The sequence below is a fragment of the Bos indicus x Bos taurus genome, chromosome 2 (assembly GCF_003369695.1).
Source record: "Bos indicus x Bos taurus breed Angus x Brahman F1 hybrid chromosome 2, Bos_hybrid_MaternalHap_v2.0, whole genome shotgun sequence".
NCBI lineage: Eukaryota > Metazoa > Chordata > Mammalia > Artiodactyla > Bovidae > Bos > Bos indicus x Bos taurus.
The window spans coordinates 129842048-129909274 of record NC_040077.1 but is presented as its reverse complement, the minus strand read 5'-3'; the positions used below and the strand labels follow the sequence as shown (position 1 = coordinate 129909274).

The 67227-nt window shown below is 55.1% G+C and overlaps 1 protein-coding gene across 1 annotated transcript; it reads left to right on the top strand.

Moving 5' to 3' along the window:
* The first annotated feature begins 9803 nt into the window (after positions 1–9803).
* EPHA8 (EPH receptor A8) lies at positions 9804–45318 on the top strand. The gene is made up of 17 exons (XM_027520984.1): positions 9804–9897; positions 15227–15291; positions 21661–22324; positions 29972–30127; positions 32211–32546; positions 35568–35692; positions 35770–35932; positions 37228–37321; positions 38708–38775; positions 39673–39837; positions 40036–40221; positions 40537–40598; positions 41161–41370; positions 42340–42489; positions 42577–42767; positions 43036–43209; positions 43342–45318. Exons 1-17 carry the CDS (start codon positions 9804–9806, stop codon positions 43454–43456), a joined length of 3018 nt encoding a protein of 1005 aa, XP_027376785.1. The 3' UTR covers positions 43457–45318.
* The last annotated feature ends 21909 nt before the right edge of the window (positions 45319–67227 follow it).

The following is a 67227-nucleotide window of genomic DNA, read 5'->3' as shown; positions in this document are numbered from 1 at the left end:
CCTGATGGACCTGTCACCACAGTGCCGCCCCGCCCTGCAGGCCCCGTGCCGGGTAATCTGCTTTCACCAGGAACGTTGTCCTTCAGTCTCGGACAGCTCCCCGCTCAGAGCCGCGAGGGCGGGGCACCCAGGGCGGAGAAGCTGCCTCTCTTCCCCGAACAAATGACCTTGGGCCAGGCTGGGAAGAGCTTGGCGGGAATTCAAACAGCCCAGGCCCCCACCCCGCCCCAACCCCTGGCAGCCCTGGGCTCTCGCTCCCTCCTCCAGCCACCTCCCCGAGAGTAAATCTGCATTTGGGACCATTTCAAACTAAACTGGACTCTTGGGAGCTCTGGCCACTGATGGGTCTCCAGCTCCCACTTGACTCTCTGTCTCTTACTCAAGAAGCCCTTCCCCCAGGGGTCGTCTGGCCAAGAGTGACACACACCAGTGTGAGCATCAGGTATCCTGGGTTCACATCTCAGCTTGGCTGCTTGCTGGCTGGGTGACCTTGGACAGCTTACTCTCCCTCTCTGAGCCTCCAGGGAGACTAATGTACATGGTATGATACCCTTGGTGTGGGGTTCCTGGACAGGGGAATTGCAGAGCTTCCCAGCAGACACCCCATAAACGATAACCCCCTTCCAGCTGCTGATCTCCCCTTCCCGTGGGGAAGCCTCCTGCAGCCCCACCCCACCGCTCCCTGAGGCTGACCTGTGATCAAACCCTCGGCCCAGCCCCCTCTCCACATCCTAAAAAACGCTCCATGGTAAGGTGGCCTCATGTGGGGGCCCTAGCACTGGACAGGGGGTGAGGAGATTGGGTGCTGGTCCCAGACATGTGGCTGCTGCTGGCTGTGTGACCTTGGGGGGATCACCTGCCCTCTCTGGGCCTGTGACTCCTCCCCGCCTCCTCCACAAGCGCACCATCACCAACCTGTTTAGCTGTCCCTCCTTTGGGCCGTTCAGCAGCTTGTCGGTATTCCTGCTGCAAGGCCCTGAAAGGATCTATTCTAGCTCTCTCAGACAGGCAGAGACTGGAGGGCCGCTGGTGTGTCCCCCACCCCGCGCCACCATCCTAACACTTCGGGACCTCAGAAACCTGGGTGGAGGGGATGGGGTGGGAGTGTCACAGTGCTCTTGTGGCAGAGGAGCTGGTGTGGCCGGGAGGGAGGGAGAGGGGGATGGGTGGGGTGCAGTGCCCCTTGGTTTGGAGCAGCCGTGATCACCGAGGCTGCTCAGTGACCCAGCGATGCAGGGCCAGGGCGTCCCCGTGCTGCGGGTCCTGCGGTGACCGCAGTGACGGTGTCGCCCAAGAGCGGGTGGGGGTGTGGCCTCGGCGCTGGTCACAACCCTGGGGGGCTCCTGTAATCAGATCCTCCCAGGCAGCAAGGGAGGCCCTGCCCCTCCCATCACACCCTCTGCCTCAGCAGCTTTAATGAAAATCAGACAGAGATCTTTAGAGCTGCTTAGCATTTCAATACATTCGATATTGGGTATTACCAAGTCACCCTCCTAAAGCTATTCCCTACTCTGAGGTGCCATCCCCACCCACCCACCCCCAACAAGTCATGTCACCCAGGCACTCTCATTCTCCTACACACGCACACGCGGGGCTCTCTCTCTGAGTGTGTCTCTCTGTCTCTCTGCATCTCTCTCCCTCCCTCCTTCTCTGACTGTCTCCTGCAAACACAGAGAGCTGCTCCCTTCTGTCAGAATACCGATGGGGGCTCATCTCCTCCTGACAAGCAGAATGATGATGATAAGGTTATTTTTTTTAATACCAGGGATATTAATGCTCCTCTTTCTGATAACAAGCCACACTCTGATCACTTCTGCGCACCCCTACCTCCCCAGAGGACGGTCTCAGGGCCGGGCAGGGAGCAGAGGCAGGAGGGCCTACTGGGCACCAGGCACCCTCTAAATCATCAGCCCCCCTAAACAGCAGGTGCTGGAGTTTTCAGGCGGGGACCTGAGGCTCAGAGAGGTGAAGTGACCTCCCAAAGACACACAGCTCCGGGAACGGCCCGCACCCCACCCCACCCCCCGCCTCCGTAACCCACAAATCATCACCCGGGATAGCAGTCGGCAGCTCCCACTCATCTGACTATCCCTCTCTCCCCTCTCCCCGCCGCCTCACCACAGCGGGAATGCAGGCTCTGAAAACCACAGTTCTGGATTTGAACCCTGGGTCTGCCGCTTCACAGCTGTGGTACCTTGGATGGATCATGTCACCTCACCTCCACCTGACTCTCCTCATTTATAAAGTGTAGATAATAATAGAACTTGCTTCAAAGGGCTGCTATTAAGATTAATAAGAATAGTGAATATCCTGCCACATCATCCCAGATGTCGAGAGCCCGTGGAGACCTCCCCACCACGCTGAGCTGTGCTCCCAGAGAGGTCACGTCATTTGCCTGCAGTCACACAGGCAGGTAGGGGGCAGAAAGGATCTAGCCCCCTTCCCGGGCCTGGGCCAGGCCCTCCCCGACAAAGGGTGCCGGGACCAAGGCAGAAAGTCCTCACAGAGGCGGCCCCACACTGCGTGTTGAAGGTTTGTGTCCAGTGCCAGCCAAGATGAGCCCTGCTCTTGTAGGAACGGGGCAGGTGGATTCCCAAACTGAGCTGAGCTCTGGAGGGCTTTGCTAGAGAGTGGACTTGGGCCGGGGCCCGGGGATGGCTTCTCTGAGGATAACCAGGAGGGGCTGGAGGGTGGGGGGAGGTCCAAGGGAAGGCGCTCCCTACGCAAAGGCTGTGCGTGCAGACAGGGAGGAGGTGGTGCCTGGAGAGGTGGCTGGTTCAGACTACAGGACAGGTCCTGCAGGCATGGTAAGGATCTGGGTCTCTGTCTGGAGAGAGCAGGGGAAGGCTCTGGAAACGCTCTACTCAGGGAAGGAAGGCCCTGGGGCAGGGACCGAGCATGAGAGTTTGTGCTGGCCAGTCTTTATGGCCGTGGCATGGAGCTCCACCGAAGGGGCTTAGAGGGTGTGGATGGGGGCCAGCCATGTGTCCCTAGAGCTGTCCCGCTGGGGCTGATGGGGGCGCAGCCTGGATGCTAGCAGAGGTGAGGAGCAGAAGCGGTCATGATACATTTTGGTGCCAAAGGAGAGTCACGGAGGGAAAAAGCAAACGTAGGGTTACCAGGGGATTGAGGTTCAGTTCCCTTCAGTTCAGTCACTCAGTCGTGTCCGACTCTTTGTGACTCCATGGACTGCAGCACACCAGGCCTCCCTGTCCATCGCCAACTCCCAGAGTCCACCCAAACCTATGTCCATTGAGTCTGTGATGCCATCCAACCATGTCATCCTCTGTTGTCCCCTTCTCCTCCCGTCTTCAATCTTTCCCAGCATCAGGGTCTTTTCCAATGAGTCAGCTCTTCACATCAAGTGGCCAAAGTATTGGAGTTTCAGCTTCAACATCAGTCCCTCCAATGAACACCCGGACTGATCTCCTTTAGGATGGACTGGTTGGATCTCCTTGCAGTCCAAGGGACTCTCAAGAGTCTTCTCCAACACCACAGTTCAAAAGCATCAATGCTTCGGTGCTCAGCTTTCTTTATAGTCCAACTCGGGGATTGCGGGGGAGGGATAAATTGGGAGATTGGGATTGACACACACACACTACCACATACAAAATAGGTGATTAATAAGTTTGAGCCAACTCCGAGAGAGACTGAAGGACAGGGAAGCCTGGCGTGCTGCAGTCCACGGCGTCGCCAAGAGTCGGACACGACTGAGCAACTGAACAACAATAAGAACCTACTGTATAACACAAAGGAATTCTACTCAATACTCTGTAATGGGCTATATGGGAAACGAATCTAAAAAGAGGAGATGTATGCACATGTGTAACTGATTCGCTTTGCTGTACACCTGAAATTAACACAGCATTGTACATCAACTATACTCCAATAAAAACAGTTTTATAAAGACTTGGTGGTAAAATCAAAGCACTTGGAATGTCCTGGATACACAGCTGATGGAGAAGGAGGAAGAGGGTTAAATTCAGGTTCCTGATACGTACAACTGGGTGGATGGTGGTGTCGGAGGAGGACCAGCCACGGGACAGAGAATCACGGAGCGTGCATCTGGGCAGGGGACGTTTGGGGGACTGTGGAGGTGACGATGGACAAGGAGGGACAGAGAGAGTAAAATGTGGAGTCTGTGAGGACAGATGATTCAAGAAGTTTGCTGGGAAGGGGAGGAGAGAAGGATGGGCAGGGGGGACGTGTAATAAAGGGAGGGTTGGTTCTGTTTTTCCAGGACAAGAAAGACTTGAGCATGAAGGATGGAGCAAGCCCAAACCTTTGAGGCTCATCCCAATTTCGTCATCTTTCTACTCCATTCTGCTGCTTGCCACTGGTTCCAAACTGTGGAAGTGATTGATTATATGTAAACAGGAGGAAGCAATTAGTCTGTGCATGCCTGGCCATTAATAAGCCTCTTATGTATTTATAACAACACCTCATTTACCCTCCAACCTGAGAACGAACAGCCCGGAATGAGCAGAAGAGGCCTCTCAACAGCCACGACCATGGACACTCATCTCATGTTCTTTATTCACGGGAAGATCCTCGCTTAGAACCCATTGACCACTGACTCTCCCTTTACGTACGATGCTAATCAGTGTTCATATTTAAGTCCACAACAGATAAGAAGCAGCAGTTTAGGAGGCAGTTGGGAACTGTCAAAGGCCCAGAGAGCAGAGGCAGCTGACAGCCTGGAGAGAGGGCAGAGAGAGAGATGCTAGCAAGCAGAGAAGCCTGGGCTCATTCCGTGGACAAGGGAAAACAGGCCCACCCACGTCTGCGACGCTGAGGGCACCTCTGTCTCCTATGGCCACGCCAGCAGTGGCTTGACAACTCGTCTCTAGGTCCTTTTCCACATCAAGGTTCACTGATTCTTTGTTCACACCATGACTCTGAGCGCCCAAGAAAGGGCTGAGTTACACTCGCTGTGTTCTGCTTCAAGAGAACTTTTTTTTTTTTTTTTTAATATTTTAAATTGTAAATCTTAAGTTTTGGTGCCTATGGTTCCTGAAATATTCCCTTACGTGGAGGGGGATTTTGTAATTGCCTCTTTAATGATCTGCTTCCCCGTTAGACCTCAGTTCTGTGCGGCCCGCCTACCTTATTCCCAGCACCTGGCACAGCCCCACAGGAGGGACTCAATACATCACCGTTGAATTACCGAATTGATTAATAAATTAATATTACACACCGGGCAACATGCCCGCAAGAAATATATTATTACACTTAATTCCACCTCTTTTTATTTTTTAATAGAGCTGCTAGAAAAAAATCAAGTTATACATGTGGCACACTACACTATATTTCCAGCTGACGGGGCTGGCTTAGGCACTCCTGCCCTGGCTCTAGAAGTGCTGAGGCTGCTGTTTCAATCGCTGTCATGTCTGACTCTTTGCAACACCACAGACCGTAGTCCATGGGATTTCCCAGGCAAAAATACTGAAGTGGTGCCATTTCCTTCTCCAGGGGATCTTCCTGACCTAGGGATCGAACCTGCGTCTTCTCCTTGGCAGGCAGATTTTTACCGTTGTACCACCTGAGTTTAAACGCCTTTCCTGTGGTCCGGGTGAATCGCTGCTATGTCATGGAAGTGACTTCCTCACTTGTCCCCAGGAGGCTGCCTTCCCTCCAGCCTGGGAGCACATCACAGGTAGGGTCCTATCTTATGACCTGGGAACCCCAGCACCAGCCCAGTATGGTGGGGGGCAGCTCCATGCTCCCTTCATGACCATTCAGTTCAGTTCAGTTCAGTCGCTCAGTTGTGTCTGACTTTTTGCGACCCCATGGACTGCAGCACACCAGGCCTCCCTGTCCATCACCAACTCCCGGAGTTTACTCAAACTCATGTCCATTGAGTCGGTGATGCCATCTAACCATCTCATCCTCTGTCATCCCCTTCTCCTCCTGCCTTCAATCTTTCCCAGCGTCAGGGTCTTTTCAAATGAGTCGGTTCTTCGCATCAGGTGGCCAAAGTATTGGAGTTTCAGCTTCAACATCAGTCCTTCCGATGAATATTCAGGGCAGTTGGGAAAATGAGTAGAGCCAGCAGGTCACACATGGGGAAACTGAGGCCCTAAGCAACCCGGGGCCTCACGTTAGGAAGCAGGATCTTCCTGAGATCTCCAATGGCTCACCCCCACCCCTGGCTCATCCCAGATCCTGGCCCTGGGGAGAAGGAGAGGTTTCTATGCAAATGTGAGGGATTCCTAACCCCTCCGGTCCCCTCACAGAGTGAACCAGGCAGAGGCTGAGAAGGGGCAGGCCTTTCTCTGCAGAAGTCTAGGCCCTGCGTGGACAGCTTGGGGCAATAAGACATCAGGGTAGGGGTCAGGGTGGCTCAAGGGTGAGCGAGGTCTCACCACTAGCCAGTGCCCCCCACATACCCATCTCCTGCTGGACATCTCCTCTCCCTGTGCTCGAAGGGGCACTCTGCAGGGCCCATCCCTCGGGGGCAAAGGACAGCCTGGCTCCCACCCCCTCCCTTAAAGAACAGTGATGCCTTCCAACCTCAGCTGTCTTGACAGGTCTCCAAGCACATTTGCCCCTGTGAACTCATGTGAGCCTCAGAGCAACCCTCTTTGGTGGCATATCCATCCTCATTATGCGCTTTTCTCCTTATTCTCGTACAGTTGGGGAAACAGGCTCAGAAAGGTGCAGTGAGAAGAAATACTCTTGGGAGGGTATTTCTCCCAGAAATGGAGACTAATGGAGAACGTAACAGGGGGGCTTGCCAGACATTCCAGACTTCTCTCCTCACTCCCAGAAGGAAAAAAACGAGGGTCGGAGAGGGGCCTTGAGCTGGAAAAGGACTGGCTCTGTGGCCTCCCTGCTTGGTCAGGTCCAGCCCTGCCTGCCCCACCTCCATCTTGCTCCGTATAGTAAAGTCCCAAAGCGCCCCTGAGCTGATGGGAGGGCTGAGCATTGTTCAGATTCACCCCCTGGGAAGAGCTGAGGTCAAGCTCACGTAGCAGGTCCAGTTAGCACAGCTGTACAGCAATCCAGAAAGCAGGATGTTCTGTAAACCAGAAATGGCCTTCCAGCAACGATGGCCTCAAGCACTGGGCCAGCAGGGTGTGGGTCTCCACGCATCTGCTCGAGGTGTATTGGATCATTCAGCAAAGGTTCTCGGAGCACCCACTGTGCACCAGGAGAAAGCATCAGGACCCAGCAGGGACCCTGCCGTGGGCGTTCAGAACCCTGTAGGGAGGGGGTGACACACTCCACAAGCATCATGGAGTCTGCTAGTGTGCCTCGTCGTTTCCTGCTCCAGCAGTCAACCCTCACAAAACTCACGCTCCTTTTTAAAATGGGGGCGGGAGCGGGGAATGCAGGAATTCTATGAGAGAGGGACGCAGGGTCCAGCCTGGGAGGTACACAGTGAAGGAAAGCTGCAGGTGAGCTGAAGATGGGTGGCGGGGGTTGGGATGGCGGTGGAGATGGTCAATGGCTGCTTCCTCCCCATGGGCAGGTTGGCAACTTGCTACTTGGAAACTCGGGACAGGCAGAAGGGAAGGTGTGGAAGGAGAGACCCCAGGAGACGTCATTGTGGGGGTATCAGAAGCTCAGCTAGATAAAAGAAAGCAAACTGCTCTTAGCCCATGGAACACCTGGTGGAATTCTCTCACTTTGCCCAAGAGGATTCAGAATATGGAGCAGGCCCCTGACAGAGAACTCCCCCTCACTCTCACCAAGTCCTTAGAGGCCTCCCCAGCTTCCTCACCTGCAAAATGGACAAAGCCTAGGTTCAACGGGCTTGGTCTTCACCTGGGGATGGAGAACCCCAGTCCCCTACAAAGCCTCCTCCGCCAGCGAATATTTCTGGGAGCCCTGGCTGGGGTAGGGGATGCCCAGGAGTGCCTTGACTGCATCCTGAACTGCCTGCTTCTTTCTGCCCTGCCTGGCCCACAGCCCAGTGGCCCAGGAGCCAGGTGCCAGCCAGAGACTCTTCTGTCTGAGGAAGCTCAGAAGGAAGGTCAAGTGTACTGCATCCTATGGACACCTCTCCGCAGATTTCCACACACTTGTAATTAAAATGTTTGCATTAGTAACTTTAAATACTAAAAGCCCAGATATACAGCTTCTCTTGAAAATGCAGAAAACTGGGCTGATACCCCCAGGGCAAAGTTGACTGGAGCTGGGAACACTTCCCTTGGCAGGTTTCATTAGCGTGCCTGCCTGTCTGCCTCTCTGGGTCTAGTCCAGTCTGCTCCCCTGACCCCCAGCTTCCTGGAGCAGTCTCTAGCCAGTGTCGGTTTGAATGCCTCTGGTAACAAGGGGCTAACTACATCTTTGAGGCTGTTGGTCTGAGCCGTTCAAAAAGGGCTCCTAATACAAACCGTCTTCCCCTTTCTGTAACAAAGAAAGACGCACAGGAAAAGAAGTGGGCTTTGGAGTCCGGCAGATCTGGATCTGAGTACCTCTCCAGCGTTTAGCCAGCTGTGCGATCTCAGGCAAATGATGGCCTTTGTGCGCTTCAGTTTTCTTAGCTGCACCTCCCCTGCAGGGTTGTGCGAGGCTTAAAGTAGAGCAAGTTTATAAAATGGTTAAAGCAGGGTCTGCGACGCCAAAAGAATCCCCAAATGGCCTTTATCATCCTGTGTAACCTCCAGCCATGGGTCCAATTCTTCCCCAGGGAGCAGAATAGTGGAAATACATTCAGAGGGTGCTGAGCAGCAGATGGAAGTCAGAGGCAGAGGTGGAACTTGCCCTGGTGGGCACACACTTGCTGGCCAGCCCCCAGGACTGTAGATCTCTGCTTCCCAGACAGTTTGGCCCACCCGGTGCTCCTGGGGAGAGAGTCAGCTTCAGGAGGGAGCCCCTTCTCCGGTCCTTCCCCAACAGACTGCAGCCTCCCCCCCCCCTCACCTCCCCCCACCCTCCAGGAGGCGATCCCTAATCCTGGGCCTGGAACTGGAGTGGGGAAGGTCAAGGGAGGAGAAGCAGGGAATGGTAACCGCCTTCAGCCAAGCTGGCCACCTGGCTGTGTGCCTGGCGGACGGCGGGGCACCTTACCTGGGTCCTTGCATATAATTTTCACATCCACTCTAGGACACAGACCCTCTTATCCCTGTTCTACCGACATGGACCTTGAGACTCAGGGAGGTTTAGAAACTTCCTCAAAGCCAGCCCTAAAACGTTGGTCGGGTCCCTGAGTGCCGAGCGCATGATCAAGGGGCTCTAAGGCCTCACCTAAATTCGGGGTGCCCAGTCATTGGGGGTGGGTCAGGGGAGAGCATTTTTAACTAAAAGCGCTCGTGAGTTTGTCTCTAAGCCAGTGTCTGAGCCTCCGTCCGTGAACTAGTGTGTGCACATCACCGCGTGCGAGGCAGTTTGTTGGGGGATGCGTGTGCCTGAGGGTCACGTGTGTAAGAGTGAGCGTGTCCGTGTCTATCCACGCAGGGCCTCCCCCGACCCCAACCGGTGGGTCAGTGTGTTGCCAGGCGTCCGGACCCCTGGTTGGGTGCGCGGCGTGAAGGTGCTGGCGCGAGCGTGCGCACGTGGGGCGGGCGGCGGTATCCGCGGGTAGGTGTCCGCGGTGCGGGCTCCGTGTCCCCCCCGCACCCGCCTCGGTGCTGATTGGCTCGGCGGCGCCGTGACAGGCCGGCCCCCGCCCGGGGCGGCGGCGGCGGCGGCAGGGGCGGGCGCGGGTGCCCGCGTGTGCGCTGCGAGCCGGCGTGTGCGCCGGTGTGTGCGCCCGGCCGCCGGGTGTGCGGGAGAGCAGGGAGCGCGCCGACGCGCGGGCGGCCGCGGCCGAGCCCAGGGTGCGCGGCGCCCCCGCCCGCCCGCCCGGCCCGGCCATGGCCCCCGCCCGGGGCCGCCTGCCCCCCGCGCTCTGGGTCGTCACGGCCGCGGCGGCGGCGGCCACCTGCGTGTCCGCGGCGCGCGGCGAAGGTGAGCAGCGGCGGCTGGAGGGGCGGGGGTGGCCGAGGGGCCGGGGGCGCGGCGCGCGCAGCAGCCGGAGCGAGCCCGCCGAGAGGCTCAACTTCCTTCCCCTCGACCCCAGTGCCCGAGGGGCTGGGATCCCTGGATCTGGGTGGGGAGGGGTGGCACCGCGAGACACCCGGGGTCAGGGGACGGAGCGCCTGGGACAGGGCTGGGGGGAGAGGGACCCGAGGGCTTGAGGATGAGGGACAGAGAGGCACGAGGGACAGGGGGACGGGACTCAGGGGTTCGGAGCTGGGGACAGGGAACTGCGGATCGGACACTGGGGATGAAGGGACCGGACCGGAGGACGGCAGACAAGAGAAGCAATGTAGGGGAGAGAGGAGGCAGGGCAGGGCACGCGGTGGGGCAGAGGACAGAGGGACCCAGGATGCAGGGGGAGGTTCAGGGGGCTGAAGAGAAGCGCCGGGCGTCCAGGGATGGGGACCAGGAAGGGAGGCAGGAGGACCAGAGAACAGGACCGGGTCTGGGGGAAGACCGGCGTGAAGGGCAGGGAATGAGGGTCTTGGAAGTGGGCTGGGCTGGAGGGCTGGGGGTGGGGGCGGAAGGACAGCAGCCAGCCCCAGGGGAAGCAGCTTCCGTGGGCGGTGGGGAGAAGGGGCCCGGGAGGAGGGGGCTGAGCAGGCTGCAGACTGACTGAGGTGGGCAAGGCCAGAGGGCTGGGTCTTGTCCAGGGACAAGGCTGGGGAAGTCCGGTCACTCCGGGGGGACGCAGGATGAGGGTGTGGGCTGAGCAGTAGAAACCAAAAGGATCTGGGAGGGGATAAGGGAAGCCGGGAGGGGGCATCTGTCAGGCTCCCCCAGCACCTAGGGCTGCACACCTACGTGAGCGTACACACACACACACACACACTCACCCCTTATTCCACCGGGCACCCCAGGTCCAGCTCAGGACGCTGCCCTGGTTTCTGCTCCTCACCCGACCCCTGCCCAGGACCCCTTCTCCTCTTGCAGCTCTGCCAGGAGAAGGCCTGACCCGGGGCTCTGTGCAAATCCTAGGGTTCACAGCCTGGCTCCAGAGCTGCATCCTCAGCCTGGCAGGATGAACTCCCAGATTCCAGGGAGCTCCAGAGCCGGTGTTCCTCATCCATGCTTAGACACACCACCAATCCACCCCTCACACACGAGCAGCTCACAGAGACACAGTTGTACCCACAATCACACATGCACCAGCAGCCACGTGTTGGGATTCACACAGAGAGACACAGGCCCGCAGAGACTCATGTGCGTGGACAGCCCCCACACCCCTATAGTCAGATGCACAGAAGTGCGGCCAGTACACAGGTGCATGCATGTGCATGTAAAGATTCGTGCGTGTGAAAATATGCACATTGTGGGCAGACACCACATGTATGAAAAGACCCTCAAACTTGCATTCGTGTCCCTAGAAATGCATGTGCACAGCACCAACACACAAAGATATATATAAACTCAACCACCAATGAAACGGGCCACGCAGGGAGCAGGGACCAGAGCAAGGGAGCTGAGGGGTGAGTAGGGAACGGGACACAAGGGGCCTGGGAGGTCTGGGAGCTGTGGCCTGAGCACAGTTTCCTCTGGGTTGGATGCCCAGGGGAATTCTGAAGGGCCCACAGCGAGTGCCTGGGCATTGGGTGGTACAGCCCCAACTCCGTGCTTCAACCCTCTTCTTTGAGGAGGATCCAGCACCCTCCAGAATGCCAGACTGGCAAACCCCAGATCCACCTAGGAAGGAACTTTGACCCGGCTCCTGAGCAGAGGGCAGACTGTTTTGGCCTGGGAGAGAGGCTGTGTCCGGAGAGGGGCAGCAGTTGGGGAGGAGGCAAGGTCACCAGGAGAGGAAGTGGGGGACGTCTGTCAAGGGTGGGAGGGAGGCAGGCAGGCCTGGTGCCAGGGCCCGGCCACACCTATTTGATCAGCACAGCAGGGCGCCCCTGCCTGGGCACAGGTTACCCTCGCAGGTCCAAAGGTCCTGGGTGGAGACCTGGGGCCTGGGTTCCACGCAGGACAGCCAGGAGTCTGTGCGCTGGTGCAGGGCCAGGACCGGACGGGGGAGACTGTGGGAACTCAGGGAGGGGACTCTTTCCCCAGTGGGGGTCCTGCAGAGGTGACAGTGCCCCCAGGCTACCCAAGTACCCTGTGCCAGGTCCCTCACAGGGCTGGGGACGGACCTGCACCTGCAGGGGTGCCCCCGAACCCCACCAGGCTCAAAGCCCCTTATCACTCTTTGACGTGGATTATCCACCAATTTGGGGTGATCTCCGAGGCATTCACATCCCAGCTGACATCCCCTGGCCACCCCGAATTCTCTAGCCTCACCACCACGTGCCGTGTCCTCCGGGAATGTAAATCAATTTAAGTATTAGTCTCAGCGAAATGGAATGGGGGAAGGTGACGGCACGGGAGGAAAAAAAGAAATCGCATAATACCTTCCTCAGTCAAACAGGAAAGGCTTAGGAATTATCTGTGCTTCTCAGAACAGGGGAGGGACCCGTTTGATCCCCCAGAACAGGCCGGCAGGTAGGCCTGGGAGGGACGCCTGCAGACATCTGGCTGATGAGGAAACTGAGGCACAGAGGGGTTAAGTGGTTGCTTCCCTGAAGGCCCTGAGACACCGAATGTCCAGTTCTCCATTTGCAAGTGGGGAGATGGGCCCAGAGAGGGTCATCGACTTCCCAGGGGTCACACAGACCTATAGTCCAGCAGCGCAAGAGGACAGAGAAAGCCCGGCCCTGGTGAGCCAAAGCATTGGCCTCTCCAAGGGGACTCAGGTCCCTGCAGGAGAGGCCTAGCCCTGGACTTCCCTCCAGCCCTGTGAGACCTCCTGTGGGCCTGGAGCCTCCTGTGAGAGACCTCTGTGTCCCCCCAGGAGAAGGGGACAGGACATGGGGAAGAGGGGGACAGAGAGAGAATCAGGGAGGGGATGGACAGAAGCTGGTCTGGAAGGAATTGGAACAAGCAGGCTTGGAATCTGGTCGCTCTTTCTGAATCCAATAGAATCGACTTTTGATTTATCTTTGGATTATCTGAGCCCCCCCTCCCCCGCTCCCCGCCTTGGCTGATTGATCATGGCTGATTGATCATGGGGATTCCCAGAGGGGAGGGAAGGCCTGGAAAGTGGGGGTCTGCAGGCCTCTGCCTCTAGAGTCGGGGTGATCAGGGGGAGAAGTCCCAGCGGCCCCTGGGTGGGTGCAGGTCTGAGTTGTGTCTGGGCGGTGCTGGCCCAGGGGCCCTTCAGTTCCAAGACCCCCATCTGGGATGTGGGGTGTGGCGGGGGAGCCTACAGGTCCCTGTCCACACCCCTCCTCCCCACTCCCCAAACTCAGCCCGCTGGTCTGGGGTAAACTGCAGCGCAGCCCCTCCCCCGCCCACCCGCCAGCAGGAGGAGAGAGCTCCTGACCCAGTTTTCTCGCCATTGCCGGGGAGGGAGGGAGGCGGGAAGGCTTCTTTGCCGGCCGCCCTGGCGTGGGGCCGGTTCGGCTTGGGGAAGGGAGATCCTCCTGCGGACGTTGCCTCCATCCCCTGGTCCCACCCGGCCACCCCCCCGCCCCTGGGGGGGATTCCAAGCCAGAGCTCAGAAGGCCCTCCCTGGCTCGGCAAGTCCTTTTTCCAGCTGGCCTCTGGAACACCCCCAGCCGTCGCTGGGTGGGGAGAGTGAGGGGAGGAAGAGGAGGAAAATCAGCGCATGAGAGCATCCGCACTCCCAACATTTCCTGATGACACTTGTCTCCATCACTGAGGGGCAGGCGCAGAGCTATACAAATCTCAGGCCGGAGGACAGCACCCACCCTGTCTTCGGGAAAGTTCCAGGAAGGCCCATTTTAACCCTCTGCGGCCTTCCTAAGTTAGCAGATCAGGTTGGTTGGAGTGATTGCTGGCTGGGAGAGGTGGGTAGATAGAAGAGAAAGGGAAATGAAAGCTGTGAGACTCGGAGCCCAGACTCCTTTCATCAGATAGATCAAAGGCAGCAGGGGCCCACATTGGTGAAGGGACTTACCCAAGGACACACAGCAGCCCTGATTTCTTCCCAGTTTGGTGCATCTTTATCACCTTAAAGTGAGTGATGCTCACTGCTCCTAGGTACCAAGAGAGAGGCAGGGGCCAGGACTCAGGAAACAGGAGCCAGCTTTGGTGAAGCATGGGGTCCAGGCGTGCAGTTTACTGTCGCCCACCCTTATGTATCATTATCCCCATTTTACAGATGAGGAAACTGAGGTTCAGTGAAGTGCAGGTCACCGGCTACCAAGTAGCTGTATTGAGATGTGAGCCCAGCAGTGTCTGATTCTAAAAGCAGGTTTTTTTCTTACCCTGTTCTTGGTACTTTGCAGGATCCCCTTCAGGGGTCTGGCTTAGAGTAAACTTGCCTTTTGGGCCAGCACTCCTTTCTCTGCCACTGTGACAACCCAGAGATTCCTGCTCCTCAGGCTCAAGCTGCCAGGGCTGGCGGCTTTGTCTGTGGTGCTCTGGGTGCCAGCCCAGGAGTCACACCTGTGGAGCTCCAGGCATCGTCCTGATCTTCCCTGAGGCTGAGTGTTTTCATCTGGAAAATGGGCAGAGGAATGAGCACCTTTCGGTGTTGCCGTGTGGGCCACAGATGAGGCACTGCAAGCTCCTCTAGCAGAGCCCAGCATACACTACGTGCTCCCTGTGAGGCAGTGCTTCCTCCTCCAAAGCCCTCCATGCCCAAGGACCTCCTCGCGCCGAGGACCTGCTCGGTGCGAGGTGCCTTTTGGGGACCCTGGTGATGGGAAAGCTGGGTCCAGTTCTCTGGGTGGAGGTTTGACTTACAGTGCAAACATCAGTGGGTGCTTTGGAATGCCACCATGTCCTGTAAGTGGCCCAGGGTCAGGTCATCTTCACAGCCCCCTGTAAGGCAGGCATTACTGTCACCCCATTTTACAGGGGAGGAAGTGGGGGCTCAGGGATGGAGGAAACTTGCTCAGGGACTCACAGCTCCCAGCTGGCAGAGCTATGATTCAGATCCAGACCTCCCGGACCGCCAAGCCCAGACCTCTGGCATCTCACTGCACCCCCCAATCGAGGCAGCCTAGCACTCGGAGAAGACTTGAGTCTTCTGGGAGGTGAGAAGATTATATTTTGTGGTGGTGGAGGAAGGCTTCAGGAAAGAGCAAGAACTTGAACTGAGCCTTGAAGGCCAGTGAGGTGAGAAAGGACCCAGAAACTGGAGCTGGAGTGTTCGGGGCTGAGAGCAGGCCAGTGTGGCCAGGCCACCCTGGTCCTAGGGGACTGGGGAAGGGGGGCCCAGGGATCTGATGTGCTCTTATCTTCTTTTCTGCAGTGAACTTGCTGGACACGTCCACCATCCACGGGGACTGGGGCTGGCTCACGTATCCGGCTCACGGGGTGAGTAAAGGGCAGTGGGGCCAGTGCTGTCCCTCTGTGAACAGAGAGGCCGTGATGCCCAGGTCTTATCATCAGGCAGATCAAAAGAAAGCAGAGGCCACGAGAGGTGAAGGGACTTACCCAAGGATGCACAGCAGTCAGAGACAGAGCTGCTGACTTCTTAAATTTAGCGCATGCAGACTTCTGGAATTCCAGAACCAAGTCCGGGGCCGGCTCCCCCTTCTTCCAGTCTGAGGCCTGAATGTGGTATTCTTACATCTGTGTCCCAGGCCCATCTGGCCTCCATGGTGATGCTGGGCTCAGCCCATTAGATCCCTGTACTCACAGGTGACTCCCTTCTGCCCTCCTGGGGCGTTGGCATGGTAACCCCGAGTGTCCAGAGCCAAGGATGCACTGCCCGGTCCCCACGATTCTCTTAAATCTCAGGAAGGCAGGGTGGTAAAGCCAATGCAACCCATGAGCTTGGTGGGACCATCCACAAGCTGAGTGTCCTTGGGTCACCACTTCACCTCCATGAGTCTCCGTCTCCCTGTCTGTAGAATGGGATGAGCACGTGGCAACCTCTTGGGGTTTGCTGGGAGGGTTAAGGGAGATGACACGTGGTCTTGGCACCATGCCCAGCACAGGCCTCCATTACATGTATTATTATCATTATCATTGTCATTAGTGTGTATTATGGCTATATCTCACATAAATTTCCTCCTATAAACATGATCAGAAACACACACATGCCCACCATAGACACAAACATGTCTGGTACCCATAACTTCTTTCGTGAACACTTCTGCTTCCATGGCTCCGGAGACAGAGTGATCATAATATTAATGATGACAATGACACTGAGCTGATCTTTGAGTATTTCTTTACTCTGGGGTAAGATTGTAATCTGGGCTGTCTGGGGACTGTGACTGGGGTCAGGACAATCCCAGCTCCTCTCTCTCTGGGGGTCTGGTCCCCAGGTGGAGGTAAGCTGAGTCTGTTGTCATCAGTCCCCATGCACCAGGCTTCAGGGAGTTGAAGGGGCAGACCAGGGTCCCTGAGAGCCAGGAGGGACCCCCTCTGTGCCTCAGCACGGCAGCCCTGCCTGAAGACAAAGGCTGGGCCCTGGGAGTGTCCCTTTACCCCCCAGGGCCTCAGCCTCTCCCCTTGAGGGGCTCTTCTGTGTGTCCCGCCTGGCTGTCTCCCGGGGTGCTCATGCGTGTGAAGGGCTTTGGTGCAGGGAACCGGCTCTGCCAGTGGCAGGGGCTGACCCAAGAGGAGGCGACTGCCTGGCTGTGGGCTGGGTCAGCGTCTCCTCTGAGACTCAGCAGCTGGGCAGGAATGGACTTGAACCCCTGGTTGGCGCTGGATGTCTCTGTCCCTCTGTCCCACTCAGAACTTAGGACTTGGTTTTTAGGGTAACAAGAAGTAGGAAGGATTTTAAGCAGGGGTGCGTGGTGAGAAATATGACTGGACTTTGCTGGTGATGCAAGGTTCTTTTGTTTGCGGGATGCTGTGAAGAGTAGCTCGGGGAATTCCCTGTTGGTCCACTGGTTAGGACTCCGCGTTTTCACGGCCAAAGGTGCAGGTTCAGTACCCGGTTGGGGAGCTAAAGATCTTGCAAGCTGTATGGCACGGCCAAAAACAAACAAGCAAAACCCCCTAAAAAAAGAGTGGTTCAGAGTTACTCATTTCGCTTGAGAATTAGAACAAATAACTTATATTCACATAAAGTGAAGTCGCTCAGTCGTGTCCGACTCTTTGCGACCCCGTGGACTATAGCCTACCAGGCTCCTCCATCCATGGCATTTTCCAGGCAAGAGTCCTGGACTGGGTTGCTGTTTCATTCTCCAGAGGATCTTCCCGACCCAGGGACCAAAACCAGGTCTCCCGCATTGCAGGCAGACACTTTACCGTCTGAACGACCATAGAAGTCACATAGCTCTTAACAATTTGTGGGCGTTTTCTCGTTTAATCACCACTACTAATCCTGCAAGTGGTACAGCCATCCCATTTCACAGATGAGGAAGCCGAGGCTCAGAGCAGCGAGAAAAAATCTTTCCACTGTCAGGCAGGTTTCAAGTGATGGATGCCAGCTCAGATCTCTGGGCCTGGAGCCCTCACCGAGTCCCTGTGTCACCTTGTGAAGGGCTGGGAACCGATCCTGCATTATTTACTGAAACAGGGACCACCTCCTCTCAGTACGGGGCCTGGAGATGGGGCTTGCCCAGAGGAGAGAGAAAGCCAGATGAGATCTCTGTTTCCAAGCTCTGGATCTTGAACCTGTGCCAAGCTGGCAGGTGAAACATGCAGGTGCCCTGTCCAGGGGGTCTGGGGAGGGGCCTGGGAATCTTTTGTTGAATAAGTTTGTAGCTGGGTGGAGGTTGATGGTCCCTGCGATTCCATCCATCCTCTGATTCTGGAGTCTGTTAAGCACCCTGGGTACAAGGGTCATCCATGACTGTCTCCAGCATCAGCAAGTTATCAGACCATCAGGCAGGCCGCATAGCCTAAAGCCAGCGGTGCTGGGTCTGGATGAGCCGGTGCTCTGCAGCCTCTAATCAGCATGACTCAGGCCAGTCCCTTTACCTCGCCTCCACCTCCTCGTTTATAACACAAGGATGATCACAGAACCTGCTCCCTGCAGCTGTCATCTGAGAGATGATGCAGGAAAAGGACATTGTACCAGCAAGAAACCAGATGCTCTGAGAGGTTAAGCGTCTGTGCTAAGATCTGGGGAGTCTGGCTCCAGAATTCATGCTTCTAACCAGGCTGCACCCCTCTCTTCGGACCCCTCCGTCCATGCACTGGGTCGTGCTCCACCTCACCTGGTGAATTAACAGCCACTCGTGAATATTCCTTTTTATTGTCTCTTGATCCTCAACAGCCCCTGGAGTAGCTAAAAGGGGCAGGTGTTAGCTACCTCGGTTTACCTATGAGAAGTCCAAAGCTCAGAGAGGGAATGTGATCTGCCCAGGGATGCACAGCTGGTTTGCTGCTTTCGGTTCCTGGAAGGGGACAGAGTTCCATAGGGATAGTGGGGACGGGGGGCGGGGGTGTGGTATGTGCCAGGGGCCAGAGAGGCAGCTGGGGTGGGCATGGCACCTGGCATGGAGTGGGGGTGCCCCAGGTAGAGAACAGGGCTGATTCTGCCCTTGTACCACCCGCCAGGAATTTGTGCCACTCTCTGTGTTTGCGGCAGCCCCTGAGGCTAAGCCAGGCCTTTGGCCCCGCTCGGGCGGCTGGAGCAGACTGGGATCGAGCTGATTAATTTATCCGGGTCCCTGGCAGGAAACAGACAGTGAGCGGCTGGCTGGCTCTTCGGTGCTCCATTAACTGTGACAACGACTTTAACCCCAGATGTGACACAGTGCTGCCCAGAGCCCCGGCTGCAGAGTGGGGTGCAGCATGGGGGCCCTTCTTGGGGTGGGGGGCATGCAGGAAGCATACAGTCTTTCAGGTGAGGCTGGCACGCCCTGGTCTGCTTCCCCAGGGGTCCCTGGAGGCAGGCATGGGGGGCTGGGATGATGGCAGTCCAGCATCATGTCAGTCCCCTTCAGGGCCAGGCCCAAGCTAAGCACCGGGCAGTTTTTTTTTCCGTTCATCCTCTCAAGTCTCACTGAAGTGGGGCCTTTCTAAGCCCCTCTTACAGATAAGCTGGCTGGGGATTGAGACCATATAGCTGACCAAGATGAAGTCAGATCGAGGGGTTTTTGTCAGGCAGGGAAGACTCAGGATGCCCCAGATCCCCACTCTAGTGCTTGTGGGACAGCTCGGGACCCTGCTGATTCTCAGAGCACAGTGAGGAGTGGTCTTTGCTTCCTCCCCCCTCCTCCCAAACTCCCCTCCCTGACCCCTGCTTAAGCAATAGGGTCCCTAGTTCAGAGACAATACCCACAGAGGCCCAAGCGAGATCACGGCCCTGCGTCTCTGGTGCACCCAGGACAGCGACCCCAGAGCCTGTCTCCTCCGTCCGCCCTTGGCCCCCAGCCCCTCCTCAGAACCCTGAGGAATCCACTGAACTCAGCCCAACAGCGACTACTCCCGGCCGATCAGCATTCTGCCGCTAAGGAAGCTGGGGCCCAGAGAGGAGTGGCCATTTGCCTAAGGTCACACAGCCAGTTGAGACTGAACCCAGACCTCTCGACTCCTGTTTCATTTCTCAACTCTGTGTCTTCGGCTTGGCTCTTCTGTGTCCAGACTGGGCTTGCTGAACATTGCTGGCCTTTGCCAGCCTCTGCTAGGGCTCTTCTCTCCCACCGCTGCAGGAAGGTCCAGCCTCAGCCCTGCAGGAGGTTTTGCCACAGCCTGAGTGCCCACAGCCTGAGTACCCACACCCTCCACACTCTATCTGTGAGAATGTGAGGGGCTTGCGGGGAGAGAGTATTTCTTGTGCAATTCTTTTCATTAGTTCAGTTCAGTCGCTCAGTCGTGTCCGACTCTTTGCGACCACGTGGACTGCAGCACACCAGGCCTCCCTGTCCATCACCAACTCCCAGAGTTTACCCGAACTCATGTCCGTGGAGTTGGTGATGCCATCCAACCATCTCATCCTCTGTTGTCCCCTTCTCCTCCTGCGGCAAAATACACTTAACACAACATTTGCCATCTTAGCCATTTGTGAGCCTCCAGTTCAGTGGCATTAAGTCCATTCACACTGTTATGTGACCGTTACCCCGTCCATCTCCAGAATGCTTTCATCTTCCCAGACTGAAACTCTGTATCCATTAAACTATAATAACTCCCATGACCCTCTCGCCTCAGCCCCTGGTAAGTACCAGTCTACTCTCTGTCTCTAGGAACCTGAGGTGAGCGCCTCATACAAGTGGGAGCATATAGGACTTGTCCTTTTGTGCCTGATTTAGTTCACGCGGCATAAGGTCTTCAAGGTTCCCCCACGTTGCATGTGGCACGTGTCAGAGTTTCCCGGTACCCCGCTGTATCAGTGGGCACATGCTGTTTGTCCACTTATCCAGAGGGACACTTGCTTTTCCACCTTGGGGCTGCGATACGCACGGGTGTGCAAATCTCTGATTGTGTCCCTGCTTTTGTTTCTTTCGGGTACACACCCAGAAGAGGAACTTGTGGTGATTCTATGTTTAGTTTCTTGGCATTCACTGTTTTCCACAGTGGCTGCGCCAGTTAACATTCCCACTAGCAATACACAGGGTTCCAATTTCTCCACATCCTCGCCGACCCTTGTTATTTTCAGTTGCTTTGATGATAGCTAATGGGTGTGAAGTGGCACCTCACTGTGGTTTTGATTTGAATTTCCCTGATGCTTGGTGACGCTAAGCATCTTTCCACCTGCGCTTCAGCCATCTGTGTATCTTCTTTAGAGAAAAGTCTGTTCACGTCCTTTGCCTGTTTTCTAATTAGGTCTGTTTGGTTCTTCGCGTTTGAATTGTAGAAGTTCTTTATATATTCTGGATACTAATCCCATATCAGATACGTGGTTTGCAGGTGTTTTCTTCCCTTCTGCAGGTTGCCTTTTCAATCCGTTGATTGTGTCGGTGATGGTCACTGGTTTACCTCTGAATCAGTGACGCCTGGCTGGCACCTGACACAGAAGTGATCATACTCAACTTTCCCGCAGCCAGGGCAGCCCGTGGTGGGGGCAGAGGGAACATCACACACAGCAAGGCAGAGGAATCCATCCATCAGACAGTCACTCAACAAGCACCAGTTCAGGGGGTGCTGCTGAAGGATTTGAGGCCAGGGTACAACATAGCTTCATGCAATTAAAAAGATCTTTCTGGCAGCTGATGTGAAAACTGGAGCGGTGGGCTCACTGACTTCCCCACGCAAGTCACCCCACTCTGGGAGTGACAGAGTAGCTGTGTAGAAACGAGGTCAGAGCTTTGTGGCTTTGGCATCAGTTCCAGTCCTGGCGTCATCACTCACTAGCCATGTGACCCTGGACACACGGCTCTAGGTCTGAACCCCTTGGTTCTGTGAAAAGGCAACAGATAACGCTTCCTCAGGATGTCCCCGGTGGCTCAGTGGTAAAGAATCCGCCTGCAGTGCAGGAGATGGAAGAGACACAGGTTTGATCCCTGGGTCGGGAAGATCCCCTGGAGAAGGGAATGGCAACCCACTCCAGTACTGTTGCTTGGAGAATCCCACGGACAGAGGAGCCTGGTGGGCTACAGTCCACAGTGTCACAAAGAGTCGGACACGACTGAGTGACTAATACTCCTTCCCCATAACCACGTGTGGGGTGCTTGGCCTCTTGATGGCTGACAGTCCACTGGAAGGTCAGCCCCTTGAGGCTGGAGAATGTTCAGTCTTCTTTCCCAGACCTCCCCTAGCACCGTGCATGTGGCTTGTGGCAAGAGAGGGCCAGCCGCTGCCTCTCGTTTCAGCCGGCTGTGGTCTCTCTGCCCGCAGTGGGACTCCATCAACGAGGTGGACGAGTCCTTCCAGCCCATCCACACGTACCAGGTATGCAATGTCATGAGCCCCAACCAGAACAACTGGCTGCGGACCAGCTGGGTGCCCCGTGACGGTGCCCGGCGTGTCTATGCCGAGATCAAGTTCACCCTGCGGGACTGCAACAGCATGCCCGGCGTGCTGGGCACCTGCAAGGAGACCTTCAACCTCTACTACCTGGAGTCGGACCGCGACCTGGGCGCCAGCACGCAGGAGAGCCAGTTCCTCAAGATCGACACCATCGCGGCCGACGAGAGCTTCACGGGGGCCGACCTGGGCGTGCGGCGCCTCAAGCTCAACACGGAGGTGCGCGGCGTGGGGCCCCTCAGCAAGCGCGGCTTCTACCTGGCCTTCCAGGACATCGGCGCCTGCCTGGCCATCCTGTCCCTCCGCATCTACTACAAGAAGTGCCCCACCATGGTGCGCAACCTGGCCGCCTTCTCGGAGGCGGTGACGGGAGCCGACTCTTCCTCGCTGGTGGAGGTGCGGGGCCAGTGCGTGCGGCACTCCGAGGAGCGGGACACGCCCAAGATGTACTGCAGCGCCGAGGGCGAGTGGCTGGTGCCCATCGGCAAGTGCGTGTGCAGTGCGGGCTACGAGGAGCGGCGGGACGCCTGCGTGGGTGAGCACGCCTCTGCACGGTGGGCTGACAGCTGGGCTCAGTCCCGGCAGGGCTGGCGGGGGGTGGGGGTGGCAGGCAGGGTTGGCTCAGTCGGCAGGTGTCTGGGTGGTGCTCACAGCACCTGGGAGGAAGCATGAAGCCCTAGCGCTCCTGGGTCTCCAGGCCACCAGTGCGTGTGCTGTATGTGTCTTGCCGGGAGGGAAAAACACTACAGCCAGGTAGCTCCTCCGTGGGTGTTGTGCAGAGCTCCATCTCTGGGCACCTGTGTGACTGCGGTGTACTAACTGGGTACCTACTCGTGTTAGGGACAGCGATGGAACCTACCACAGCCGGCAGTATTCTAAGCGCTTTTCACGTATGAACGCATTTAATCCCCAAAGCTATCCAGTGAAATAGGAGCTTTTATTATCCTGGCTTTAAAGATAAGGATGCTGAAGCCCAGAGAGGGAAAGTAACTTCCCCAAGGTCGCACAGCTGGGAAGTCACAGAGCTGTGATTTGAATTCAGAAGTCTGTCTCCAGAGTCCAGACTCAGAACCACTGAACTGCCACGGTATTGAGGAGGGGGTGTCGATTGGAATCTGGGCTCGGGGTGAGCGCACGCGTGGCGTACAGGGGCATTGTGAAGATAGGCGGGCGGGGACAGCCAGGGTGTGTCCGGGTGCGTTGGGTGTGTCTGCCCGCGAGCAGGCGGAACTCAGCTAGAGATGTGGGGGAGGGCACAGCCGAGAGCCTCTGGGTCTTGAAATAGCACCTGTTCCCACAGGTGTTCTGCTGGGGTTCCCATGTCACAGACCAGGAGCAGGGCCCAGAGTCCAGGCTGTGTGCGTGTGTGTGTGTGCGTGTGTGTGTGGTCAGCAGACACGCATCTTGGATCGGTGCAGCCAGGCACCCCAACAGCCCAGGAACACCGGGAGGGCTGGTGAGCTCACACAGCTGGTGCCCCAGCTGTTACTGGTCCTAGCCTGGCTGCCCTCTGCCATCCCTTGATCTCCCCAGGGGCTGGACACATGGCAGGCCAGCCACTCAGCCCAGCCTGGTGAAGCCTGCCGTGGGAACCACTGGTTCTCCTGGGGAAGGAGATGTTCCTGGGTGGGGATCAGAGAGACCAGGGCCTGTGCCCCAGACAGCCTCGGGGAAGACTGGGATGGGGCCCTGAAAGACACTCAGAATATCCTCAAAGCCCTTAGCTGCTCCTACACAGGCCCCGGGACCACAGTTAGAGGGACCCTCGGGCCTCTCAGCACCATACCTCTGTCCTAGCCAGCAGGAAGGCCCCTGGGTGCTCACAGGAGCAGGACACAGGCTGGCCGTTTCAGATGATGCTCAAGGGGGCTTCAGAGACCACCCCGTCCACTTTAGGAGTCGTCTTGCCCAGGAAATCCAGGACCAGATTCTCCCGTCCAGCCAGCAGGCCCTTTCTGGCCCTTCCCTGGGGCTGTCCGGTTTCCTTCTGCTCAGTCGCTTCCATTGTGTCCAGCTCTTTGCGACCCTGTAGACTCTAGCCCGCCAGGCTCCTCTGTCCATGGAGTTCTCCAGGCAAGAATACTGGAGTGCATTGCCATGCCCTCCTCCAGGGGATCTTTCCAACCTGGGGATCGAACCAATGTCTTTCATATCTCCTGCATTAGCAGGTGGGTTCTTTACCACTAGTTCCGTCTATGAAGCCCTTAAATCTTTTTTTACCCTGCTGACTGCTATAAGTTCACTCTCCTGGGCCCTAAACTCCAAAGCATCTTCTAGGACGTTTGCCTGTTTCCGGATTGGTTCTACCCTCTGTGGCCTAGTTTGCCAGGCTCCCCAGTCCTCCAGCCTCTCCCGGTTCCTTCATAGACATCCCTGTACTTCTCAACTTCCCGCTGGGTAACAGTAGCAACAAACATTGCTATCGCCTTTACAGCTTCCAAGGGGATTCCTAGGACATCAATTCATTGGCTTATTGTAGCAAGGCAGGTATTATAATTCCATTTTGCAGATGGGGAAACTGAGGCCCAAGAGATCGTGTCCTGCTTAGGTCTCACAGCTGATGAGAGGTGGAGCTGATGAGAGGTGGACCTGTAGCAAGTCAGGTCTATCTTGCTCTGAGCTACGTGTAGGCTTTTCACCTCTCCCTGGCCCATCCCGACTGCATTCCCCACTAGACCCAGTTCCCAACATCCCCGTGTTCTGATGGGGATAATAAAATCTCTTAGAGACAAGTTTTCAAGTGTTTGCTATGTGCCAGGCACTTTAACGAGCACTTCATACAGATCATGTCAGTAACTCATCCATGCATAGGGGACAGAGGCACAGGGCATCCCTGTCTCCAGGGAGTTCACAGCTTCTCATCCTTACAATAGTCCTCAAAGCTAGGTATTGTATCCCCATCTCACAGAGGGGAAAACTGAGTCCCCTCAACTTAAGTAGCAGAGTAGGGATCTGATCCCATGTTTTCTCACTCCAGAGCCCTGAACAGCTTCCTCTGTCCATAAAGCCCTCTGCAAAGCCTTGCTTCCCACCTCCCTGGGGTAACATTAAAACAGTTAGTAACCAGGACTATATAAGCTGTAATAGTCGGGTGGGCCGGCCTGTGGATACCTGCTCAAGGTCAGCTGTCTCCAGCCCTGGATTGAGCCAGGGAGAACACCAGGCCACTTGTTTGTCCAGCGTGCATCCTTGCCCTTCGAGGGAGACTGGTCCTCCTGACTTCAGGGTGGGGGCCTCACTCAGAGGTACTGCTCCAGCCTCCTTTTTTGGTGGAGATGGAAAGCGAAGCCCAGAGAGGGAATGCATCTTGCCCAAGGACCCACAGCATGTCAAGGGCAGGAGTCCTGGTGAAAACCCCAACGCTTGAGCAGCCGGACGTCCCCAGAGCTGGGAGAAGTCAAGGCCACTCCCATTTCCTCACACTTCTGGCACATTAATAAAAAATAATAAAGTAATGCCAAAGCAGGGTTAGGGAATTGCAGCCTGTTTTGATTTTTACATTTAAATCACAATACAACATAATTATGCCAGTTGCAAGATAATTACAGGTTTTATAAAAAAAATACTAATTCATCGTGCACTGCAGGCAGTGGGGTTTGGGGACAGGATGCCAGTTTTAAATCACACAGGGAAAGGCGTTTCTCAACCCTGTTGGTGGGTGTGTTCAGTGTCTGCTGGCCTCCTTTGAAGAAGCAGCACAGGTGCAAAACTGAGGTGCTCGCCTAATGGGAGCCCGGGGCCAGCGGCCCTGTGGGGGCCCAGGGACCCCCACCCACTCCTTGGTGGGTAGCCCGCGAACTGGGAGGGCTAGGGCCTAAAAGGAGCTGGGCACAGACTGGGCGTGCCTTTGCTGATCTACTTGAGATGACCTCAAAGCTGCAGCCCCAGACCCAGCCTGAGAGGGACCTCCGGAGACCCGTGGGGCCCTGGCCTTCTCCATCGGGCAGTTCTCTCTGAGCAAACAGGGCTGAGCAAGGGGGGCCCGGCCTCCCCTGCCCAAGTGCCCCTCCACCTTCTTTCTAGCGACAGGAGAAGGGACCCAGAGCTTGAGGCCTGCAACAGTGGCCAGGGCTATGGCGACAGCCGTCAGGCTCCTGTCTCGGTGGTCTCACCCTCGTGGCCAGGCAGCCATTGGTTTTACAGAGATGACAGTAGAGCCCAGGAGAGGGGACTAGCCCAATCACGTGGCTTTTTAGAAGCCTTCCTGAGACCGCCTTCAGGCCTCGGGGACCCACGGAAGCACGTCAGAGCCGGGCGGAGCTAGTGTGGTTTACCAGTGGGGGAAAGGGCCCAGAGAGGCCAAGTGAACATCCCGAGAGCTCACAGCTAGCAGTATTGATTGAATCCCAAATCTCCCAAGCTCCTGACCAGAAAACTCCCCACACCACCCAATTCCTGACCCACTTACCTTCCCCCCGCCACCCACGTGGCTGCGCCCCCCCCATCCTGAATCCAGAGAGTGGAAGGGCCTCTCAGAACATCGTGCAACGCAGCAGCCACCCAGAGTCCCAAGTCCCTAGCACCGTCCTTTCTGCCACCTGGATGCAGAGTATAAGCCACCCTCTGCGGCCCTAATCATCTTTCTATAAATATCAGAGCATCTCATTTCGAAGGGGCAGCATGAACAACGAGCTCCTTTGCCTTCCTGACTGTGTTTAAAATCTGATTTAGAATTAATTTCCTTTGGTCGGCCACCGGCAGACACCTTATTTGTCAAATCTCAAGCTCTTCGCAGGGGAGAGGAGAGAGGTGGCCGGGGCCCCCGGCAGCTGCCGGCCTGACAGGCGGCCCGGGCAAGGTGCCCTCGGCAGGGGTGGGAGCCCCTCCTGGCCTGCGGCCGACACCAGGCACCACAGACGCCGGAAGCTCCCTGGGTCTGCGGGCCCCAGCCCAGAGCCGCTCCATCTGTCTCGGCCATTAATTCCCGGCTCTGCCTCCAGGTCTCCGGGCTCCCCGAGGCCTGGTGATTAGTATTCTTATTAAAGATTATTTTATTTTCATTGAGCGGATTAATCTAGCCTTGACACTTTATAGCCATATGGGTATTAGCCGAGCGTGAGAGAACCACCCCCCCGTGGACTGGCGGGATGGCGGAGCTGCCTCTAAGCCGAGGCCGGGTGTTGAGAGGCTGGTGGGGGAAAGGCCCCGGCTCCGGAGGCTCCCTCTCAACCCGGGTTTGCATCCTGGCTCAGCTGGGAGCCTGGGGCGAGGCCCTCAAGCTCCCCCGAGCTTCTGTTTCCTCTCTGCCAAACAGTTGTATTCATGCCCACTAAGTAGGGTGGTAGTAACAAGTGCCGGGCACTGTGCTGGCGTGAATTCACATGTATTCACTCCTGTCATTCTCGCAACAGCCCTCAGAGGTGGGAAATATTCTTATCCCCATTTTCCAGATGGAGACACTGAGGCCCAGCAACCTGCCCAGTGTCACTTAGCCTCAGGGAGGGAGGGGACTGCATGAGCAAAGGAGCCCAGCAGGCAGCCTGCTCCTGAGTTTCTGCTCTTGACGGAAGACCCGCTGAACTCTGAATGGTCCGGGACTCCAAACACAAAGGCTGTCCTGGGGCGCTTCCTCAGTGCTATGTGTCACACGGAGATGTCACACCGCACGTGGACTGGTCTGCCCCCTCACTGCTCAGAAAGCTCCCTGAAAGCAGCGTTAGCTCTTGTTTGTCTCCAGTTCATCGCAGAAGCTCGGTGAATGTGGGTGAAGGAGCAGACGAGAGACAGAATAAGCAGGTGGTTCCCACGACATTAATCGATGTGGATCGGATGATTCCAGTGTGATAGAACGTCATTTAGCTCACCAACAGATAGGATAAATATTTGCTGGCGAAGTGTAAAGCCTGTTTCCTCTGCCTGCTTCCTGGGCTCAGAAGGACGCTCTTGGGCTGTACCCCAGCACTGGGCCTCCTGGGGGGCTCCCAGGAAGAGAGGCAAGGTCACAAGATATCAGCTAGGAGCCCCCCCACAACTCCAAGCACCTGGCCCCAGTCAGGGGCCTCCCCAGAGGCCAGGGAAGAAGTCTCAAAACTGAACCACGTTCTCCCCGACTCTCCAGCCTTCTGGCTTCACAGTCTCTTGAGTCTGGGAAGCAACTTAAGGACATCATCATGTCTCCTGATTGCAAGTTTCCTCCCAAGTTTGTAGAATTTTACAAATTAACTAGAGTTTAGCTATTATAATCAAGAGATACAATCAAATCAAATGAAGCTTCTCTCAAGCCCCAAGTTTTCCCAAACAGGACTCGGCAGAGACAGAGCCCAGTGTTTCCTGGTGGTCCCTGTTTCAAAGCATTCAGTTCCACAGGTGGAGCTGGGAGCCGCCGCTCGGGGTGGCATTTGGTCCTCTTGAACTCCTGGGGTCTGTCTCTGCTCAGAGCAGATAATGGAAGGATTAGCTCACTTTGAAAATTCCCACCAGTGTTGGCAGCTCTACGCTGGGCCAGACCCTAGGAACTCTGAGATGAATAAGGCCCTACTCAGAGAGATCATCTGCCCTCGAGGAGAGAGAGTCAGATACACAGATGAAAAAAACACAGCCGTAGTGTTGCAGGTGGTCAGACTAAGCAGGGATGCAAAGACAGAGGGGAGTGGTCGCGTCTGTGCCTGTATGTGTTTGTGTGTGTGTGGAGGTGTCCAGAAAGGCTGCATCAAAGGCACAGTGAAAAGGAATTTTGAAAGAATTCGACAGGGAGATGAGGAGAATGGGTACAGAATGTGCAAAGGCCCTGAGGCACGGAGTACGGAGACTGGCTGGTCCTCTAGTTCGACCTGAGAAAGGGGGGTGTGAGAGGTGGCACTGACGGGGGCTTCCAGGAGGCTTTGAATGCCAGGCTTTATTGTTGAGGCCACGGGGAGCCTGCGAGGGTTTGGATCGGCAGTGTCACTCGAGAACCCCCAACACGCTCAACTGCTCTCCCTGTACGGCTGACTTGTTCTCAGGGCCGGTCGCTCCGCCCACCGTTTACCGTCTGCCACATCCTCAGCTTTTATTTTCTTCTGGAAATGATCACAGCTGCTTTTACTGAGTCTTCCCCACCTTGAAAAAGGCCAGCTTCTTGAAGGCAGAGACCATGCGGACCTTGTTCAAGGCTGTGTCTCTGGCACCCAGCTCAGAGCCTGGTGTAGATGAGGTTCTCCTGGAAACGGGCAGAAGGAATGGGGTGGGCTGGGGCTGGGGCAGTGGGGCTGGAGGCTGCTTGGCCATCAGGGCAGAGACTCATGGCGGGTGAGGCAGAGGGTGGAGAGGGTCAGATGCGAGATGCGTCAGTCCCAGCCACGGCGACGGTGACGCAGGTTCTGGGAGCGTCAGGAGCCCGCAATTCCTAGATGGTCGGCATCGCTTGGGGCACTTGTAAGACACAGCTTCCCAGGCCACACCCCTCACTCTCCTAACTCGGTGACTGTGATGGCCCAGGGTCCGTGTTTTCTTAGGGACGCCTCCATGTCTGCGCACGTCTGGGGACCTCTGGTCTCATCACTCGTTTTTTCCAGCCATGTTTCCCGCCCACCCCCATTCCCTGGGTGGCTTTCTTGTCCCCCCCGCCCAACGCAGGACCAATTCCTGGGGTTTTTTGGCCCCCTTTGGATTCTTCCCTGGTGGCTCAGATGGTAAAGCATCTGCCTACAATGAGGCAGACCTGGGTTCAATCCCTGGGTCGGGAAGGTCTCCTGGAGAAGGAAATGGCAACCCCCTCCAGGATTCTTGCCTGGAAAAATCCCATGGATGGAGGAGCCTGGTAGGCTACAGTCCATGGGGTTGCAAAGAGTCAGACACGACTGAGTGACTTCAACTTTCTTTCACTTTCTTTGGATTCTTAGCCGTGACCCCTGCCCCCGAAGCTCGTGGTGCCCTGTGAGGGGGACAAAGCCTGGGAGCCTGGGCGGGAGGGGTCGTTGGAGATGAGGGGCCTTCAGAGAGGTTTCTTCCTGAGCCAGCTGTGGGGCTGTTCTCAGGTGTCAGGGTCCCAGCCTCTGCCCTGCCCCTGCCTTGCCGTGCAGCCCTGTGGAAGTCACCAGCTGCCTCTGAGCTTCAGACCCCACACCTGCAGATGAGATAGGAAAGGGGTGATGCTGAAGGTCTGGACCACTGTCCCCTGGGAGCCCTGAGCCTGAGAGCCCCATCCCTGAGGCCCGTCAGCGGGGCCCAGCTGGCTTACCTGAGGCCACCTTCTCCTCCACAGCCTGTGAGCTGGGCTTCTACAAGTCGGCCCCGGGGGACCAGCTCTGCGCCCGCTGCCCTCCCCACAGCCACTCTGCGGCCCCTGCCGCCCAGGCCTGCCGCTGCGACCTCAGCTACTACCGGGCGGCGCTGGACCCGCCGTCCGCCGCCTGCACCCGTGAGTACCGCCCCATGGCCCCAGAGACCAGGACCCCGTGCCCCCAGGGAGCCAGGTCTCTGCGGGTGAGGCAGGGACAGGTGACTGTCAGGCCAGGGATCGGTCTGGGCCCAGGGGTGACTCCGACCCTTCCACCATGCCCTTGACCTCTCTGGGCCCACAGCTTCTTGTCGTCGGTCACTTGCCATCTCTCCAGGGAAATCTTGCCTTTCCTCCCTCGGTCTGTCCTCTCTGCTCTGAAGGGCAGACCAAGAGCTGGACTCCTTCCTTTCCAGCACTGGGTAACCATGGGCATCTTCTGAACCAGTGGTCATGCCAGTGTCCCGGGGGCTGGGGTGGGCAAGCGGTGTGGAGGGGGTTGCCCCTGAGACAAGGCGAGTATCAGAAGATGCCCCCCATCAGTGATGACCTTGATGCACTGGTAGGAGCTCCTGAGTTCTAGGAGCTGCTATTGTGTGGGGGGGACAGAAGATGCCTGCGTAGAGCGTGAGCTGATCAAGTGCTTGTGCCCCCAGGTGTACAGTGCACACACGTGTGTGCATCTGGGTACCTGCAGTGGCCTCCTGAGTTCCCGTGGAGCTCTGTGAGCTTGGCGTGTACACACCTGGCCAGCCAGGGAGACGTGTGCCTGGAGAGCGTGTGCGCATGCCCGTACCTGGGGCACTCCGAGGGACCCGGACCCCAGGCCCGCAGGGCTGTGTGTCTGTCAGTGTTTTTGCTGATACAGCTCCTCACTGGCCTCCTGGTCTCTGCCCTCACCCGGAGAGGCCTGTCACCCCCAGCCCGGCTGGGAGGAGCTGCAGCCAGCTCAGCCTCTCCCCACTTCGCCCGCCCTGGGCTCTTGGGATGGCGTGAGGGGGGCCTGACGCAGTGCTGAGGAACTTTGCCCTAGAATTTATCCCCCAGCGTGATCTCCATGTCCCCTGCCCCCGCTTCCATCCCCACTCAGCCCCAGGCCCCCTGCAGAGGCCGGTGAGGGCCAGGTGTGCTCATATATCATGCACACACACACACACTCACACTCACACTCATACACCATACACCCACACACCACACCACACATACACACACACACACTCATATACCATACATGCACACACACTCACACTCGTATACCATACACCCACACACCACATCACACATACACACACACACACACACACACACACACACCCTCCCTCCACGGTTCCTCCCCTCCTGTGTCCCTTTGCCCCCTGGGGCACCTGCAGGCTCAGAGAGGAAGGCGAGGGACATGGTGACCACTCTGGGCTCCTCAGGCCGAGTGAGCCCAGCTCTCGCTTGTGGACACTTGCATTCAGCTGGCTGGACTCCAATTTCTCCCCAGATCCACGATGCAGTGCCCTCCACTTCTAGGAATGTTAAGCTTATGAAAGGCTAGACATCTGCCTTCCATACCCTGCAGATTCGAAGGTTTCTCTGTGATTCTGAGATTCTGTTCTCTTAAAATCCAAGATTCCCTGTTTGGGATTCTGAGCCTCGGGGGTCTCCATTACCCCCCCTCCACCTCTGTTCAAACCCCCACCCCCGGGACCCTACCCCAGCCCCCAGCCCTCAGCCCCACCCCTTTCCTCAATGTCCTTGTGCTGACCAAGCTGGGGGGGCCCACCCTGGGATGGTGGGGAGGGAGGGGTCTCGTGGGACACAGGCTCCACTCTCCTCCACCACAGCATTCCATGTCCTTTACATGGAGTCCAGGCGGGGGTTAAGGAGTGGAGTGTGGAATGCAAGTGCCTGGAGCATCTCACCCGGGGGGACTGCTGTGTGCAGCCTCTCCCCGACTCTGGAGGAAAAGTTTGTGAAGCAGACTTTCTGTGAAGCAGACCCCAGTATCCCTGTGGTCCTGCATGGGGAGGGTGGCTTCCGTGCCCAGACCCTGACACTGCGCTCCTTACTCTGAGGGCAGAGACACCAGCTCTGCCCTCGGGGAGCTTCCAGAGGATCCAGTGGGTGTGCCCTCATCCCGAGGGATCGCGGGGAACTGCAGCTCTTCCCTGATCTGGTGGGGGAAGCTAGACCAGCCCAGAACACCCACCAGGCCCGCTTGTCTCTCTGTACGCCCCAGGGCCCCCCTCGGCACCGGTGAATCTGATCTCCAGCGTGAACGGGACGTCTGTGACCCTGGAGTGGGCCCCTCCCCTGGACCGGGGCGGCCGCAGTGACATCACCTACAACGCTGTGTGCCGCCGCTGCCCGTGGGCCCTGGGCCACTGCGAGACGTGCGGGAGTGGCACCCGCTTCGTGCCCCAGCAGACCAGCCTGGTGCAGGCCAGCCTCCTGGTGGCCAACCTGCTGGCCCACATGAACTACTCCTTCTGGATCGAGGCAGTCAACGGCGTGTCCGACCTGAGCCCCGAGCCCCGCCGGGCCGCCGTGGTCAACATCACCACGAACCAGGCAGGTAGGCGGAGGTGCTGGTCCCCCAGTTCCCCAGCCCTCGCCCTCCACAGCCTCAGAGCTGCAGGCTGCATTTGGGCAAGTGCCCACCTGTCTAACCCTGTCCTCCTGACCAGGACGCCGAGCTACAGGCTTTTCATGCCCTTAGAAAAATAGAACACATGATCTTTGTGACCCTGTGGGCTTCAGCCCACCAGGCTCCTCTGTCCATGAACTTTTCCAGGCAAGAATACTGGAATGGGTTGCCATGCCCTCCTCCAGGGGATCTTCCCAACCCAGGGATCGAACCCATGTCTCTTACATCTCCTGCATTGGCAGGCGGGTTCTTTGCCGCTGGCGCCACCTGAGAAGCTCTCCTGTAAGTGGGAGCAATCCAGAAAGCCCCGAGGTAGACCAGCATGACCATCCGAGGCCTGGGTTCCAGAACTTTCCCCCCTGCCACTGTTCTCCCTGCTGCAGTAGGAACAATCATACCTGTGCGATTACTGTCATGAGGCTTAAGTGAAGGAAATAAAAATGCTGAGGCCAGCACCTAGCCCATGGTACGTGCTCAATAAATGTCATTAAAAAATAAAGTCACTCTGATTGTCGTTTTCCAGAACAGCGGCCACTGCTGTCCCTGGGATGGTTTTGGCCACACTAGTTTGGGCAACAGCCATTTAGCTCTCTGTTTCTAGTCAGTCGTTGGGCTGAATGTAGCCCCTTTCTTTCCGCATTCTGGTGGGTCCTGCCTGTCAAGCAGCGGCCTGACCCGAGAGCCCTCTGTGGCGGCTTTCCCGTTAACAGTCCCCTGGCACGCTCCCTGTGGCTCTTCACCCCTCCCACTTTCGTGTCCTCCAACACCACGCAGGCCTGGCCCAGCGATTCCATTCCCACTGTGTTACCGAGGAGGATGCTGAGGCCCAGAGCCACCCAGGGTCTTCGCATAAAAGTGGTCGAGTCAGGATTCGAACCCAGGTCTGTCTCGCTCCCAGGTGAAACAAGCTTCCCAGCCCAGAGCCCAGGGCACCTCCCTCCCAGAGGCCAAGGCTTCATCCTCCCAAGAGACCCTCATTCTTCTGGCATCTGTGGAGCACCCATCAGATGCCAGGCTCTCCGCTCGATGCTGATGACTCAGCGAGGATTACGCCCTGCCCCTGCCCGTGGCTGAGGCAGGTGACCAGCTAGTCGGGGGTGAAGGAGAACCCGGAGTTACTCACACGGCTCAGGGGCTCCATTGTTAAAAAGAACAGCCTCCCAAGAACCCACATGCCCTTCCAGCCACCAGACTACTTCTTTTCACGTGGAAGCTTCCTGAAAAGAACTGTCATGCTCACACACCTGTGTCCTCTCCTCCGTGGACACCTTTGGGCACTTCCAATTGGACGCCTTTGCCCGCCCATCCCTAGAAATTCAGCTTGCAGTGGTCACTCCCTCCCCTGCTCTCTTGCTTTCCATGCCCAGGCCCACCCCCCACTTTCCATCCACCTGTCTGGCCTGTCCTCCGTCTCTGCCAACCCCTCTTTTCTCAGTTCAGTTCAGTTCAGTTGCTCAGTTGTGTCTGACTCTTTGCGACCCCATGGCCTGCAGCACGCCAGGCTTCCCTGTCCATCATCAACTCCCGGAGCTTGCTCAAACTCACGTCCATCGAGTTGGTGATGCCACCCAACCATCTCATCCTCTGTCGTCCCCTTCTCCTCCCACCTTCAATCTTTCCCGGCATCAGGGTCTTTTCCAATGAGTCAGTTCTCCCCATTAGGTGGCCAAAGTATTGGAGTGTCAACTTCGGCATCAGTCCTTCCAATGAACATTCAGGACTGATCTCCTTTAGGATGGACTGGTTGGATCTCCTTATAGTCCAAGGGACTCTCAAGAATCTCCTCCAACATCACAGTTCAAAAGCATCAATTCTTCGGTGCTCAGCTTTCTTCATAGTCCAACTCTCACATCCATACATGACCACTGGAAAAACCATAGCTTTGTCTAGACGGACCTTTGCTGGCAAAGTAATGTCTCTGCTTTTTAATATATTATCTAGTTTGGTCATAGCTTTTCTTTCAAGGAGCAAGTGTCTTTTAATTTCATGGCCAACAACTCTTCTCTAACAACTTCCAAAAGCTAGAGGACCCCCAACTGGTCCAGGACCCTCCTCTCTTTCCTACTCACCCAGCCCCATCTCCCCTGAGTGAGGACTTCTTATCAGGGGTCCTCCAGCCTTTGGAGGGTGAGCAGCGAGGAAACAGGAAGGCTGTGGCCAGAGGGGGCAGGGGGGACGAGGTTACAGCTCCGAGAGCAGTCCCCTCCATTTGGCTATGGCCGGGTTGACATATGACATTCCCATCAGGCTCACATCAGAGGCATTTGCCCAGAATGCAGGAGGTGGGCATGAAATGGGAGGATGAGGGAATGAACCAGGGGGTGAAAGGGTGATCTAGTGTGGCAGCCAGGGTACTTGAGCTTACATGGGCAGCAGGTCAGCTCATGTCCCTTCTCTAAGTAGCCAGCACCACCCCACTCACGCCCTCCAAACCCAGGCAGTGAGGGTGCCCATTCCTTTGACTCTCCCTCCCTTCTCCTTTTCTTCCTCCTTCTCTGAGCAGTCCTGAGGTCCTGCCGCACACCCCCCGAGGCCCTGGGCAGGGGCGGGCAACGTGGCAACACAGACGTCAGGGCAGATGGGAAGCGCTGCTCGGGAGGGCTGGCCGGGATCCGGCAAACTTCCTCCCGGCTTGGCCAGGGAGGAGGCGGTGGAAGTTGGGGTGGTCAGGCCTCATGTGGGTCCAGCCCAGCCCAGCATCCTAGATGGGAGCCAGGCTGCGCTGACCCTGCGTAACTGACCAGGCTGCCTGGCGGTCATTTGCCAGGAGGAGCAGAGGGGACTGGTTTTCCTGGGGCAGCGGCAGGACACTTGGCAGGGTGAGTGTGGTCCCAGCTAGCATCCCGGGGCCATGCCTGGGCAAGGGACACACAGGCCAGTCCTCAGCATCACCCATCTATCCATCTGACCTAACCGAGTCCCCCCTCCCCTCAATCCTCTACGCCCCAGCCCCGTCTCAGGTGGTGGTGATTCGCCAGGAGCGAGCGGGGCAGACCAGCGTCTCGCTGCTGTGGCAGGAGCCAGAACAGCCCAACGGCATCATCCTGGAGTACGAGATCAAGTACTACGAGAAGGTACCACCCACGGGGACGGGAGCAGGGGAGGGCGGCAGGCGGGGGACCGAGGCTGACCGCCCCCCTCCCACGGGCAGGACAAGGAGATGCAGAGCTACTCCACCCTCAAGGCGGTCACCACCAGGGCCACTGTCTCGGGCCTCAAGCCGGGCACCCGCTACGTGTTCCAGGTCCGAGCTCGCACCTCGGCCGGCTGCGGCCGCTTCAGCCAGGCCATGGAGGTGGAGACCGGGAAACCCCGTGAGTGTAGGGAGTGAGGGGCAAGGGCGCGGGGCCAGGGTCGTGGCGGTCAGAGGAAAGGAGCTAGTTGGCGCTGGGGCGGTATGGGAAGCGATTGCCATGTTCATAGGTGGAAAAAGAACTGAGGCTCAGAGAAGGGAGGTTACACACGCCGGGTGACAGAGCTCATAACAGCCCATCATCTGCGGGCTTTTCCCGAGCATCAGTATGACTGGCAGGACCCTGGTGCTCCTTGCTGACAGGATGACCCTCTAATCGGCCCTGAGACCCTCTAGGGAGTTGGCAGTGTCCACCTCCCCACTTTTCAGGCGAGGAACATGAGCGTCAGAGCAGTCAAACAGATTACCCAAGGTGACCCAGCAGAGCAAGACTTGAATCTGATCAGCCTGGGGACAGGCTCTGTGCTCCTTCCCCAGTATCGTTCCCCCTCCACCCCCCGCCTCCAGAACAGCAGTTCCCACAGCATCGTCCAGGACCCGCAGTCACCGCAGCCCCTGGGAAGCGTCAGAAATGCTCATTCTCAGGCCCCACCCCACATCTTTGCAATCAGAAACCCTGGGACTGGAGCCCCAGAAATTTTGGTTGGATCAAAACCCTTGGGGGTGATTCCAGCGCACATTCAAGCCTGGGAATCTTCTGCTCACCGCCCTCCCCCCCACCCCCCCACATCTCCAGCCAACTGGGGTCTTCTCCTATGCTCAGCACCCTCCAGGGGGCAGTGTTAGGACAGCGGGTTTCCAAGGCTGAGTTGACGCCCTGCCGCTTGCCTGGCATGCCCTGGAACTTGTGTGTCTCAAGTGCTTTTAGGTTTGACACCACGTTGGCACCGTCCAAGCAGGAATCCTGCCTGACTCCATGCTGTGTGTCCTTGAGCAAGTTCCTTGAGTTCTCTGGGCCTCAGTTTTCCGGTCTGACAACTCACAGTAATGCTGGGATCTCCCTGGAGAAGCTGTGGGTTAATTGGCCAGAATGCACTGTACACCCAGCTTCGTCATTTACAGTAACAGGCAGGGCAGGTGGTTTTGGACTCATCGGTGAGAAAGCTGAGGCTCAGAAGTCTAGTGACTCTGCCCGGGTTGCACCGTCCCAGGAAGTGGTGGCACCAGGTTGGGAAGCAGGATATTGAAGCGGCAGGTTGTAGAGGGGAGGGTCGGGGCAGAGGCAGGTGCAACCTGTGCCCCGACTCTCAGAGCTGAGGAGGCTGCCACTGGGCCCCAGGAAGGCTGCCAGACCTCTGAGGCCAGGGATAAGACATTAGGCAACACCGCCCCCACGACCCTGGTTTCCCCACGCAGGGCCCCGCTATGACACCCGGACCATCGTCTGGATCTGCTTGACCCTCATCACTGGCCTGGTTGTGCTTCTCCTCCTGCTCATTTGCAAGAAGAGGTGGGTGGTCCTGGGCCCCCGGCCACCCTGAGCTCCTGTGTCTCCGCCTATCTCCAGCCCCCGCCGAGCCAGTGACGCTTTGTGCTTGGGGCGGGCCTCCCTTACGGATAGACCTGTTCTTTCCCTCCTTCCTGGCACACTTTTCCCTCCCGCCTTCCATGCTCAGGCCCACCTCCTGTTTTCCATCCACCTGTCCAGCCTTGTCTTTCTGCATCTCCAGCTCTTTAACCAGCTTCCAAAAGCTGGAGGGCCCTGGCCCATCCAGATCCTCCTCTCTCACCCGCTTACCCTGCACCTTTCCTCAGTGACCTTATCAGGGTCCGCGGCTTTGAATTCCACCTTCACGCTGACATCCCCCCAAGCGTGGCATCCGCACAGGCCTCTCCCCTGAGGTCCAGCTGCCCGCTCCCACCTCTACTCAAATGTGTTTCGGACACACAGCACCCCCAGACCAGCTCCTCCCCAAGCCCCGTCTCAGAATGTGACACCACTGTTCGTGGCGTGACAAGCCCCAAACCTAGCCATTCTCCTTGGTTCTCGTTCCCTCATGCCATGTCCGCCCACCAGCCAGTCCCACTGGGTCTCCCTGCAGCGTGACCCCCTCCATCTCATTCAATCCTAACGGTGCCCCAGGGATGTATAGATTCTGACCTCGTTCTGCAGGGAGTAAACGGGGGATCAGAGAGGTGAGGCCACTTCAGCTAAATAGGTGTCAGAACACAGATCTGTTAGAAAACTGAAGACCAGGCTCTTAGTCACTCTCCACTCGGTTCCAGAGGGAGGCGGGGTGGGCTTCGGATCCTGCTCAGCGAGAATTGGAAAGATCATCCATAGACGGAGAAACTGAGGCCCAGGGGAGGGAAGGGGCTTGCTGAGGTCACATGGCAGAGTTGGCATCAGAAGCCTCGTCTCCCAGACCCTCTGCCGGGAGTGCTTTTGTGTAAAATTGAGCCAGGAATACCATAGACTTTGCCGTGAAGGCTGAGTGGACTCAACTGTGTAAACTATACAGTGTTTTTTTACGAAGTATTTTTAAAATGTTTATTTATTTGGCTGCGTTGGGTTTAGTTGAGGCATGCGGGATCTTGCGTTGCGGTGCACAGACTCTCTAGTTGTGGCATATGGGCTTAGGTGCTCTGCAGCATGTGGGACTTCAGTTCCCTGATCAGGGATTGAACCCGCGTCCCCTATGTTCCAAGGCTGATTCATAACCCCTGGACCACCAGCGAAGTCCCATGCCGTGTTTGTGAATGTCAAGGATGTCCCAAGGGCAGTGGCTGGGGTGGCCGGAGCTGACTTGAAAGGGGATGAGGGAAAGAAAGGGGGAATTCGCACGTGTCGCTGATGGGGGTCAGGGCTGAAGCTGAGGACCGTCCTCCTCCACAGGCATTGCGGCTACAGCAAGGCCTTCCAGCACTCGGACGAGGAGAAGATGCATTATCAGAACGGGCAGGGTGAGTGCAGGAGCCCCAGGTCCAGAGGGGAGAGGGGCGATCAGAGCAGGAGTCAGTGCTGGGCTGGGGCTGAAAAAAGGAGGGAAGGGAAAAAGTGCTCGCAGAAGAGACTAGAGCCCCGGAGAGAGAGACAGCAGCATCTTCCACAGCCCCCAGCCCCCAGCCCCCAGGGGCATGCTGCGGTTCCACTTTGTTGCGTTTGCAGAGGATTCTAGAGATCTTCTCAGAGAACTGCACAGATTTCTGCACTTACACACATGTTCACACACAGGTTTTTTTTTTTTTTTTGGCGGGGGTGGGGGGGTTGGTCATATACTCGTGGACAAGAACCCTTGCTACAGAGAACTTTTTCAGGATCCTGCAGAGACCTCAGAAAACAAGGCAAATATGAAGATACCTACCTCAACACTCCACTTCTTTGCGCATGGTAGAATCAATCATGGTTCTGATTCCCATGGAGCCTGAATGTGGCCTCAGAATCCTTCTTAACCCAGTCTTTTAGAGAACCACTTTCCATCTACCTAAGTCGGTACTGTGGTGAAACCACTCTTGGTCACACTCCTACCCTAGGAATGAGAAAGATCTTCATAAGGACCTTGGCTTAGTTTGACCAATTGAAAAGGATCTTAAGGACCCTGAAAGTGAGCCCAGAAATATGTCGGACATACAGAATGCACTAGAAATCCCCAGATCCCCTAGAGATCTCAGAGCCATTCCATAGAGACCCTGTTTTCACTTGGCAAGCACTTACTAGACACCTGCTGTTTGCCCCCCACATCCTGAGATTCCTGAAGACGCTTCTCACCCCACCCTCAGACCCTTCCCAGACTCAGGGAAGGGCTGGGAGGGAACGTCCTCAGGGACCCCAGTGATGGCCCTTCTCTCCTGGCCCCTCAGCACCTCCACCGGTCTTCCTGCCCCTGCACCACCCTCCAGGGAAGATTCCAGAGCCCAAGTTCTATACAGAACCCCACACCTACGAGGAGCCGGGCCGGACGGGCCGTGGTTTCACCCAAGAGATCGAGGCGTCTCGGATCCACATCGAGAAAATCATCGGCTCTGGTGAGCTGCAGGGCTTGGGCATGTGGGGACGTCCTGGAGGTGCCTGGGAGAAGGGCACGCCGGGCAGAGGGAGCAGGGCGCCAAGATGCCAGGCATGGCCAGGCACGTGGGTGTGCAAGACGGGTCAAGTGCAGAGTTCAGGTGGAGGAGGGGAAGGTCCCACCGTCTGCCCCCTGCCTGCCCTGCTTGGGTCCACAGGCGAGTCCGGGGAAGTCTGCTACGGGCGGCTGCGGATGCCAGGGCAGCGGGACGTGCCCGTGGCCATCAAGGCCCTCAAAGCCGGCTACACGGAGAGAGAGCGGCGGGACTTTCTGAGTGAGGCGTCCATCATGGGTCAGTTTGACCACCCCAATATCATCCGCCTTGAAGGTGTCGTCACCCGCGGTAGGTGCCAGGCGGAAAACAGCCTCAGCCTTCAGAGCCCCTCCTGCTGGGGTCAGGGCTCTGGGTCCATCCATCTACCACCCTGCCCTGCCCTGTCCCCCTGGTTCAGGTCCCTGGATGACTTGGCAGGGAAGGTAACCCAGAGCCCAGGACCCTAGTGGAAACCCTACGTTCCCTGGGCCCCATGGTGCTGGCCCAGCTCATGGCAGCTCATAGTGGGGCAGGGGGTGGCATGTTCATGGGGTCACGGCCCTGCAGCCCTGATCCCCTACCAAGAACCACTTCCTCCCTGTTACACCCCGCCCCACCCCCCAGGCCGTCTGGCAATGATCGTGACTGAGTACATGGAGAACGGGTCTCTGGATGCATTCCTGAGGGTGCGTGCCCCACTCTGTTTTCCACATGGGCCGGGAGAGGGAAGTTCAGTCTGGGTGATGGGAGATCGTGTGAGGCCTCCAAATACCCCCTCGTCCCCAGAGCTTAGACCTAACAGACTTGGGGAAGGGGGAGCTAGGCGTGGAGCAGGTCAGTCCATCCAAGTGCCTTTCAGCCCCCATCACGTGAAAGCCCCTCTGCTGTGGGTCCTGCCGCCCTCTCCTGCACACAGGCTAAGAGCAGTGGCTCTGTGGGTTCCCAGGGCCCCACCCAGCTGGGAGGCATGAGGTGCGGGCCAGAAACCCCGAGATTCCCAGCCTTTGCCGGGCCATGTGTCTGTTGGGTGGTCAGAGACAGGGCCACACCTCTCTGGGTCTCCCTCTCCCCTTGGGCAAAGTGGATGACCAGTCTTCACACCCCACCTACCTACCTACCTCTCAGGGTTGCAGTGAGGGTAAACGAGACGTGAGAACAAGCCTTCGACACTAGCATGCTTCCTAAGCAGGGAGGCCCTTTGTGAACTTCAAGGAGCCTTCCTGAAGCCCGCGCCGCATCCCTCTGCAGACGCACGACGGCCAGTTCACCATCGTGCAGCTGGTGGGCATGCTCAGAGGCGTGGGCGCCGGCATGCGCTACCTCTCAGACTTGGGCTATGTCCACCGCGACCTGGCCGCTCGCAACGTCCTGGTTGATGGCAACCTGGTCTGCAAGGTGTCTGACTTCGGGCTCTCCCGGGTGCTGGAGGACGACCCTGATGCTGCCTATACCACCACGGTGCGTAGCCCACGCCCCGCATGTCGTTAGGGAGGTTGGAAATTTCAGGGTTGCCTCCAGCCTGGGGCAAGTCCTGTCTCTTCTCTGCACCTCTGTTTGCCCCTCTGTCAAATGGGTGCAAGCTTTCCCACCTTTGTGCCACTGGGGAGACACCAGGGCTGGTCCCCACGGCCCCTCACCGGGAGATTTGGGGAGAGTTGGCTTCTCTCTGAATTACACATCTACTCTGCATCTGTCTCTAAAGTTTGGCTAAAACCCCCCAGCATTTTCACAATGTATTCTATGGGGATTTGGGCTTCTTGAAAGGGGCCTTAAGTGCAGAGGTCTGCCTCAATCAGAGGGTCAATCAATCAGAGGCCCTTAGGGTCTCACCTACTGAGGTTTCACTTAGAGAAAGGATTTTGTAACCAAAAAAAGGAAGGGGGATAAGGGGAGCTGGAAACCTGCTAGACCACGTTGTCTGAGCTTCATACTTGTTCAGGCATCAGTTCAGTTCAGTTCAGTTCAGTCACTCAGTCGCGTCCGACTCTTTGTGACCCCATGGACTGCAGCACACCAGGCCTCCCTGTGTATCACCAACTCCCAGAGTTTACTCAAACTCGTGTCCATCGAGTCGGTGATGCCATCCAACCATCTCCTCCTGTTGTCCCCTTCTCCTCCCGCCTTCAGTCTTTCCCAGCATCAGGTTCTTTTCCTATGAGTCAGTTCTTTGCCTCAACCTGTTGAGGCAACCTGTTGACCAGCTCTTACTGACCATCTCCTGGGTGCTGAGCCCACCACCCACTGTCTCTCGTTCAGTCTCCACTCCTGCTCCGTGTGCAGGTCCCCCCCGCATCAGAACAGGTGATCGTGGAAGGTCATGGAGGCCGTGTCTCTCCAACCAGCCTGCAAGTTTCCCAGCCCGGACCCCTGCTCTCAGCTCCTGGTCAGGCTGGGGAGGTGTTCTCAACACGTGTGTGTCCGTCACAGGGAGGCAAGATCCCCATTCGCTGGACGGCCCCCGAGGCCATCGCCTTCCGGACCTTCTCCTCGGCCAGCGACGTGTGGAGTTTCGGGGTGGTCATGTGGGAGGTGCTGGCCTACGGGGAGCGGCCCTACTGGAACATGACCAACCGGGACGTGAGTGCCGGAGCCTGGCTGGGCAGTGGCGTTCTGGGGCCTGGGGGCAAGAGGGCCGCTCCAGCCCAGCGCCGTGTTCCCCCGCAGGTCATCAGCTCCGTGGAGGAGGGCTACCGCCTGCCTGCGCCCATGGGCTGCCCCCACGCGCTACACCAGCTCATGCTTGACTGCTGGCACAAAGACCGCGCCCAGCGGCCTCGCTTCTCACAGATCGTCAGTGTCCTGGATTCTCTCATCCACAGCCCTGAGAGTCTCAGGGCCACAGCCACCGTGCACAGGTGCCTGGCACCCACCCCAGCCCCGCCCAAGCCCGGCTGCCCTCCCCGCTTGCCCTGAACAAGGCCCCGGCTTCGTCCAGGCCTCGGGACCACTCAGCCTGGACCCCTGGACCAGACGCAGCCTGGGCCCCTGACCCCTGTTCACCCCTCTCCTTCCAAGCCCTGGTAAACCCCTTAGCTGCTGCCGAACCTGACGGTGGCGGGTGCCAGTGTCTCCAGTCTGCCAGTGTCTCTGGCAGGAGCCTTACCTAGGGCCCCTGTGCCTCAGGTGTCCACCCCCCGCCTTTGCCCGGAGCTGCTTTGACCTCCGAGGGGGCGGGGGTGGCAGCGGGGGCCTCACCGTGGGAGACTGGCTGGACTCCATCCGCATGGGCCGCTACCGGGACCACTTCGCTGCCGGGGGTTACTCCTCCCTGGGCATGGTGCTCCGTATGAACGCTCAGTGAGTGTGGTGGGCCTACTGGGACCAGAGGAGGGCAGAGGGCAGGGGGCGGGGTCAGAGGCGGAGCCGCTGAGCACGGCAGCTCCCAGGAGGGGTCCCAGCCTCCCAGGTCAGCACCGCCTTCCTTTCCAGGGACGTGCGGGCCCTGGGCATCACCCTCATGGGCCACCAGAAGAAGATCCTGGGCAGCATCCAGACCATGAGGGCCCAGCTGACCAGCACCCAGGGGCCCCGCCGGCACCTCTGACCTAAACTCAGCCCCGGGGCCCCGTCTGCCGCCGTCGGAGGACTCGCGAGGTGGGCGGTCCCAGGCCTCTGCCCTTCCGCCTCAGCTGCCTTCCGCTCAGGTGCCAGGGAGACCGAGGATGCCGCCGCAAGACCCGGACTTATCCGGGGTCAGGCCACCTGGGAAGGGGATTTGGCGCCCAGCAGAGGGCAGAGGGCCTTCTGTTTCCCAGAAGCTGGAGCGTCAAGGCCCCTGAGATGTCGCTCACCTGCCTCCGTGTGCGTGCAAGTGTGTGTGTGCGCGCACTCACCTTCTCACGAGGTCGTGGGAGCCCTGGTGAACATATGTGATCATGTGTGTGTGTGTGTGTGTGCCCATCTTTCAGGTCCCCCATGGATGTGTGCAAGTTCTGGTGACTGTGCTTATTCGTTAAGGCTGGGGGCGCGTGTGTGTGTGACTGTGGATAGCGTGTCACAAGCGTGAGGATGTGTGAGCGAGGAGCTCGGTGTGACACTGCCCCTCGAATGTGGGCCCGGGTCCCAGCACCCACAGGGTCTGGGGAGAGGCTCAGCCCCTCCCGCACACCTGGAGGCTGGAGCTAGGGGCTACTTCCAAACCTCACCAGCACCAGGCCCACCCTAGTTCTCCGCCCGGGTGGGCCCACCCCCGGCTCTATCTCAGGTCTGAGCCCTCCCTCTAGCTGGTAGGGGCGGGGGTCACCTGCTTCCCCCACCTGGCTCCCATCACTGCTTCAACAGGAAAACAGGGTTCCCGGCCAGCCTCCCTGGCCCCTTTCTGTGCAGGCATCACCAGGGCGCACACGCGATGCCCTCAGCTGAACTTGACTACCTGGCCAGGGACCAGGGGCCACCACCTTCCCCCTAGTCTTTGGTACCCCTCCACAGCCCAGGGCTTCTCACTTGGAAGGGCCTCTGCCAACGTCACTGCCCAGCCCTGGCCTGCGCTCCCCCAGCCCCACCCCCCGGCCCCATGCCTAGGATCAAGGACCATAAGATTCTAGTTTTTCAGCCCCAAGTCCACCCCTCCTTCACCTCCTGGGCAGACCAAGGGAGTGTGTGCCTTGTCCAAGGTCACACAGCAGCTTCAGAGTTTCAGAGCTGCGCCTCAGCCAGGGGCTCTTTCCCCCAAATCCTCCCACACAGACGGATGTGGGTGGGAGGGACTTGGGAAGCCCCCACCCCACCCCCCCCGCCCCCACCGACTCAGTTGACCTTCCCCCTTGCGGCCCACCAGGGTATGTAAATATCTTTTTTCTACCATGTCAGAATATTTTTTTCCCTCACTCCTGACAATGCAAAAATGGTCTTCAAAGCACATAAAAAAAAAACACCCAGGGTGAGAAAGCCCCATCCCAGGGGAAGCTGGCAGGGCCCACGGAACCCCACCAAGCAGGATACTCGGTGAGCCCTGCCAGCCCCCAGGGAGGGACGAGCCCAGCGCCCCCCACCCCGCCCAGCCCTCCCCGTAGCCAGCACAGCTGTCCCGCGGAGACGCCAGCACTGAGCCCCCTCTCCCTCCTGCAATAATTCGGGGAGCCTCAGCCCCGCCCAGGTGCCGCGGCCAGCTCTCTACACCTCTATATATTATATTACTATATCGCCGAGCTGTTCTTCCTTCCTATGGAAGTCGGAAACGTGGTCAGGACACGATCCGGGGAGGACCCTGTCTTCCTCCCACCATCCCACTCTTGCCCAGTTCCTGGACTCTGGATCCTCATGGCCGGGGGCACACAGTGGGCCTGGCACTTGGAAAAGTGTGGCCCCTGCCCATAGCGTGGGGCACCCCAGGGACCTGCCTCTCTGTGGGCTCCATCCTGAACCTTGTACTCGCCCACAAGGAGAATAAATTCTGCCTCATCTTTGCCTGTGTCTCCGGTTTCTTTCCATCCCCACAACTCTGACCTCTCCTGGGAAGGAAGGAGCAGCCTTATGCTGTGCACCTACTGCACGAATCCCATACATTTCCCCCCCTCTCTGGTCTTCATCTAACCTAGGAGGTAGGATTCATGTGCCCATTTTGTTATTAGAGGAGGCTGAGTTATACAGAAGTCAACTTGCCTAAAGTCAAGTTTATGGGAGTCTGAATTGAAACCCAGGTTTGTCCAACTCCGAAGCGCATCCTCTGCTAGGAAGCATCCCTAATTCTCTCTTCTGTGAACTGCAGATGGTGCTTAACCCTGGAGCTTGATTGCCCTGACCTCGCGTTCTCTTGGGGACTCCCCTGGAGGAGGACTGTGTGAGGAAAGGTCTTCCCATGCAAACAGCTGCCCTGGGAACAGGGAGTCCATTGAGACACCTGGGTGCTATAGGGCAGGGAAGGGAAGACAGGATACAGGCAGCTTCCGTAGTTATATCAGGGGCTTAGGACACGCCTCTGCTCCCCGAGAGAGGAAAGAGCGGCAGGAGACAGGCCGGTGGCCTGAGACAGAGCAGAGCCCAGCTGTGTCCATTTGAGTCAGTGGCTCAGACATCCGGGGAAAATACCCCCGGGGGCTTGTTGGTGAGCAAATAAGTGATCTCCAGCTACCCCTCCAGCTGAGGGAAGGGTCTTCATTCCTGCCCCTCCTCCAACTTGGGAAAGGAGGACCAGAGAGGAAACCCATGTAGTGTGTTCCCTACAGTCTCACTAACAATCCTTCTCAGACAGGCCAGTGTCCCATATGGCAGAACCCTCACGTAAGCCAGAGCTGTTTGATCTCAAGCCAGATGTGTATCCCTCTAAAACCCCAAGCTCTGCTCCAGGCTCTGCCCCATGGAACCAGCAGTTTCCTGTGAGGAAGAGTGTGTTACTACACACCTGTCTTCTCTAAGGACCAACCATCAGAGCCTACTGAGCACCCACCATGGACTGGGTGCCGTTGGGGATACAAAGATGGACATGCAGCCCCTTCTGTTCAGAAGCTGAGAGCAGGTGGAGGTACAGAGAGCCCAAAAATGGTTCCCTCAATCAGATCCAGGAGGCTATGTCCAGAAAATGGTACACACAGCAGGTTTAGAGGATGTCAAAGGAGAAAGAGAGAGAGGGCGACCAAGCCTGGAGAGCCAGGGCTATCATCAAGGACTTCCTGGAGGAGGGAGTGTTCACCTGGGCATTGGAGGATGAGAAGGGTTTGGAGAGTCATTTCCCAGGCAGCCCCCTGTGCAAGGGTGGAACACAGAGGAGAGAAAGAATAACAGCCATGGGAGAAACAAACTGTGCTTATGGTGAGAAGATTCCCTATTATCAAGTTGGCCAGTAGACTCCAATTTAATCTATACATTTTATACCCAATAAGATTTGAAATGAGGTTTTCTCTGCAGCTTGACAAGGTCATCCCAAAATGCATATGGAATAATAAAGAACCCAGAATAGCTAAGGCAATTTTGAAGAAGAAAGAAGAGGAAGAGGAAGGAAAACTTACCCTGCTAGATCTCAATAATTGCTACAAAGCTTTAAATAATTAAAATTATTTGATTTGGTCCCAGGAATAGAGAAACAGAGAAAAAGAGCAGAATAATGACAAGAACAGATCCAAATGTATCTGAGTGTTTGAAACACGGTAGTCAATGAGTGATGTTAGGACAATTAAATACTCCCATGGAAAAAGATAAAAGTATATCCCCATTCACACCACTCACAAAATAAGTTCCAGGTTGATCAAATTCCTATCAGTAAGTATAAAAAGCAGAGTACAAAGCTTTTCAAACAAAACAGGGAAATAACTTGAAGATCTCAGAGTAGAAAATAAATAAGACACAAACACAAATGAAAGGAAATGATAACTTATTTCCTTAAAGTCAAAAATGTCTACATGACAAAAAAATAAGCAAATTTATTAAAGCCACAGCTGGCAGAAGGTATTTTCAACTTGGATAACCAACCAAGAGAGAATTAGTCTCCAAAATAAAAAATTTAAGCCTCAAAGAATCAATTTACCATAGACATCCCAAAGCAGTAAGCAAATGGACAAAAGATGTGAACAGACAAATAACAGGGGAAGAAATTTGAATGCCAATAAAGATAGTAACAAGATTCTCAATATCACTAGTGAGCACAGAAATGCAAATTAAAACAAAAATTAGCATATTACACAATCTGATTGGCAAAATTAGTCTATAACACTGGTATAGATGAGTGTGGTGGGTGGGGGCAGTCAGCAATGTTTGTAAACTGCTGGTGGGAATGTAAATTGGTACAACTACTTTGGAGAACAATTTGGAAACCGTTTTAAGATGAGCAAATCTGAGACACAGTGGCTCTGCCTTAGGTTAGGTGTGTGCCTGTCTGAAGTTAGGTCCCCTAAGCAGTGCCCGAGATCCTTGTGCAGGTGGTTTCTAGAGGGAGGACTCTCAGGTGGAGAGAGAGGGTCAGGCAGATAGGGTAGGAAGAAATGTTAAGTGATGGTAGGTTCTCAGCTGGAGATTATCTTCAATCTGACCCCATGGGGAGCTCTGAAGCATTAGTAACGTTGCAGAGTGAATCTGCCCTGAGGCAAAGAGGCCAGGCTTTTGCACCAGTCATTGGCTTATCCATCAGTCATTGGCTGTATCCATCAGTCATTGACTGTGGGCTGCCCAATGTAGGGCGCAGGGTGGTGGGTAACTTATAACTTCCTGAATAAAGAAGTTCCCAAGAAGCTGTGAGCAGCTGTGAATCCCTAGCAGCCAGCACTCACAGCAGCTGGGGGATGAGTTGCACCTGCAGGTCATAGAATCTGGGTGCAGAACCCAGAGTGTTTTCCATGCATCCTAGAGAAACTCAGGTGTGCGTGCATGCCAAGTCACTTCAGTTGTGTCTGACTCTTTGCGACCCTATGGAGTGTGGCTCTTCTGTCCATGGGATCCTCCAGACAAGAATACTGGAGTGGGTTGCCATGCCCTCCTCCAGGGGATCTTCCCGACCCAGGGGTCGAACCTGAATCTATGTCTCTTCCATTGGCAGGTGGGTTCTTTACCAGTAGCACCACTTGGGGAGCCCTGGAGAAACTCATATTCGTGTGCAAAAGGATATGTGGTCAAGGATATTCACCACATCTTAGTATGTGATAGAAAAGTGAGGAGCAGTCTAACTGCCTCTCAGCAAGAGAACAGGAAAATAAGCTGCTTTATAAACACAATGAAATCATCTATCACAGTTAAAATGAACAAACTAGATCAACATGTTCCCAATATGGTAAATCTCCAGAACATAAATATGGAATGAAAAAATAAATGGCAAAGAAATGTGTACAGTATTATACCATTTATATAAACTTTTGAAATATATGTAACAATAGACTTACAGGTTTTGCATGCATAAATAGAAGATGACACATGCCCGGGACGGTAAACATCAGCTTCAGCTTAGTTACTTCTGTGGAGAAAAGGCAAGGAGGAAAGAGGTATTGAGCTGTATTGATCGTGTTCCATCCATTTTCTTTTTTTAAAAAGAGAGAGGGCTTTGAAGCAAATATGACAAAATGTTAACACCCATTTAACCTGGGTGGGCACATACCTGTATGTTACTGTATTTTCTGATTTTCCTGTATGTTGGAACATTTTCTAATTAGAAATTAAAATGTTTTAAAACCACAATGGAGGGTGTTCTGAGGAATCTTGTGTCTGGGAGAAACCCAGAATCAGCCCTTCTGGGAATGAGTGGAGTGCGCTGTCCAGGGTGCTAGACCCCAGTGACTGGGTGCACCTGCAGGTCATAGAATCTGGGTGGGTTCTAGCTAACCATTTATTCCACACTTGCCGCCAAGTCTGAGCCACCAACACCCCCTCTCCTCTGGACATCTGTGGGAGCCTCTTCACAGGTGTCCCTTCTTCCTCTCTCACCCCCATGATTCATTCTGCACAAAGGATTCTGGCCAAAGGGATCTTTACAACACAAACCCCTTCTTTTGGAGGGGTTACAACCCCTCCAAAAGTTTTCTATCAAGTTGATAATGACATCTAAAGTCCTCACCTGGCCTAAAGCAAACCTGCTCCAGCTTTAAAGCAACCTCCCTCCACCCAACCTCCCCCTCATTCAAACCCTTCTTTTGATTTCTTGAACACACCAGGTGTTGGCATGAGCTCTTCCTCCTGCCTGGAATGTTCCTCCATGTCTTCAAAATAATCAACCCCTAAAACGACTGCCTTTTCCTGAGTCACTTTCTGCTATGTTACACAAGGTTATTCTTTTTAAAGCACTTAAAACCTGTTGAAGTTATACATTGTCTATTTACTTATCTTCTGCCCTTATCACTCAACATACTCCAACAAGCAGGTATGGTATCTAATTTACTCAATGCTTTAACACTAGCACACAGCACACTGGTGGCTTTCATTTGTATGTAAACAGATGTTTGTTGAATGAATAAATGAATGATTGTATATTTACCGAGCATTTCTTATGTGACAGGTCCTTGCTTGAATCTGTGAATTCTGGAATAAATGAGATAATTTTTGCCCTCAAGATGCTCACAGGCTAAAGAAAATAGAGAAGCCAAATTATAGGATCATAGAAAACTGCAATACGTTTCTTTGCTCTTATTATAAAATCAGAGAGCTTTGAGAGGACCAGTTTGTTCATTCTCCACACCCTCCATGTTTCTTTCTTTCTTTCTTTCTTTTTTTGGCCATGTGGTATGTGGGATCTTAGTTCCCCAACCAAGGATGGAACCCCCACCCTTGCAGTGGAAATTCAGAGGCTAGCTACTGGATGACCAGCAACATCCCCTTCATGTTTCTTAAATAGAGAAACCTAGACTTACCCAGAGAGGATTCACCCGAGTTTGCACAGCATTAGAGACACACCCTGGTTCTGAACCTAGGCCACCCAACTTCTCATAGCGTGAGTTAAAGGAAGGCTTCCCAAAGCAGCTTTGGACTCTCTTCCACTTCCTGTACTTGGCATCACCATTCTAGGAACCACCGGATGAAGGAAAACAAATTACCTAGAGGAGCCATTTGAGGAGCAAAAGGAAATTCTCAAATATATAAGGACCCTACCCTTTAATCAGACACAATGTCTGAATCTTCACCATTAGTATCATCTCTCTTTGGAGCAAGTCTTTTTCTACCTGGACTCCTCTGAAGAAGCACAGAAGCACCAGGAAGAATGACCCTCTGGTCCCTCAGTGTGGGCAAAGCTGGCCAAACCTCCTAGTCCTCTGAGGGAACTTCTGGGGAGAGGAAGACAGACGGTGCAGCTGGGGTTTAGAGGAGGCGTGGGAAGAGATGTCCCAAGGCATCAAGCAGAACTTTCTTACCTGGCCCCACTGGTGTATCTTGTCTCATCCCTTGAAACACACAGAGGACCCTCCAGGTACAAGAAATCACTTGCAGGTTCGTAAACACTCTCAGCCTCTTCTGTGATTGTGCTGTGTGTGTTCCATTAGAGGAATATTCCTCTCCCTTCCTCTCTGGCTAATTCCTCCCCATACTGAAGTTCTCAAACTCTGGTACCCCCCTCCCCTGACTTAGGGCTGGATGCCTCCTTTCTCTGAGTGCCCACAGACCCTTGCTATGCTATGCTATGCTAAGTCACTTCAGTCGTGTCCGACTCTGTGCAACCCCATAGACGGCAGCCCACCAGGCTCCCCCATCCCTGGGATTCTCCAGGCAAGAACACTGGAATGGGTTGCCATTTCCTTCTCCAATGCATGAAAGTGAAAAGTGAAAGTGAAGTCGCTCAGTCGTGTCCGACTCTTAGCGACCCCATGGATTGCAGCCTAACAGGCTCCTCCATCCATGGGATTTGCCAAGCAAGAGTACTGGAGTGGGGTGCCATTGCCTTCTCCGCCACAGACCCTTAGGCTTCCTATGAAAGCACTTACATGGCACTGTGATTAATCACCACTGGTTAAGGCCAAGAATGTCCCTATGTAGCCAGACAACCCCAGTACCCAGCCCAGGGCTGGATCATGGTCAGAATTCAGTGAATAATAGAAGCACAGGCAAATGACCCTTCCTGGGGCCCTGGGCATCTGCTTTGTCTCAGGGTCAGTTTCTTCATCCTCCCTTCCACATGACCTTGAACCCATCACATGGGGTCAATACACCACACACTACACAGGCTTGTCATGAGGATCAGGAGATGATATGAGGGTAAGACACAGGAACAGTGTCTATGACTGGAGGAGCGTGACTGGGTGTCTCTGGGATGGTGCAAGGCTGAGGCAGTTGGTGAGTGTGGGTGAGGCCTTGGAAGCAGGCAAGGGTGGGCTAGCATCCTAGCCCCCAGGGAAGCCCCCTTACCCTTGTTCCCCTAGCTCTCATTTTGCCTAGGGGGTGATGGCCCAGGCCCATGGACGACCAGCTCTCCAACTCCATCCCCAATGCCTAGACACCTCGTTAGGATACCTTCATCTCTCCCACCCTAGGTGGCTGGCGAAGGGTCAGCTGCTGGCATGAAATTCGCAGTCCTTGGAGGGTTTGCATTTCCATGTCTCCTGTGTTGGGGCTGGTGGAAGGTGATGAATAAAAGATGGGAATGGGGTGGGGGGAGCTCCTGTGGCTTTAAGAGAAATGTGATGAGCATTTAGAGTGGGGAGATTAGTGCAAGAGCTTCTCTCAGAATACCAAAAGTGAGGGGCCCAGCATCAAATAAAATAAACCAGAAAGCCACCTCCCGGCTTTGAGATAGCAGGAGCCCGAGGGAAGAAGAAGCGGGCTGGAGGCCTTGGCAGGGGTCGAGGTGATGCAGATCCAGGCGAAGGAGGCTGGGAACCATCAGGAGAAAGTTCAAGTGGGGGCATAGCCAAGGTGACCCAAGGGTGGGGGCCAGGGCAGTGAGGGGAAAGGAGCCCAGGGCAGCCCCCTCCCTCCCAAAGCGGACATCGTCTTTGGATGCTGAAAGTAACTGTCTCCACCTCCACCCACCTGTGTGAAAGGGGCTCTGGGAAGAAGGCCGTCTGTGTGGCATCTAATGGGAACCTACGTGGGAGGCTTACTGTTATTAATACTAATGAGTCACGATTTACCACCCTTGTATCATGTGCCAGACATGGTGACAAGCGTTTCCAGGCGTGCTTTCCAGTCCGCACAGCAGCCTTATGAGAAGGTTGCTGTCAGCATCCCGTTTATACCAGTAAAGAAACCAAGGCACAGGAAACTTTGCTCCGAGCTGGTGAGTGGTGAACCAGGACCCAAACTAAGTCATTCTGACCCCTGCAGGGAGGGGCAGTGGTGAGGTGTGCTGGAGGGGGTGGTTAGGGATGTGGACCCTGTCCTAAGATCAGGAGTCACCCAGTCAGTTAGCTAATCACACCTGGGAAAGCAGCCCAGGCTCACTGGACAAGGAGGATGAAGGATGGGGCAGACCAGGGAGCGGGGTGGTGCCTAATGCTATGGGTTTGTGTTTCAGTGACTCTGAGAGATTGCACAGGCATTTTTGTGCATGTGGTGGCATGTGACTATGCAAAAGGGCATGTGTAACATTATCTCCATGAGGATATATGACTGTTGATTTAGGATTGCATGTGCCTGGGTCTCTGGAGTATGACTCTGATGAGTAAGTATAAGCCGTGAAAGTGAGGGTGGCTGAAGTTAATGGATGTCTTTGTATGTAGAACCCAGCGACCAAAATACATGAAACATACAAATGTGTGTGATTGGAGCCGGTATACTATTGTATGTGGCTTTCCTGGTGGCTCAGACAGTAAAGCATCTGCCTGCAATGTGGGAGACCTGGGTTCAACCCCTGGGTTGGGAAGATCTCCTGGAGGAGGAAATGGCAACCCACTCCAGTACTCTTGCCTGGAAAATCCTATGGACAGAGGAACCTGGTAGGTTACAGTCCATGGGGTCGCAAAGAGTTGGACATGATTGAGTGACTTCACGTTCAATACTATTGTATATGTGATTATACGTGTGTGTTATATACATGCATTTCCATGACTGTGACATGAATCAGTGTGTGACTGAGCATATGAGTGGTGTAGAGGGTGACAGTATGAGAGTATTGTAGAGGGTGGTAAGAGCATTTGTGTGTGTGTGTGTGTATGTGTATGTATGCACGCATGCCAAGCTCAGATGGTCACCTCTGATTCCCTCCCTCCCCTAGTCTCTCCCCCAATGACAGAACTGCATGTCCGTCAAGATGCTCAGAATAGGAATCACTCGGCCTCAGTGTAAGGATACTCACAGAGATATCCCAGACATGGAATGCCCAACTTCAGATGCACAGCAGAGCCCCAGGAATCCAGTTTAACACATGCATTTGCCTCCTCCTCTGAGATCCTCCCAGCATCGTTCACAGGCCAGGCAGACACTCCTGGCTCTATCCTCAAGAAAGGTCAAGTCTCAAAAGGATTATATACCAGGCCTTTTCTATATCTCCATTCTTCTCCCCATCCTTTCACAGCTGGGGAAACTAAGGCTCAGATGAGATAAGACTCTTGCCTCCAACTTCAGGCCCAAATTGCTTTCCCCTCAAGGTCTCCAATTTCTGAATTTATGCTCCATAATTTGGCCCTGACTGAAACCAAGGCGCTCAATCAAGCATTCATTCAATAGTTACTCAGCACTTCCACCCTGCAACCAGATAACTACCAGCCTTGAGCCAGTTGTCTGAGGTCTGGAGCCATCACCTTGCCTGAACTGTGCTGAGCCTCAAACCCAGCTGGGCAATCTTTCCGCCAAACCCGGTGGAGCTGTCCTTGGTGCTGAAGCTACATCTGAAGGCGCCTGCCTCTAAGGCCACCTCTGGACTTTGGGAGGGACTGAGGCTGGATTATTGGAAGTACTGAGTTCCTGCCATGCTCCATGCTGGCCTGGCGTATCTAGAGACTTGCCTCTCTTCTTGTCCAAATACTTTTGATTCAGTGTCTTGTGGACTAAGTGAAGCTGAGGCAGCTTATGTCCTGGTTCAGTAATATTTGCTAGACTGTGCTGGAGGAGAAAAACAAACCCTTGGGTGTGTTAAGGGGAAGATACTATGTTGAAGGGGGTTCTGGAAGCTATGGCAACTAGAAACTGTAGCAAGACCCCAGTAAGGACAGGGGAACATTTCCTATCATTGTCTTCAGATCCTGGAGGGGCTGTCCTGGGAAACGGGCTTGGGATATTTCCTCCCACAGTCAGAAGGTTGAGGTTTCAGAAAGAGAGATTTCAACTCTACTTAAGAACCCCTTATTAGGGTCAGAGTCCCTTCAGTGAAGGATCATTTTGCCTCAGGAAGAAAGGCATTTCCAGGCAATGAGAATGACAAAACATTCCATTTTTTGGACCAGCCCTTAGGCACAATGGCTGCAATTTACTAAACACCTATTATGTGCCTATTATTGGAGAAGGAAATGGCAATCCACTCCAGTACTCTGGGGAAAATTCCATGGATGGAGGAGCCTGGTGGGCTACAGTCCGTGGGGTCACAAAGAGTCAGACACGACTGAGCAACTTCATTTTCACTTTTTTTTTCATGTTATTATGTGCCTGGCATGACCTATGGGCATGGATATCATTAGCCTCATGTTCTAGAGGAAGAAACTGAGGCACAGAGAGAGGAAATGACTTCTTCAAGGTCACATGGCTAGCAAGTAATGAGCTGAAATCACCCCCATGTATGTGATTCCAAACTGCTGTGCTACAAAGCCTCCCTGGATGCATCCGGAAGGTGTGGAATTATCCTCTCGCCCACATCCCTCCATAGCCTTCTCCCAGCTACCCCCTCCCCCACCTCCTCTCCATGGGTTAAGTTTTAAGGAAGAAATAAATTAAAAATGGATGAGATGCCCAGCACAGGGTATGGGGCCTGATCCGATTAACACTGATGTTTCTTTCATGAGGGATGGGACAGTAATTCTCACCTACAGCAACCCAGGGTGGTGGAGGAAGCTGTCTCTAAGTCACCAAGCCACCTGCCTCCCAGCTCTGTGGGTTCTCTGACCTGCCCTGCCCCACCATCTGCCACCCCCTTCCCCTCCCCCTGTACTGCCTGTGGTCCAGTCATGGCTCTCAGAAGCCCCACCAAGCTCCGGCTGCATCTCCAAGCCTGTCTGGGGCAGCAGAACTAGCCCAGGCTTTGGGTTTAAGCAGAATCTAGATCCTGGCTCTGCCTCTTACTATGAGACTGTAGAGAAGCCACCTAGATTTAGCTTTCCCTCCAGTAAAATGGGGAAGAGGCCTGCCTCGCAGACCCACTGTGAGGTGTGAGTTAATGTATCTGGAGTTCAGAACATAGTTTATCTTCTCTCACTGAACACTCCGTTGATGGCTGTTACTGCTGCTACTGCTGCTGCTACTACTACTACCATTATATTGATGAATGGAAGCATTTCTTGTCCTGAGCACTTGATGACCTGAAAGAGAAATGGATAAAAATCAAGGGGATGGGAATTGAGGCTCCATTCATGGAAAAGCAGGGTACTCCTTAGGGGAGTCTCAAATTTTTCCCAACCAGCCATGTTCATGGAGCAAAGAACAAGCAACAGTCAGAGTGATCAGGGCTCTGGTTATTGGGGGTTTGCCCACCTAACTCTGCATCCAGCTGAGAGGCAGATGGCAGTCCCTCAGATGGAGGCCAAAGGCATCTTGGTCACTGGAAAAGCTGATCCCGGAGGAAGGAAGCATCCTCTGTCTAAGAGCTGGGAGGTTTCCTATGGTGAACTCCAGGGGTTGGTAGACACACTGCCCAGACACAAGGAAACTGGACCTGCCAGCCCCACTGACTGCTGAGGATTGGTGCCCACCTGGGCTTCCTATGGGCAGCCTGGCTCCCACCACCTCATGCTGAGTCCTTGGCCTAGGCACTTCCCCTCTCTGAGCCCAGTTTGATGCTTTGTTAAACAGAGGTAATAGTAGAACCTTCCACAGAGAGTGGTGGTGAGGGTTAGAGCATACACATGAGGCAAAGGGGTGGCAGACCAGGGCTAGGACCCCTCGCTGGATCTGAGCCCTGGTGACCCAGGGAGGGGTCCAGGCACTGCCCCCACCTTCCAACCATGGAGCACACCTCATCAGCAACTCTGAGCCTCTTGCCTTGCGTGCCAGATGCTGCACGTGGCTGGGAGGAGGAGAAGGAGGGGAAGAGGCCGGGAAGCCTGGGGCCCAGGGGAGCACCCTGCACGCCAGACTCCCTCACGCAAGGGGTTTGGGTTTGACACGCAAGAGGAAGACATCCACCAGGCCTCCCCCCCTTCCCTTCCCCCTAAGCGCATCCAGGGAGGGTTAGCAACCAGCCTCTGCCCCAAACCCAGCCTCCGCTCGCCATGGCCCTTCAGTCCATCTGTCCATCTGCCTTCTCAACGGGCAGACTGGCCACCTGCCTCCCCCTTGATCTGCTTCTCGGACTGTCACTGTGCCCGTCTGTCTGCCTATGATGCTGTCCGTCTGCCTGTCGGTCGTCAGGCTTCTCGTGGGTCAGGTCAGGTTGGCTGTCCTTCTGTCTGTCAGTCTGTCCATCGGTCTTGCTCTCTGTTTTGCCATCAGGTCTGTCTGTCTGTCCTCCCAGTGGTCAGACGGCCTCCCATCTCTCTCCTCCACCTATTGGTCTGTCTGTCCCTTAACGGTCTTTTTGGTCAGGCCAGCAGCCCATCTGTCTTTCAGCGCCTGTGCTTTCCCCCTATCCACCTGCCAAGGGGTCACTCTTGCCTTCCTCTCTGTCTGCGCTTCCGTCAACCTTGTTCTTCCCACCCCTCACTCCTCTCCATGTGTGGAGACGGCTTCGCTCATCACCAAAACCCACCTCTGTCTGCCATGGACCAGGGCTGGCTGGCCCCCAGTGAAGCAGAGCAGACAGGCCAGCCAGCCCAGGGCCGCTCCACCCCAGCCCTCCAGCTCCAGGGTCCCCACCCCCAGCCTCCACAGCACAGCCGCTCCCTTCTTTTGGCTCCCACACCCCCTCTCCCAGCCCTGGAACGTTATAGAAAGATTTAGCCGAAGGTATTTAGGGAAGACTAGGTTCAAATTAATGGTGAAAATAAGGTTTTATGATTCCATTTCAGTTTTATTCCTCGACCGGTTTTCTCCATTAGCACTGAGCATCAATAGCGGACGGCTGTTCTCTGCAGTATTTATGGTAATGCAGGTTAATGTCTGAGTTCGAGGAGCTCAATTAGCAAATTCATGGACAAGGGGTTCTGTTCGCACTTCTCTTGTGAAGCCCAATGATTCATTAGCCACAGGGAGAAACTCTGGGTTTCAGGTCCGCATACAGAATGCTGGCCGCCGTCCTCCCATCCGTGTGGTACACCTGGCTCTGCGCTGGTGCTCAGGGAGCCCCTGGGTCTTTGTTCCCTGCACCTGTCATAGTGCTTGGCACAGAATAGGGCCTCGATATTTGTTTGACACTCAGCATAGGGAATATGGCAGGCACTCTAAACCTTGAACAAATCAATGAATCGCTTTGTCCCCAGGGCCAGGCACAGAGCCTAGAACAGAGGATGTTTAATGTTTGCTAAAGAAATTGACACACCCTTGAGCTCCTGGACCTAGCGTGGGCTTGCCACACAGTCAGTGCCGGATGAGCGTTTGTTGCCTGGCTGATTGCTTAAAACAGAAAGTGGATGAGTGGATGAAGGTGGTCTTCTCCAACAACAAGGCTGCCTAGATCCCCAGATGGCACCCTGAGGGTGACTGGAAGAACCAGGATCTCAGGGTCCTAGTTTGGAGGGTCTAGGGCTGGAGAAGACATGCAGAGCTATTGCCCCCACCTTAGGGCCAGACTTGAATAGGTGGGGCAGGCATTTCCAGGTTTGTAGCTTTGGGATATGCTGGGCTGGGAATCGTGGTTGAGTAGAAGTGGTAGGTGGGACCCCCCATCCTCTTCTGGCTCCCCAGCCCTGAGTCTCAGGAAGAAAGCTGAGCAGCGGGGAGGAGCCCCTTCCCCTAGTTCCTCAGTGGAGACTCATCTCTTGATGCCGGGCTGGGCAATTACTCCTGTTTTACAAATGTGGAAACCGAAGCCCAGGGAGGTGAAACACTCTGTCCAAAGTCACACAGCAAGGTAGCGGCTGAGCCAGGATTTGAGCACAGGTTTTCTGTGTCCTTTTCTTTACTTCTTACTGCTGCCCAGCCCCGTTCTTTGTCCCCTCTGGGCCTCTCCCACTAGAATATCAATTCCAGGAGGGCAGAGATGTTTTCTACGTTCAGTAATGCTTCCCCAGTGCCTGGAACTGGGCTGGCAAATTATATCAAGTGCACAAGGAGGCCTAACTGAATAGTGAGTGAATGAATGGATGGGTGAAAGAATCCCATGCTCAGCTGTGAGGGTAAGAGCTTGACAATTTTCATACATCTTCCTCCTATTAGGTTCCTTCTGTATGTGTCAGGTACTGGCTCTGGAATATTGTTGCAGTGTCCCCAACAGCCCTGTGGAGAGGGCATTAACCCTCTTCCTATTCTTAGTTCAAGAACCTGAGTTTAGAGACCTGACCCAGGTCATACGGGCTTCCCTGGTGGCTTAGGCGGTAAAGTATCTGCCTACAAAGCGGAAGTCCCAGGTCCGATCCCTGGTTGGTAAGATCCCTTGGAGAAGGGAATGGCTACCCATTCTAGCATTCTTGCCTGGAGAACGCTATGGACAGAGGAGCCTGGCGGTCTACAGTCCACGGGGTTGCAAAAGAGTCGGACACGACTGAGCAGTCCACTAAGCATGCACACACCAGCTCACACAGTTCATAGGTGGTGGACTCAGGGTCAGGATTCCAGTCCAGTTCATTCTGTCTCCGAGTCCCGAGCCCAAACCTCCTGGGCACCTGCCCTGTGCACCTCTTGCTTGAGGTTGAGCCCACCCAACTACCCACCACTTAAGGCTCCATTTAGGGCCCCTGGACTGAGGGTGCCCCAACCCCAGGTAAGTTTCAGGGCTGTCTCCCAGCGGTGGAAGCCAGGCTGTGACAGGGAGACCAAGAAAGTCTGGGCAGCCCCGTGGAGCGAGGCTGGGCCCTGGGCTGCTCCCTGCCCACTCTGCCCACCAGGGGTCTCAGCAGTGTCAGCAGAGTCCCCTCAGTGAGATGAGGTTGACATTTCCTGCACAGCCCGCCATGGCCGCCTGTCTCTTCCAGGAAGGGGCTCTGGAGGGAGGGGTGTGGCGTGCAAAGCAGACGTGACAGCTGGGCCTGGGAGACGGGCCCTGGGTGCCCTCCTTTTCCAAGTGCTTGACAGAGAAAACAGATGTGGCTCCAGCCCCAGGCTCAGGACCTGCAGGAGTAGCTGCCGGATTTAGGGAAGGTCCATGCGTGCCAGGAACCACATATTATCCTTAATCCTTATAGCTGTGCACAAAGGAAACCCATGGAATAGGCCCATTTTACAGTTAGGGAAACTGAGTCTCAGAGATAGGAAACTGTTTGCCTAAGATCCACATAAATGGGGCGGTGAATGCAGAACCCCAAATTCTGTTCTACTCCAGAGTTCTCACACTTAAACTCCACTCTCAAGGGCCTCAATTGAAAAATGTAAATCATGTGATCATGGCCACTGCTCTCTGGGAACTTCCTCCTACTGCTTAATGAGGCAGGAGAAAAAGCAACCCCATCCCCCACCGGCTGGGAAGCTAGAACACACAGATTCAACCCTGCTGCCACAGACTCCCTCGCTGTGTGACCTTGGGCAAGTCACTTGCCCTCTCTGATCCCCAGCTGTGACATCCTCAAAGTGGAGATTTTTAAAATTTTTTATTTTTATTTATTTATCTATTTGGCCATGCCCAGTCTTAGTTGCCACATGTGGGATCTAGTTCCCCGATCAGGGATTGATCCCAGGCCTCCTGTGTTGGGATTGAGGAATGTTAGCCATTGAACCACCAGGGAAGTCCCCCAAATGGAGATTTTTCTGCACCTGTGTCTGAGAGGGATCATGCTGCCTGTCTGATCCCTGGAGGGCCCTTCCACTTTGCTCTCTGATTTCCTGGGCTAAAGAAGACTTTTCATATTGAGAAGAAAGAGGCGGCCTGGGGGAGTGAGTCTCGGGGAAAACAAACAGCATAGCCTGTAAGAAGGCCCCAAAGTGGGGAAGGGGGCAAAATCGGTCCAACCTTCACCAGGGATCTGACGAGCAGGGAGAAGTGACTCACCCAAGGTCACACGGCACATTAGCATCCATGAAAGGATTCCCAGCCCGGCACCTTCCCCAGTGTGGCTGCCACCACGGTAAAAGTGTTCAAAGACATTTAAAAGCTTTACCTTTGGCCCTTAATATTTTTTTTTGTTTTTTAAAAATCTTTATTCCTTTTTCTTTGAAGAGAATAGCACATTAGGGTTCTTGGAAACTCTGTTTTTTTTTTTTTTTTTTTTTGTCCTTTTAAACAAAAAATAAGCAAACCTCAGTCTAGAAAAGACCCTGAAGACAGAGATGGCATCTCAGCTTCCTTCTGCTCCCCCCTCCCCCCACCCCAGAGACCCGGTGGCTGTCTCCCAGAGTCCCTGGTGGCTGGCACCGTCATGGAAAAAGGCCCGGCGGGGGGACTTGCTGGACCAGCTGCTGCATAAACAGCCAGCGACTTCAGACAGACTGGAAAATCAGGCGCCACTTCAAAGGCTCGATGACAGGCGGCCCCGGCAGTGGGAGCACAGAGGTGGCCTCCCCTGACGCCCAGCCAGGCAGGGGAGGCTGGACCCGCTGCTGTGTTCTCACCGAGATGCAGCCGGCAGAAGGACAGGCACCTCCTCGCCCCACCAGCAACGAAGCTCTTACAATATTTGTCAACCCGACGGGTTCCGGGTCGGGGAGGATCATCCTGCTTGGGGAGGGGGGAAGGGGTAGGCGACAGCATGGAGCTCTGGCCCTGGGGTCCAGGACGGGGTAGGGGGGCGCTGACCCCTCCCAGGGCCAAGGGTCACCTGCTGAGCTGGGGAGGGTTGGGGTGGGGCTGGGAGCCCAGCTGAGATGGAGGAGGAAAGCCCAGCCACCCCCCACCAGCCCCCTCTGGGTGCCGAGCAGGTGAGACCACTCAGCTCCTCTCCTGCTCTATGGGGGAGGGCAGGTTGGCCTCGCTGGCCCCAGAAAAGCAGCAGGGAGCCGTACTAGGAAGGATGGAACGGAACAGAAGTGCTGGACGTGTGTGCACGTGTGTGGGTGCGGCCACAAGTCTGTCCTCAGCACCACCTCTTTCACGCTCACACCTTGTTGGGCATACTACCCCGTGGGCTCATCCCCTCTCAGGCCCCTAAGCACCTCCCCCCCTCACTTCTCCTTGTCCTTCCCTCCTCCTCCATATCTGCCCTTCAGGGAGATGTTGAAAATGAGACAACCCTGGTTCCAGACCCAATTCAGCACCCCCAGGGTGCGTGACCTCAGATAAGGGACCCTGCCTGCCTGAGCCTCAGTTTCACTGTCTGTAAAATGGGACAGATTTCTCCACCTTCATGGAGTGGTGGAGGTGTGTGAGGCACTGAGCTTGTGCGGGGTGCACATAAGCCCCTCAACACACACAGGTCCTTTCCCTCCAACCCACAGTCTCTTCACGCCTCTGCTTCTCCAAACATAAAATGGGGATCATGCTGTCTTTTTCCAAGGCTGATGGTGAAGCTTAGGAAAGTATGTTTAAGCAGGGCCTGTGGTTTCATCATCCCGGGGCCATGTTCCTCACCATCCTGTTTCGATGCCTGGCACATAAAGTTGTTCATACTGAATAGGGGAGAGGCATTAGTCTTGCACGTTTAACAGTTTGCACTAAACTGAAGTGTATAGCGAAATATCTTAGTATATAGGTACACACCAATGAAAGTGTTATTTGTGTCCAACTCTTTGCAACCCCATGGACTGTAGCCCACCAGGTTCCTCTGTCCCTGGAATTCTCCAGGCAAGAATACTGGAGTGGGGAACCATTCCTTTCTCCAGGGGATCTTCCCATCCCAATCCAGGGATCAAACCTGGGTCTCCTGAATTTCAGGCAATTCTTTACTATCTGAGCCACTAGGGAAGCCCACAGCTCATGAAACTACCACCCAGATAAAAACGTAAGTCATTCTCAGCATCCCTGAATGTCCTCTCTTCTAGTCAATACCTACCCCCACCACCAGAGACAATCAACCACTGTTCTGAATACAGGCAAAGTTTTAACCTAGAAAAGCTACAGATTTTTTTTTCTCTAATGTTTCATTTACTTTGTTTTTCTTTTCTCTTTCAATTGGAGTGTAATTGCTTTACAATGCTGGGTTAGTTTCTGCTGAACAACAAAGTGAATCAGCCATATGTATACATGTATCCCCTCTCTCTTGAACCTCTCTCCCACCGACCGCTCATCCCACCCCTCTAGCTCATCACAGAGCTCCAGAAGCTGAGGATTTAGACCACAGGGAGGAGAATGAATTGGAGCGTGAAGCAGGGGACCAGGGGACACGTAGCTGGGCAAAGATCGAGTGGAGCCTGCGTTTGGGATGGGGTACCAAGAAAACGCTGGCTGTCGGAGAAAGCCCTTGAGCCAGAGGTGTCAGGGGACCCCTCGTCCAGGAGCCTCACTGCCCAGGGGAGAGGCAGGAAGCGTGCCCGGTGGCATGTAGTCACGTGCATCTGGGGCTCTGGGCTGGGCTGGCCCAGCAGGGCCAGAAATATGGGCAGCTGCCGCCCCCGAGCCTTTGATGTGACAGAGATGGAGACACACACACGCCCGACAATTAATTAATTGTGACTTTCACCATGCAGCGGCCGCTTCCTATTGATCTACGCCCGTCTGGAGTGAGGGAGACAATTAGGAGGGAGCACAGCGGCGGCAGCTAATTACCCACAGAGTGAAAAACGTGCCTTTCAATTTATTAAACTTTTATCACAAAAATAACCTGGCCACCCCTGCCTGCTGAGAAGCCAAGAGGGGTGCTCTGGAGTGGCAGCCCCAGTTAGCCCTCCGCAGAGGCTGAAAGCCTTAGGAAGTCACGACCACCTCATTGCTACAGAAGACCCAGGACCCACCTGGGCTCTGAGAAACCCAGCCTGGAGATGGGGGAACCAGAACCAACCCCCTTGAGGTTTAGGTTCTGAGTAAAGCCAGACAGCAGAGCGAATGAAACCAGGCAGAGGGCTTTCAGGAATCCAGAAGCTTAGTGGAAGGCAGGAGCATTCGAGACAAGCAGCGAAAGCTTTCTGAAGTCACACAGCCCCAACCCCTCAGGTGACAGAGGTGGCCTGGCAGGTGAGCAGGGCCACTACTTTTCTAGATTAAAAAGTTGGAGTGAGACAAGACAGGGGAAGCCACGTTACCTCTAGTTCATGTAATTCATCCCACTAGTGCAGGAGTGTTTGGTCACTCTATCTGGACACATTCTTGGGGGGAGTGGGGGGGTTGGTGGGAGGAGGACTCTCCTTTTTGCCATTTTTGCTTCCCTTCAAGGGGAGATTATCTCAACAACATGCTAAAGGAAGCTCCCTATTCTGGAAGGAAGGGGGTTGGTGAGATCAGGCAAGCACTACTACTACTACTACTGCTAAGTCACTTCAGTCGTGTCCGACTCTGTGCGACCCCATAGACGGCAGCCCACCAGGCTCCCCCGTCCCTGGGATTCTCCAGGCAAGAACACTGGAGTGGGTTGCCATTTCCTTCTCCAATGCATGAAAGTCAAAAGTGAAAGTGGAGTCACTCTGACTCTTAGCAATCCCATGGACTGCAGCCCACCAGGCTCCTCTGTCCATGGGATTTGCCAGGCAAGAGTACTGGAGTGGGGTGCCATCGCCTTCTCCGCAGGCAAGCACAGACAATAGTAATGTAAGGTGTAAAGTAATCAGAGACGGACTTCCCTGGCGGTCCAATGGATAAGAATTTGACTGCAACACAGGTTCGACCCCTGGTCCAGGAAGATCCCACGTGCTGTGAGGCAACTAACCCCGTGGATCACAACTGCTGAAGTCCACTTGTCCTAGAGCAGGGGTCCCCAACCCGGCCCATGGTCTGTTAGTAGCTGGGCTGCACAGCAGAAGATGAGCAGTTGTCTCCCAGGAAACCGGTCCTGAAAAGGTTGAGGACAACTGCCATAGAGTCCATGCTCTGCAACAAGAGAAGCCAACGCAATGAGAAGCCCGAGCACCGCAACTAGGGAGTAGCCCCACTCACTGCAACTAGAGACAGCCTGAGCGCAGCAACAAACACTCAATGCAGCCATAAATAAATACTAAATAGGCGATGTATGGATGTGAGAGTTGCACCGTAAAGAAGGCTGAGCGTCGAAGAATCGATGCTTTCAAATCGCAGTGCTTAGAGAAGACTCTTGAGAGTCTGTTGGCCAACAAGGAAATCAACCCTGAACATTCGCTGGAAGGACTGATGCTGAAGCTGAAGCTCCAATACTTTGGCCACCTGATGCGAAGAGCCAACTTCCTGGACAAGACCCTGATCCTGGGAAAGATTGAGAGCAGGAGGAGAAGGGGGTGACAGAGGATGAGATGGTTAGATAGTGTCACCAACTCAATGGGCATACAATGAAATAGTATTCAGATTTATCAAGGAAGGAAATTCTGACACATGTGAAAACACGGAGGAGTTTGGAGGATGTTTCGTGCTAAGTGAAATAAGCCAGTCACGAAAGAATAAATAGTGTATGATGCCATTTACATGAGGTGCCCAATGTAGTCAGATTCACAGAGACAGAAAATAGGGTATGGCTGCCAAGGGCTGGAGGGAGGGGGGCAGAGGGTTCCTGTTTAATGGGTACAGAGTTTCAGAGTTCTGGAGACAGATGGTGGCAATGGCTGCACAGCAATGTAACTGTATTTAATGTCACTGAATCGCACACTTTAAAATGGTCAAAATGGTTAAAAAATTTTTGTTATGTATATGTTGCCATAGTTTAAAAAAGAAGAGTGGAGAACGCATTTGAGTCAGTTCTAATGAGGTTGATGAACCCAGAACCTATTATACAGGGTGAAGTAAGTCAGACAGAGAAAGATAAATATCATATTCTAACCCATATATACGGAATCTAGAAAAAATGGTACTGAAGAATTTATTTACAGGGCAGCAGTGGAGAAACAGACATAAAGAATACACTTATGGACATGGGGAGGAGGGAGCAGAGGGTGAGATGTATGGAAAGAGTAACAGGGAAATTTACATTACCATATGTAAAATAGACAGCCAACAGGAATTTGCTGTGTGGCTTAGGAAACTCAAACAGGGGCTCTGTATCAACCTAGAGGGGTGGGGTGGGGACGGAGACAGGAGGGAGCTTCAAAAGGGAGGGGATATATTTATACCTATGGCTGACTCATGTTGAGGTTTGACAGAAAACAACAAAACTCTGTAAAGCAATTATCCTTCAATTTAAAAAATTAAATAAACGTTAAAGAAAAAGAAGAGTGGAGTCTCAAAAGTGGAAAGAGTTAGGAAAAGTGGTCAAGACAGAGGAAGCAGTGAGGACCCAGATTCTAACCCCAAACGGGCTGTGGTGAAAGGCAGGCACAGCTGCCAGGCCGCGCTCAGCCGCTTCTGAGCTGTGTGCTCTGAGCCTCCTTGTTCTTATTTGCGAGGCAGAGACAATGCTGGTTATTTCTGTCTTCTTGCAGGGTAGTTGCAAGGGCCAAATGCAGTCATAATAACAGCTCTTCACTGAGCAATTACTGCATGCTCAGTACCAGGCGCTGAGTAAGCACTTTACATGTATTAACTTGTTGAGTTCTCACAACAACCCTGTAAAGGTATGTTTTTATTGTCCCCATTTTACAGATGAGAAAACCAGAATGCCTGATTCACCTTACACAGCAGATGGAAGTAGAGGAACTGGGTCTCAGACTGGAGTCGTGATGAGAGCCCAGAGTATCCAGAAGGAGCTACTGAGGCCCACCCCCTTCCTCACCCCTCCCAGGTCCATTTCCTCCCCCTCCCCCTCCCATTCCTCCTTTCCCCTCCTCCTCCTCCAAGAAAGTGTCCCAAGATTCCTGCACTGGGGTGACTTGTTTTACCCTTTGGGAGCTCCCACCTCCGGTTTCTATACTCTCTGGCACCTGATAAACCTCTTACTTTGGGAGTTATTTCCACGCCTGCCTCCCCACAACAGAATTTAAGCTCTCCAAAGGTGAATCTGGTTATTTCTCATTTTAGAAACTCTGCAGCCCAGCCTAGACTACACAGAGCTGATGAAAGTCTGAGCAATGCTGGAGAGTTCAGACGGAGGACAGGACCCTGGACAGCTCAGTGGGCATAAGCAGAAAATGTTGCGGCCTGAAGGGTTCTTTGAGGGTGCTGTCATTGACAATGACAGCCTGAAAATGAAGAGGAGGAAGGTGATTCAGACCAGGAGGCTAGCAACAATATTAACATCATATTCTGTGGCAGGCCCACCCTGTGCTGTATGCGCCAGGACAAGGCAGGCACGCTAGAGGAACAACCCACACTTCAGCGTCTCGACAGCACCGAGGTTTACCCATTGCTCCTGCAAAGCTTGTCGTGGTCCAGACGATTCTCCAGGACGGGTGTCCTCCGTGCAGACTCTCAGTGAGCCAGGCCACTTGGACTCTGTGGCTCCAAGCATCGCAGCACGAGGACTCCACAACAGTGGCAGTGGGACAAGAGTGTGTTAGAGGACTTGCGCCAGCAATGTCCCTTCTGCTCGCATGTCACTGTACCGAACCGGTCCCAGATCCCACCCAACTGCTAGGATGAGGTCAGTTCAGTTCAGTTGCTCAGTCGTGTCTGAGACTTTGCGACCCCATGGACTGTAGCACGCCAGGGCTCCCTGTCCCTCACCAACTCCTGGAGTTTACCCAAGCTCATGCCCATTGAGTCGGTGATGCCATCCAACCATCTCATCCTCTGTCGTCCCCTTCTCCTCCCACCTTCAATCTTTCCTAGCATCAGGGTCTTTTCCAGTGAGTCAGTTCTTTGCATCAGGTGGCCAAAGTATTGGAGTTTCAGCTTCAACATCAGTCCTTCCAATGAATATTCAGGACTGATCTCCTTTA

Excerpts from the sequence above, each read along its gene's own strand:
- EPHA8 (XM_027520984.1), top strand. The coding sequence starts at position 9,804 with ATGGCCCCCGCCCGGGGCCGCCTGCCCCCCGCGCTCTGGGTCGTCACG. Across the intron at positions 32,547-35,567 it reads CATCACCACGAACCAGGCAG|CCCCGTCTCAGGTGGTGGTG; the intron begins GTAGGCGGAGGT and ends TCTACGCCCCAG. Across the intron at positions 40,222-40,536 it reads TGAAGGTGTCGTCACCCGCG|GCCGTCTGGCAATGATCGTG; the intron begins GTAGGTGCCAGG and ends CCCACCCCCCAG.